This window comes from Sturnira hondurensis, unplaced genomic scaffold (genome assembly GCF_014824575.4).
Source record: "Sturnira hondurensis isolate 20B ecotype Veracruz unplaced genomic scaffold, ASM1482457v3 Scaffold0004136, whole genome shotgun sequence".
Classification (NCBI taxonomy): domain Eukaryota; kingdom Metazoa; phylum Chordata; class Mammalia; order Chiroptera; family Phyllostomidae; genus Sturnira; species Sturnira hondurensis.
Genome location: NW_028076767.1, coordinates 23,948,187 through 24,020,275, shown reverse-complemented (window position 1 = coordinate 24,020,275; position 72,089 = coordinate 23,948,187).

Sequence of the window (72,089 nt, the reverse complement as noted above, 5' to 3'; positions counted from 1 at the left end):
TGTGATATCGCCCCACCACCCAGGTATTGAACTTGTTGAATGTCCCCAGTCCTTGCCCAGGTTTGTGTCGTCACATGCTACCCTTTACACTCTCACATCGCTCTCCCTAAAGTATCAGTCTCTCCACCCCCCTCATCACACTGTCACCAGACTGGTCTTTCTGAAACCAGACATCTCTCCAGGAGCACTGACTAAGACGCCACAGGGCAGTGCTGATATAGTAGCCACTAGCTACAGAACCATGTAAACTTATATTTTAACTAATTAGAACTCATCAAAATAAAAATTCAACTCCTCCATCACATGAGCCACATACAAAGAGCTCAGTTGCTCAGTAGCCTCCTGTGGCTAACATCTCAGAACACTTCTACCTCCAGATGCAGGGGGTTCTAGCAAACAGCTCCACAGAGACTCACAGCACCTTCTGGTTCCCCACCCAGTGCCCCTGACATTGTAGCTCGCCTGTCTCTCTCTCTCCCTACCCACTCCCCTGCAAGGGAAGATCAGGATGTTCTCTCACCCCCCCTTGAGCACTTGGACTTTCCTGATTCTGGCTCAGTCTGCTTGTATAGCCCAGAACACCTTCAGTTTCTCTTTCTACCAAGTCATTTTCTTCCTTCAAGGCTCTGCTCAAACACCACCTCACCTCTGACATCTGCTTTCCAGGCTACTTCTCTCAGCTTCCACACCCACTGTCTGCATCTCTATTGCACTTGCGCACTGTGTTATTAAATGAAATCCATGCAGGGCAGTGGCTATGTCACAGGGTCCTCTATCCACTAGGTCCGTGCCTGGCTGCCAGAAATTGTCAGCGCATAATTAGGGAGTCCGGTTAAACACAAACTTCACCCCTGTGTTAAGCTGGTGTCTCCTAACACCACTCTGCTTTATCACTTAGCCCAGTCTGTCCACCTCCCTTTCTGTTCACTCCCCCACATTTAATTACATTCTCATCAGACTGCTCTGCTTGGCACCCTGTGTAGTTGAAGTGTTTGTGTAAATAGCAGGGAGATCCTGTTCATTATAAAGACTTCCTCACATTCATTGCAGCCAGTTCCAGTCTCCCCTGATTGTAAGGGAGATAAGAGCAGCCACTTGGAGACAGGAAGGGACTTATTGAAGGGACAACAGCAGCCCTGAAGAGATAGAGCAATCAGTGTATACACACGGTTCATGGAGTACATGGCTCTCTCCCTTAGGAGAGCCATAGAAAGAGAAATGGAGAGAGAGAAACCAGAGAGAGAGAACAGGAAGAGCAGAGACAAAGATGCATAGAAAGCAGAGAAAAAGTCAGGACAGAAGAGGGAAGCCACCAGAAACACACACACACACACACACACACACACACACACACACTCATAGAAAGGTAGAGAGATGCACAGAACGACCCAGAAGCATAGCATCAGAGACAATGAGTGGAAGGTAAAAAAAAAACATTCAAGCTGCTGTATCCCTCAGCCCACACACAGCATGTTCGCTCTGGCGCACTACAGGATAAATGAGGTACTGCAGACTGAGAGGGCCGACACACAGAAAGTTGGTGGAATGGCCATCGAAAGGACAAATGGAAAACACACTTCAGCCCCAGAATCTTAAAAACCAGTATGATTGGCTGAGTGCCGTTCACATGACCTGACTTGCCTCTCTGAAAAGATCTGGAAAGAAAAGCTTACAATGTAGAATGTGCTCCGCCCCAGGAGCTGGGGTCCCTTTGGAGTCCCCTACTCAGAGTTCTTTACAAGAACCTGTCTTCGCTGTGGGTGGCACCAGTTTGGGGATTTGGTGGAACAGGCACTGTATGACCAAAATGTTCTTCCTCTAAACTTGTGACATCTGAGGTTTTCAGAGTTTGGGATGTGTCCGATAAATGAGGCCTAAAGGCTGAAGAAGAATACCCTTTTGATGAGAGCAACAGGAAACAGTTGAGCCACAAGGAAAATCGTGCTTTATTTCTTTACAGATACCTCAAAAGTCAACTCTCAAGTCCTGTTAGCTTGGTCATCAATCTGGGTTACTTGCTTTCTCATTCACTCGTTCATTCCCACACATTTATCAAGTACCTCTTGTGGGTTGGCACCATGCTAGGTGCCACAGTGGTAAGTGAAACAAATGTTTCTTATGCCTGGGGAGTTCAGTGTCAAGTATAGACAAGCTAAATACTAAACAAGAATCACCCAAACAAGTATTGCACTGAAATAGGGATAAGTGTAATAAATTTGAAAAGCCTGATGCCCCAAAAGAATTGAAAGCAGAGAATCTGTCTTAGTCAGCTTTGGCTGCCATCCCCAAATACCATAGCCTGGGTGGCTTCAACAACAGATATTTATTTCTCACAGTTCTGGAAGCTGGAATTCTGAGGTCAGGGTGCCAGCACAGTTAAGTTCTGGTGAGAGACCTCTTGCTGGTTTGCAGATGGCTGTCTTCTCATTCCGTCTTCACACGGCACAGAAGGAAGCTCGGGGGTCTTTTCCTCTCCTTATAAGGGCACTGAGTCCATCACAGCAGCCGCATCTTCACGAACTCTAAATCTCCGAAAGACCTCCCAAAGACCCCATCCCCTAATAACATCACTTTGGGAGTTATGGCTTCAACACATGAATTTGGGGGGGCCACAATCAATCCATAAAACACTCAAACAGATACTTATACATGAATGTTCACAATAGCACTATTTATAATAATAAAAAATGGAAATGACCCCAACATCCACCATTGGGTGAATGATAAACAAATTATGATAATTACATACAATGAGATATTATTCGGCCGTAAAAGGGAGTTATGTACTAACACACGCTACAAGAATGAACCTCAATCACCTGCTAAGTAAAAGAAACTCAATAAAAAGGTCACATATTATGTGGAATATCCAGAATAAGTGAATTCATAGGGACAGAACACAGATTCGTGGTTGCCAGGGTCTAGGAAGAAGGGAAAATGAAGGGACAGCGATTGCTTATTGGGTATAGTGTTTCCTTTTGCGGGGATGAAAATGTTTTAGAACTAGGTAGAGAAGGTGGTTGCATAGTAGTGTGAATATACTAAATACCACTGAATTGTTTACTTTAAAAAGACTAATTGTGTGTTATTTGAACTTTACCTAAATAGGAAAAAAAAAACCATGGTTATAAAAAAAGGGAATGTTATGGGGTGGCCTAATTTAAGCTGAGCACCAAAGAAAGGTGGCAACTCTGAGGAAGCAGTCTGTGTATGAAATTTGAGGGATAAGTAGAAGTCAATAAGGGTAACAGTGGAAGGTCAGCAGGGTCTAGTCAGAGAGAATACTACCCAGGAAGATGAAGGTGAGAAGAGCTCAGCACATTGGAAGATGAGAAGGAAGTCAGGGTGTCCATAGGAAACTGTTGCTTGAAATGCAACTGAACAAGTAGTTGGTCGCAGATCTCTACACGCATTTTGACGCCTTTGTTTGTTTCAGCATCAATAGCACGAAGAGCTGTAATCCGATCTGATACACATGTTAGACCAATCGGCCACTTTGAGAAGAATGAGTTGAAGGTAAGCAGAAATAATATCAGGATGTTAATTACGATATCTCCTTCTCTGTCTTCCTCTCCATTTTTTTTTCTTTTCTTAATTTTATATCTGAGCAGAATCTGGGTTGATGTTAGAATTCTTCTATCACACCTTTCTCACTATCAAAGTTCCCTAGACCTTGCGCCTTTTTTCCCCCTACCATTTTGGGTGTAGAAAGAATTCTGGAGCTAGGCAGATTTCTCATTCTTTCTACTTAGCAACTTTCTTTTCTTTTTAAGTTTACCCCATTCTTTATTTTTCTTTAAGAGTGAAACAAAATTACTAAGATGTTTCTAGATATTTCACTAAAGCCCTACAACAACACTGTGGCTTTTCCAAGGAACAAAACCTTTTTCTTTCTTCCCTAAGAAAAATTTCTTCTATTCTCTTCTTAATTTCTGCTTCCTTTTCTAGGATCTTTCTCAGAAATTTGTTCTATCTTCCTTCTTGACTTCCATTTCCAGCACCTTCTTTCTCATTGCCATCCCAGCCCTGGTCCTTTTATCTCTAGTCCAGGTATTCTGATCAGCTCATACCTCACATCACTTAGTTGACCCTTATGGTATTGCCTGTTTGTTCCAGGATCCCTAAAACAGATACTGAAGTCTGTCCTTACATCCTTCTTACTCATGGAATTTAGTTTTCTAAGCTGCCTACATTTCAAAACTGTCTGTCTCTCTTTTCCCTAAAATCTTATTATTGTTCCACTTTTCATCTCCGGTTTCAGACCCTCTAATTTCTTGCTTAGCATTGGAGACACAAGGAGACATTCTTGACATTGCCTTTGTTGATTACGCCCTTTGCATATGGCACGCATTTTCTCAATATCCCATCATTTGAAATGCTCCTCAGACCTGCTGTTGTCACCGTGTTAGTTATTCATCTTAAAGTGGTGTGATATGCAAGCAGGGCTGGTGTTTTTCCATAAACATTCTGAGTAAATTGTCTTTGCTTCCCCTTCTGGTTCCCTTTGGTTGTTCTTGGCTTCTCCCATCCCAAACTGGAGTGCTTCTTCAGTGTAAATTTATAACGCTCTCATTGTTATTGAGCAGCTGAGGGAGCAAGAGGAAGCCTGAGCTATGAGGAGCATGAACAAGAGTATTTATCTCTGCAGCAATTCTTTCCACGCATAGAGAGAACCTGTTGCTGTTCTCGCCTTGGTGTTTTCTATTCCCTTTTGATTTGGCACAGCCTCTGCTCCAGTGTAAACTTTGGCTATGCCCAGGCTCTTTCCTGGTGCTATTGCTTGACGCTCGGAGGAAATGGCTCTATAACCCCGAAAGGGTTTTCTTTGATGTGGTAGCTACTTGAGTCCTAGGTCTTCCCAGTGCCCCTGCATTCGGAAGCTTCTGATCTTTGTCAGTGTCACCAACCAGGGGAGCTTCCCTCGACTTCAACATTTCCTACTCCTAATTAGGAAAACGTAATGATTTTCCCCAGGGTATCCTCAAGTTTTTTCCATAATGCACAAGCCCCCATTTTTTTCTTCTTTGTGTGGCCACCAGGCTAATCCTGGGCTCCTGAAGTGCTGCTGTCACAATGCTGATCCTCGAAGTTCAAGCGAAGCTCCAATTATGAGGTCAGTACCTGCCGCATAGCCTATCCATGCACCTGGTTCTCACTTCTCCAGATAAATGCATAGATCCCACCAAAACCCAGTGTTTTGTTCCCGATGATAATGTTCTTTCTTTGGAAAGAGTTGTTAAGTTGAACCCTTCATGTCTTCCCGAGTCTCACGATTTCTGCACTGTGTCTACCAAAACGTTCCCACCCTCTCACAGTTTTATTGGATTGGTTCCTAGTTTTTAGTTCTCCCCTACCTACCCTTTCCCTTTGTGGTTTTGCCCATGGGGTTTTAGCTGGGGGTGAAATCAAGAGTTTAAAAAGAGTTTAGAAGAGATATATGCCTGTGTTCACACGGACGTCTAATCCAAACATGTGGGGCTTGGGTTGACCTGACACATTTTGCTGTACCTGAGCTTGCACCACACCTGTTGAAGGTGACAGGACTTGCAGGTGAGCACCTGTGCTAGCTGTGTGGACTAACACATCATTCAGTGTGATCAGATGAACATATGTAAGATCGCTCTTCCAATACGCAGACTTATTGAACAAACACAAAAACTACCAAACTTAAGAAAAATAATTCCACTCAGAGCCTATTTAAGCAATTAGATTTTCTTTTTCACTGTACATTTAGATAGCATATGAATCAAATATTTAAGGACTTGAAAGTACATAGAGAAACTAAGGATGGTTTCAAAAAAGGTTTAAAAACTACTAAAGGACTCTTTAGAGACTATAAAAATGTATGCCAAAGTGAAAAACTAAAATAACACATTTTAAAGATCTTTATTCTCCTCCTGTGTTGTTCTTTTTCACTGTGTAGGGATGTCAGAGACAGAGTTAAACACATCTTTATTGTTTTGGTGGTTTAAGTTTTTTCTACAATAAGCAAGCATATATAATTGTAATAAGTATAAAATAGGAAGAAAAAATAAGAATGAGGGACCTTAATGCCCACCCAATAGGATAACTGAATTACTGATTGAATAAAAAGGAGCCATATTTTTATCTATTTCAAGGCTAAATTTCAAATTGTTCTTACCCCACCTCCTCCTCTGTTGTGTTCTGGATATATGGAATAAGAAAATCGGGGCCCTTGGATTAGTTCGTGATGAATCCCTGGTCAATGTGACCATGAACCTGAAGAAACAGCCAATCTGACTCAACAACAGAGAAGTAATAATTAATCTGTAACATCTGTAAAAGAGTCATGGTGACATTCACAAGTGACAGAGCCACACTGGGCCCTCCCATGTGTTATTTTTACCAAGGGACATGCCATTTGCTGTCACAATCAGTTTCCATCTTTCTTTCAGATCTCACCTCTTACGAGACATTGAGTATAGAAGAGTAGACATATATTCTGGGACAGAGATGCACACTGTAGAATGAAGTCAGTGATAAATATCTGATGGAGTTATGTTTTCACGTGATTGATAAAATGTGACTCTTGGTGCAGAGACAAGAGTCAGTGGTGGAAGTCTTACTTCTATTTTCTCTAAAGTAGGGATAGGAAATGCTTCCCACTTGGTATCTTATCCGGGAAGCAGGCATGCAATGGACACCCTAGCTTCATGTTTGAACTAAAAAACAAACATTAAAAAATTATTACGAACAAAAAAAATTAATTTTGCCTTCTCCCACACCAAAATGGGCAGTTGTCAAAACAGTGCTTTAGTTTCTGCTGAAACATTCGAGTTCCTCACTGTCACTTCATTTAAAACCCTCCTTCTTCCAGAAAGTGTATGCTCCGTGGTTAAGCTCCATGGGCTGGGCTGTGGGAAGTTAGTGCTCTGAAGGAGCGGGGTCCTGCCCACCTCCAGTCATTCATTCAGCTCGGGTAACGATTATTTATTCACAAGAACTAATACAATTCGTAGTGAGGACTTCATAGACAACCTCTAAGTGCAGGCAAGATGAAAAATTTACTAAATTGGAGAATAAAATGCATAAGAAAATGTACAGAATCAATATTTCATGGCCTTGGAGTTACCTTGCTGTTCACAAATCTATTCCGGAGTTCGCATTAAAATTTAAAGCAACGTCAAGCGACAAGTTCAAGCCCTGGGTTATTTCACGTTAGTTTAGCTTTAGAAGAGTTTTGTTGTTGCTTGTTTCATAAAGTCATGAGGATCCAAGAACAGAGGGCCTGTAGGAAACCATTTTTTCCAGGTGACTCTGGTTTTACTTTTTTTTTTTCTAATACAGGAAGACAGAATTGTGTCTGGCATACATAGAAAGGTTGAGTCATTCCACTTCTGAATGACTTTAGCTGTCTTCTTGTCCAAACTTGTACCAGATTACAAAGGATGTTTTTTAAAAACCTTTAAAAGCCAAACTACCCTTTCTTTCTACCCTTTCCAAACTATTATTTTTTAAGAAATCAAGCATTCACTGAATAGCCACTATGGGCTAACCACTAAGTAATACATATAAAACTTGATTGTACTGAAGAAGGGTTATAATTTGTAAATGCTCCATGTTTTCCTGAATTTGTGAAATGACACCACAAAAGAAGGAACTCCTACCTTTTGCAACAGCATGGATGGAACTGGAAAGCATTATGCTGAGTGAAATAAGCCAGGTGTTGAAGGACAAATACCATATGATCTCACCTTTAACAGGAAACTAAACAACAAAACAAACAAGCAAGCAAAATATAACCAAAGACACTGAAATAGAGAACAGGGGGACAGCAACCAGAGAGGAGAGGAGATAGAATTTCAGGGGAAATAGGGCAGGGATTTAGAGGAACAAATATAAAGGATACATGGACAACAACTAAGAAGAGTGGAAATGGGAGGGAGGGGGGAGCACGAGGGAAGGGGGTTGGGATGGGAGTAATAGAAAACTGTACTTGAAAAATAAATAAATTAAAAAATAAACACATTGGGCAATTAAAAAAAGAATTAACAGCTAAAGGGACAGGTGCATAATGTTTGCTCTCTTCTCTATGCTTTACTGATATTTAAAGAGATATTAGATAGTAGGATACAAGTTCATAAAAATCTATAAAAAGTATAACTATGCCCTGGCTGGTGTAGCTCAGTGGGTTGAGCGCGGGCCTGAGAACCACACAATCGTGGTTCGATTCCCAGTCAGGGTACATGCCTGGGTTGCAGGCCAGGTCCCGGTTCCTGGCAGGGGATGCATGAGAGGCAACCATACATTGATGTTTCTTTCTCTCTCTCTCTCCTTCCCTTCCCCGCTAAGATAAATAAATAAAATCTTTTAAAAAATGTTAATGTTTTTAAAAAAGTATAACTATACCCAATATTTACTCCAGTTATTGTTGGTTTATTTGTTTTGTTTGGGACAGTACACAAGGAATTTGGAGTTTATTAGTACAGCATCCATCACTTCAACTACTTAGTGATTCTCTGAGGTTCCTAAGATATCCCAGTTGATTACTTTGTTGAGATATGGGTTTGGATTGCCACTAGGAACAACCAGAATGAGAGGGAGAGGTATTTTCTGTGGCTAGCGAGATCATCTTGATGACTACCCAGGAACTGCTTCCCAATGAAGCTGTATTCTTCAGAGCATCAGCATGGGGCAAAAGTACGTTTACACTTGTTCGTATGGCAGGTAATACAATAATTAATCAGTCATAATACAAGAATAAACTATTTTGCACATTCACTACTGTAAAGCTACTTTTGCCCCACCCTGTACGTGAAGGATTTGTGTCATTGTGAAGGGATTACCTTACTCCTGGATATCTTGCGTCCTGTAGAGGAACCCGAGGCTGACCGGTGCAGTAAGCAAAAGCACACAGTGGTCCTCAACCTTTCTATTTGGTCCTGAGTTATTTCTAATCCTCATGGGTCAAAAAGTATTCATTATATTGTGTCAATACCTCTCACCCCATATTTTTATTGTCTTCTAATCATGCCTGAAATGGATGTTTTAAACAAAGGCAAGACTCTGTTCACAGACATAGAGTGATAGTACAATAATCCCAATGCAGTATTGATATTCAGCTCGAATACTTCCAACTAGAGCTCCAGGCAGAGCCATAACAAAAAGGTGAGTGGGTGTGTCTTGTGAAGTATTTTAACCTACATATGCCCATGCCATTGCTCATGTTCAGGAGACAGGTATTGGAGGACATTTCCTAAGGAAGACTTTATTTTCTTATTTCTTTTTGACCAACATTAGTAGAAATCATACTGTTATCATCCATTGAGTATATTCTATTCTGTTCCACACACAGTGCTGAGTGCTTTACATGCATTATTTCACTGAGCACTTAAACAATCCTACGAGGTAGTATTTCTGTTTACAAACGAGCACATTGTGGTTCAGAGAGATGGAATAAGTTTCTTAAGATGACACTATAAGAAGGACCCTATTTGGGAATCAAGTGTTTCTGACTCCAAAAACCAAGTTTCAATCTTTGTCAAATCCCTCGATTCCTGAGCATTTTTTAGCTTTCAACTACCTGGCCAAATCAGAGCAATAGCTTAGTTCTCAGACTCTTCCTATCTTGATACAGGTTTAACACTTGAAGAAAAACAATTCATTTCCGTAATAAAGAAAGACATTTGCTCAGTACTTAGTTTTAAATCCCTGTCCTTCGTTTGTTCTCGCTGATTTTAGCATTCATCCCACAAGGTGATATGTGGAGAAGCTGAACCCCACACAACCAGCATCAGATTTAGAATCCCTGGGGAGGTAGTTAAAAATGCAGATTTCTGGATCCTGTGGACTGGAATGAGAATCTGGATGGTAGGATGGGACTTGGGAAATGATCTTTTCTTTTAATTTTTATTGAATTTATTGGTGTGACATCAGTTAACCAAATTATGTATGTTTCAGGTATACAACTCTATATGTTGTATTGTGTGTTCACCACCACAACTCACATCTCCTTCTGTCACCGTTTGTCACACATTCACCCTCCTCGACCTCCACCACCCCACTTTATCTGGGGTAACCACCATACTTTTGTCTGTGTTATTTTCTTCTTCTTCTTCTTTGCTTAACCCCTTCACCTTTTTCATCCAGCTCACCCCAACACCCCCACTTCTGACAGCTGTCAGTCTGTTCTATGTATCTATGAGTCTGTTTCTATTTTATTTGTGAATTTCATTTATTAGATTCCATGTATGAGTGAAATCATATAGTATTTTTTTCTTTGTCTTGTTTATTTCACTTAGCATTATCCTCTCTAGGTCCATCCACACTGTCACGAAAGTAAGATTTTCTTGGTTTTTTATAGCAGAGTGATACACTACTGTGTAAAATTACCACAGCACGGCTTTGAAGATCTTTATTTTCTTAGCAAAAAAGGAATCAAATCTGTCTGCTGCAAATGGAGGAGATAAAAAAGAGGATGACTTAGAGCCTTCCTCCTCAAAATGTAACCCTCCAACCAGCAGCTTTGCAGCAATTGGGGGCTGATTAGGAATGTAGGCTTGCCTGCCCAGCCCAGACTTGTGAATCAGAATCCGCTTTTTATCCTTTTATCAACTTAATTGAAGAACGATTTATACATAACAAACTACAACCATTGGAAGTGCAAAATCGGATGAATTGTGGTGGTCATCTACACACATGAGACCACCATGACAATCAAAATGCCAAGAGTTCCATCATCCCAAAAGATAGCCTGTGCTCCCTGGCAGTCCATCGCTCCCTCTGCCCTGGTCCCAGGTAACCACTGATCTGATTTCTGTCTCTATAGATTAGTTTACAATCCACATGAATGGAATCCTGCAAATTGTTCTCCATTGGGTCTGGCTTCTTTCACCCAATGTAGTGCTTCTGAGATTCACTCACATTGTGATGAGTTTCATAGACACTGAATATATCCATAGATCATTCCTTTTAGTTGCTGGGTTCTTTCTACTCCATCATGTTGGCCAGTCAATCACTATTTAGGTACTCTCCAGATTTTGACTACTGTGAATAAAGCTTCTATAAACATTCCTATTTAAGTCGTTGTGAGGACATACCCTTTCATTTCTTAAGGATAAATATCGGGGAGTGGAATGGCCCAATCCTATGCTATCTGTACGTCTAACTTTTTAAGAAAATGCTGGTTTCTCTAGGTGGCTTTACCATTCTCCATTTCCACTCACAATGGATGTGAGTTCAGGTTGAATCACGTCTTCAGTAGCATTTGGTGTTATTAGTCTTTTCAACTGCAGTTATTCCAACAGGGTTTTAGCTTGCACTTTCCTGATGACTAACGACGTTGAGAGAATTGCATTTAGACAAGATGCCCCATGCTTTATATGCTTTGTAAAGTTTGAGAAGCTTTAGTGTAGAGTACTTGAGCAGACACGGAAGAGTTGGTCGGGCCATGGTAGAGCCAGGAACCATGGGAAAGTCAGTGATGGGGAACAACCACGCGTCAGTGGTGACTTCAATCTGCATGGCTGGGTTTTTTCTACAACAGCATAAGAACAGAACTGGCATGTGCTGAGCATCTGCAGTGGATCAATTATTTTTTTAAACTCACATTTTCCTTCTTAATTTGGAAAACAGAGACAGTTTAAAGAGGAAAACCAAAACTTCCTGCCAGTTCATGAGAGACAGAATCTTTTTAAGCTATAGCTTTGAAGCCATATTAATTTCTTATTGCTGCTATAACAACTTACCACGCATTCATTCTGGAGATCAGAAATCTGAAAGTGAGCCTCATAGGGCTAAAATTAAGATGTGGGGAAGGTTGTATTGCTTTTGGAAGCTCCAGGGGGAAATCTCTACCTTGCCTTTTCCAGCTTCAAGACGCTGCCCACATTCCTTAGCTCACAGCATCACCCCAACTTCTACGTCTTTCTCTGTCACACCTCCTTCTCTGACTCTGAGAGTCCTTCCTACCTCTCCCTTTCACTTATACAGACCCCGTGATTACAGTGGGCCACCCAGACAATCCAGGACAATAACCCATCTCAAGAATCTTAACTTAATCCCACCTGCAATGCCCCTTTGGCCACTTAAGGTAGCATATTCCCAGGCTCCAGGAACTAGAATGTGGACATTTGTAGGGAGGGCATTATTCTGCTTACGACACATGTGTTTCTTTCCAGGCAATTTTTTTCTGCCTTATATAACAATATTTAAGTAGATGTTAAATAAGAGTGACTTGCGAATCCTCTCTCCCCTCCTTTGTAAGAAGAGAAGCAACCATTTTTATGGCTAGAAAGAGAGTTTGAAAGAGTTGAGGGAAGGTCAATTAATCCACAGGACAACAATAACTAACAACAATAATAGAAATAATAATGATGGTGATGGTTAACTTTTATTCACTTCTTAAACCAGCTGATGTTCTATGTAATTCGTATCTACTCACATATTTACTATTTAAAGTACCCCTGCCATGGTCTGAATGTTGTGTTACCCTGAACTTTGTACATTGAAATCTTACCCCCCAATTTGATGGCATTAGTCAGTAGGACCTTCGGGAGGTGCTTGGGTCTTGAGAGTGGATAATTATGTATGAGTTTAGTGCCCTCAGAAGAAGAGACCTCACGGAGTTCCCTAGTTCATTCCATAATATGAGGACACAGCAAGGTTGTCTGTGAACCAGGAAGAGGGTCCTCACCAGACACTAAATCTGCCAGTGTCTTTCTCTTGGACTTCTAGCTTCTAGACCTGTGAGAAATCAATTTTTGTGATATTTTGTTACAGCAGCCCACATAGATGAAGACAAACTTCATGTGCCTGTGTGTTACTGTCTTCGCTCCCATTTACAGGTGTGTCACTGGGGCACAGAGAGATTAAGCAACTCACCCAGGCCCTGGCTGCTGTGGCTCATGGAATGAGTGCCGGCATGTGAACCCGAGGTTGCTGGTTCGATTCCCAGTCAAAGTATATGCATGGGTTGTGGGCCAGTTGGGGGTGCCTGAGAAGCAACAGATCAATTTATCTCTCACACGTTAATATTTATCTCCCCATCTTTCTTCCTTCCCTTTTCTCTAAAAATAAATAAATAAAATCTTGTAAAAAGATGTAGTGATGAACCTGTACCCCAATTACTATGTGGAGCTGCTGTAGCATCCCTGGACAGCCAATCTGTGAAAAGGGAAGGAAGGAAGGAAGGGAGGGAGGAAGAAAGGAAGGAGAAAAAGAAACTCACCCAAGATTGTACAGCTGGGCAATCTCAGAAGCAGGATTCAAGCAGTCTCTGTGGCTCAAATGAACATTTTTTTATGCACTGGGCTAGTCAAGGTTCTCCAGAGAAACAGATCACACATACGCAAACACACACACACACACACACACACAGGGATTTATTATGAGGAACTGGCTCACATGATTATGGAGGCTGAAAAGTCCTATGATTTACCTCTGTAAGCTGGTGGCCCAGGAAAGCCTGGGAAACTGGTATAAATCCCAATTTGAGGGCTGGAGAAGATGAGATGAGATGTCCTGACTCAAGCAGGCAGGCAGGAAGCAAAAAGAAACAAATCCCTCTTTTCTCCACCTTTTTGGTGGCTCGGATGAGCTTACCCACAATAGAGAGACCCATCTGCTTTTTATGGAGTCCACAGACTCAAACGCTAATCTCGTACGGAAAAACCTCGCGGACACGCCCAGAAATAACATTTAACTTGGGTACCTTTTGTGTCATCCTGACTGGTAACACAAAAATGAACCATCATCACTAGAAGTGAAGACAACCAAAAGAAAAAAGGAAGAGGGTGAATGTCAGGAAAGAAGGAAGAGGTGAGCCGGAGAGTAAATGCAGGCACGGACAGAGAAGCTAAGACGATTCAGAATAGTTTAAAGGCAAAAAGAGAGAGACGCGAGGGAAATAAGTAAGTACATGGGAGTTACATAAAACATTGTTTGGTTTAAGAAGGGAATAAAAGGTAACCATTATTATCATTGCTATTATTATTGTTCTTAGTTATTAGTTTGTCATGTGAGGTTTAGCCAGCGACTGGAGGCTATCAGACTTGGGGAGAAAGCTATTTAAAAGAAGGGTTTTAGGAATTTTCCCCATGTCATGAGCGGTGGAACTCTCTTCTTTGTACCCAAAGAAACCATCATAAAGACCCCTATTGCCTGTCAAGTCAGTGCGTTTGGAGTCAGCTGGGTCTGTCCCTTTCCCCCTCTCTTTGATATTTCTCTGAAGTGAGCCCTCGGAAGGCCTCGTTTAACTCAAGACTCTACACCAGTTATTGTCTCTGCTGCTTTTGATTTACCTCCTGGGATTTTTTGCTTCTTCTGTTTTAATGCTACATCATGAGCATTTTCCTGTAATAAAAATATTCTTCAAGAACGTGACTTGAATGGTTGCCTAACACTTGTCATTTCAATGTCTCATCACTGTTAGTGTTAGGGACAGTAATTGTGTAGGGTGGGGTTGCATGGCCTCACTGAGGAGCGGGGGTGTCTTTGGGAATTGGGGTGGTGCTTGCACCCCTGTGCCCCATGGTGGGGGGTCTTCTCCTGTCTTGCATTATGTATTTGGAACAAAGTGTTCCTTGGCCAGGATGTTGGAGAAGTAACAATTGTCATGCAGCAGTTACTCCTTGTTCCCTGCATTTTCTGGGGGAACAGACTGGACTTTGTCTTTCTCAGGGTCTCCATGTGAATGTTGTCCACAGTGTCCCTGGCATCGTGAAAGGCACATGGGCCCTTTTCGTGCAAGCTTCAGGACAATTATGACTGCACTGACTGCCATTAGTCCCCAAACCTGACACCTTCTCAAAAACAGAAATAAGGCGACCTTGTCACCATTTATATTTTAATGATCGTTATCACTTACCCTAACTAAAAATAATGGCACTTACTGAGTGTGTGCCATTTGGCAAGCGTCATATTGCACGCTTTAAATAAATCCTCTTTTTCAGTTTTCGTAAAAAACGCCTGGGGGAGATATTATCCCTATAATGCAGGTAAGGAAACTGAGACTCAGAAATTGTGTCTTATGTTTGCTCACAGGACAAGGATAGAACAAGTTGGGTCTCACACTCAGGACTGTTTGACCCCAAATTCCATACTCTTGACCTTGGGTCCAGTGCCACTGGCATTTGGGCCAGACATGTATGTACAATTTATGATGTGCTCGAGATGGCTGCTCAGGAGCCCCATTCTGCTCAGATCAAGACCTCCCACCATTTCTTACCATCCCCCTAAACCTCCACTTCCACAGGCTGCATCTTTCCTCTCCACACCCCCTACCGAGGACCCGTGGAATGACACTCCGTGAGCCCTGCTATCCCAGTATCTGCAGATAGTCCACTCCAGCTCCACCCGGTGCTGTCAGGCAGTGTCAGAGAGCAAAGCCTGGATAAGCAAACCTGGGGTCTACCCTATACCTGCAGAGGGACAGAGAGAACCTGGAAGAGCTGGCCCCCAGGTCCAGCCCTGCCAGCTCATGTTTTCTGTCTGTTAATCCACATTCTGTCTTAGCCATCAGAAATGCTTTGCAGGGAAAGTGGTGGGACATGCTAAGGTACTAGGCACATCAAATGTTAGGCATTTATTACAGGTAACATTTTAATTAGTGCTTGTTTAGTTTTCAAGTAAAAAAATCCTTATTACTCACATGTGTTCTAAAGCTGTATGCATTTCAAATTTAGTGTTTTATTTTTAGAATTGACTATAACTGGTATTCTTTTTTGCTCAGCAGGGTAACTGATGCTCGTTAAGAAGGTTTGAGTCTATCTAGGATGAATCATAAATAGGACAAGAAAAAATCTATTGCTGCATCAGAAGCCAAGAGCCAAGATCTCAGGAAAAAGTGGTAATCACTTATTACTTATTATAATTCATTAAGCTTGTAGGAAATATTTAGATACTTAATTGGCATTTAACAAGATAGCTATAGAGAGTAAATGAGACATTAAATTCTCTTCTTAAATGCCCATTAGGTTTGCTTTGGAAATTAATTGATATGTAATTCATTTGCTATCAACGATTTTATCTTTTGCCAGCTAGAAGTTCAACATATTAATGATAAATAAAGGCAAGAGAAGAGGGAACTTATCTTTAATGCACTCTGTGTCAGTCCAATTGAAAAGGTCAAGGTCCCCATAGTGCTTTTGTCCCATCAAAGGGGCGCAGTCATTGGATTTAGAAGGAGATGGACTTGGACCACATGCCCAGTTGGACCAAACCCTCAACACCAAAGTCCCATATAATGGTGGTGAACAGCCTGTGAAGGAACCAAAAATATTCCGTGAGGTCCAGGTGAGATGCCTGCACATGTTCAAACTAAACTCATGTATATAAATGGCCCCCAGGAGTGTTTATGAATAAAATGGAGTGGGCATGTTTATTGTTTTTAAATGCCTACGAGTCTGTCCTGGGGAACATAGAGGAGATATGCTTTGTTAGTCTAGACAGCAGAACAGTGAACTAAAATTATACTGAGGGGATGGGGAGATGAGGTCCCCAGATTTCCCTGCAAGGAAGGACCCATTGCCCGGAACACTGGGACACTTTAGCATTTGTATCAGCTGCAGAAGTTTCCCCAGAAGAGCACATTCTTCCTGAGGCAGCTCACAGCCAGAGAATGATTACAGGAGGTATGATTTCAGCCCACCATGGGTCAACTCTGATGGGCCATGTATACATCAAAAGTACCCACAGAATTGGTCAAGTCTTTGTGAATGCATTACGGTTCAAACCTTCCCTTAGCCCAATCTTGCTTCCTTCCCTTTCATGGAATATTGGTTCCTTATCAATGGCCTACATGGCAACCTGTCTTACCATCTTCTTTGGATAACTTATTCCACGACATACAGGGAAGGATAAGGGTGTGTTTGCCCATTGTAGGTGTTGTTATGAACCCTGACCCAATGTGATGGACCACTAGGGTCCTTCAAAACCTCCCACAAAGACTTGTAGAAGTCATAAGTGACATTCCCAGACATTCCTGGTGGGCATGGCAGGTCTTCAGCTCTTTTCAACCTTTCCTGCTCTGTCTCTTCTTGTTGCCTCTGCCCCAGGTGAAGTTGTCTACTTTTGGCAACATTTTCTCCTGTGGCAGAAAGTGCCACTGATGACCTAATCTGTTTTTCTTCTTTTGGGGCAAAGAACTAGACTATACCCCCCAGCCTGCCATGTAGTCAAGTGTGGTTGAGGTCCAGGTAACAGAAGGTGAGCAGAGGTGATGTGTACCTTCTTCAGTCCCAGACACATCTCACATATGATCCCCTCCCACTGGCAGAATGAAGATTACTCTGGGACTCAAGGTGGAAGAAGCATGGGTCTCAACATTTGTCCAACATGGAAGGCCTCTTTCAGGTCAGGAATGCCCATTTTCTTAAGTGAGAAATTAAGGCTTATTGTCTTAGGTCACCAAGACTTGATGGTTTACCAGTTCCAAGAGCTAGTGCTTGCAGAACTAAGACAGCTCTCATCAGACACTACTGCCTACTACTATCAGACATTCCTGCTGCTTCTCCAGACACCTGCATTTCCTACCAATCATTACCCCTGCCACGGACAAGATACTGTATACCTAAAACCTCAAAAAGTTCTCAAAGCACAGAAGTCAGGAAGAGTTTTTTAGAATGTGGAGACAATGCGTCTCCCTCCTCCCTCTACAAAATATCAACAGTAAAGTCCTTTGAAATGACCATTTGCAGGCAACATTCAGGATAAGGGGAGTTTGCATAGAAGACACAATAGGAACAAAGACACCACATCAAAAAAGTTCTTAGCATGTTTAACCTTCATAAATGTTTATCAAGGAATGAATGAGTAACCATCTGAATGTTGTTGGAATGTTAATCTGCATAGAGATTTTGAGGTTGGGGAAAAAAGTGCTCTGAAGATGAGGGTGAGTCTTTGGGCTTTAAGGAGCAAATGACTGCATAGGCCAGATGATGTGGGTCAAACTCAGAGAGGTTCTCAGGGAGTCTCATGCCCTGACCCACACCCTGAATCCTAATGGCATCCAAGACCCTGATGACAGCTATAGGGATCCCTGATTGTGTCTCTATTTTTGGTCCTAGGGTCTACACATATTTCTAGAGCTCAATTCTTCATCCATTAATTATCTGGTGTATTTTAGTCCTCAGTATACCCTGAACACCTTCTCCAGTTTAGGCTTGATGAAAGTTGTAGTTGATATAGACACATGTATTAACTATGTAACATAGATGGCTCCTACACTCAAAGAGCTCACAATCTGGCAAAACATACTCTGTAGGAAACAGATATTCCCAGAAGAACCAGCCCATCTTACCCCTAAAATCAGTCAGATCCAGCTGAGAGAGGTGAATTCCAGCTTTCCCAAGAGTGTAATTAGATGCTAAGAGTAACCTCAGAAAACTTGCTGGATGGTGTATAACAAAGGGAGATACAGATAGCAGTAGAGAACACAATGGCTTCTTATTCCTATAGGCCAGAAGGGACAGGTTCTTTTTAATGGAGGCATTATAATTTACATACAGAAAAATGTACAGATCTTCAGTCTACAGTTCAATGAGTTTTCTTCAAAGGAATACATCTGTGTAACCAAAAGAGGAGATGCAATTTTAAAGGACTGAAGAAGAAAAATGAAAGCAGGAAAGAGATTCTGCTTGGCATAATAATGCAGTGTTGACAGGACAGAATCAAAGAATGTGAGATAGTTGGAGGCTGAGCCCAGGTGGGACAAATAGTGGAAGGACTGGGACAAAGAACAGGGATATCTAATTTCCCATTTTACCCATATGAATGCCTTTCCCATTGTATAACTCTTTTATTTTTTAAAATATTTAAAGAAGAAAAAGGAGGAGGAGGAGGAGGAGAAGAAGAAGAAGAAGAAGAAGAAGAAGAAGAAGAAGAAGAAGAAGAAGAAGAAGGAGAAGGAGAAGGAGAAGGAGAAGGAGAAGAAAAGAAAGAAAGTTAGTTGTCTCCTATCTGTGCAAAAACTTGTCATAGTGGGTTTAGGTGAATGTGTATGGCTTTGTTTAGGTATAAGGATATATGTAAATAAAGAAAGGAGTTGAGTCCCATGTTCAGGCCAGCATCCAAGTGGGAGATAGAGAGACAATTTCTAAGTGTTTGTCTGGAAACAAGAATCCAGTGAACTTTGCTCTCAAGCACTTACACAAAAACAATTTCACATTTCTTGATATATTCAATGCTTTGCTCTCTGACTCACTGTTCAGATTAGATTCCCTGGAAGCAGATGCTATGATGCAGTTTGGGGTACAAGATATTTATTAGGGAACGGTAATAAACACCTGTGATTTGATGCCAGCCCCATAAAGTACCTGCCAAACCTTCAGGGAGCTTCAGAACAAGCGGTGCTGGGTCTGGGGGCAGGTGCCCCAGGAAGGTCATGACCTTGGCTGAGGCAGACGCTGAGCTGGAGTCCTCTGCCGACCACACTTCTCTCCTTCCTTGGAGGAATCTGGATGGTGTATCTATGGGTGGTCCACCACACCTGCTATGGAGAATAAACCACAAGAGGATAAATACCAAGTTTGGTTTTGCTCACCACCGCATCTACAGTCCCTAGCAGAGCGTACAACATGTCGCTGGTATGCAAAAAATCTCTGTGGTTGAATTCATTACTCCAAGCAAGAGATGGCCATGAGAACATGGTACCTCCATGGATTCTCAGAAATGGAGACATCTGTTAGTCTTTCCGAGACCTTAAAGAGAGATCCCTTAGGAAACCAATTACATAAATTTAAAATAGAAATATGCACATTCCATGGAGGCAGAGCACTTAGACCCCAATGGCAGAGTGAAATACCTTAACCGTCATGTCATAGTAAATTCCTATTGCAATGGCAGCTGAAGATGCCAGATTTTTCTTAAAACCTGATGGATGCCCAGCTCATAACTGACTTCACCATCCACTCTTCACTTGGCAGAAACTGGCAGAGAGATCTTATCCCACCTGCAGACTGACAAGTGAGTAAGGAGCTAGAGCCATTCAGGTTCAGCACAAACCATAAATCTGACTCCAACAAAGAAATAAAGCCCAGTGGAGTGTCCAGAGCTAAGCCTGCATGTATCGCTGCACCGTCAGAACTCAGTCTTAGGGCTGCTTCTCCTGGCTGAGTTCAGGGATCCTCATCCTGAACCTTCAGTGTACCTAGTTCAATGTATAAGGACTGGTACGAGAACTTTGATTTGACAGCCAAAAACCAGAGAGTTCTGGGCCCTAAGCCATCTTCTCTGTCTCAAGTCTACCTCTTCTAAAACCCTTGTTCAGTAACAAGCCGTTGGTCTCCTTAATTTTGCTTCTAGAGAAGCCCTCAGAAGATAAACTAATCCACGTAGTGAGGAGAAGGAGTTGCTTAACAATTGAGAACCAGAAGAGGATCCTGAGACTCGAAAGATACAGAGAACAGACATATGGCTGCCAGAGGGAAGGGGATTTGGAGGACTGAGTAAAAAAGGTGAAGAGATTAAGAAGTACACACTGGTAGTTGCAAAATACTCACAAGGATGCTAAGTACAGCATAGGGAATATAGTCAATACAATTTTAATAACTGTGTACGGTGCCAAGGTGGGTACTGGAAATATCTGGGGAGCAGATATCTGAAACTAATACAAAATACTATTGCCTGTGAAAAGCAATGAGATTAAGAAGGATAAATACGTTTATGGCTCTAAAAAAGAAAGAAACAAACAAACAAAAAGCGAATAGCTAGAGGAAGGCCTTAGTGGTTCTGCAAGGATTAAGAGACCCCATTCATTGGAGTAAAACTGCCCCCAGGAGCAAGAGTGTAGATTAGAAGCCCGGGAGGGAAACAGGTTCATTCACATTCAATAAAAAAGTCTCGCTGAGGGCCAGATCCAGCTGGGTTACTCACCTGGTGCCTGATGGGTGTCTGAGCTGGCTGTTGTGGATTGCAGTAGGTGCTTCCCTCTGGGGTAAATTCACAGCAAGTGGACAGTGTGATAAAACGTCAGTGACAAACCCAGTGCAATCAAGCGGGAAGTCCCCCCTGAATACTAACACCTTCTCATCACTCATTTCCTACTTCAGACTCCCTCCCTGGCCACACCGACACCGACGACGAGCCACAGAACTAGGCGCTATTTTGCTCAGAGCTCTATGCATAAGAAAACCTTTGAAAGCCCTTCTCCCGGAGCCCCGGGGCACTGAGAGGGTTAATCCTGTCAACTCAAGCTTCTCCTCAGGTGCCAGACCCAGTCAGCTTCAATTTGACACAGATTTCTTTGGGGGAATCTGGGCTAATCTTTCTGGGCGGGCTGTCCATTTGATGGACAGGAAACAGTTCCGGAGTCAGCCTGGGCACCTCTCGCATGACCCCCACCACCAACCCCAGCCCTGTCTCTGAATGAAACATTTAAAAGGGCAATTAAATTTTTAAAAAGCAATCTGATGTTTACAGGCCCTCATAGGTAATTTATAAATGCTGCAGTCCAGGTCCCATTTTGCTAAAAGAATTTAATTTGGAGAGAGGCTTCTGTGGGAATGCAGGGTCTGTCTCAGGTTGCCCATGGGAGACTTGGCTGATGTGGGCGGCTGGGGCAGCATGGGCGTCTCTGCTGCCTAAGAACCTCTTTGACCCTCCTCGCATCTGTGTCTGCGGACTACCTGTGCCAACAGCACTATGCCTTCCATGTCCGCTTTTATATCTGTGCCAAATAAATCCATGGAGGCATGACTGCTTAAGGATCCAAATGATGCTACACCAAATTCAATGTGCCATCCCTAACTGGCTCTTGGAACAGACACACGGACACTAGGGGAAAACCTGGTGAAATCCAAATAAAGTGGGCAGTTTAGTTATCAGTAATGCACCAACATTAGTTCTCTTGTTTTGAGAAAAGCGCCGTGGTTATGTAAACTGTGGGGTCAAGGGCACACGGGAACCCTCTGCCCTTTGTTTTTTGCTCCATTCCTGTACATCTAGAATTATTCTAAGGTTTGTTTATTTATTTATTTATTTCTGTTTTCATGCTGGAGGTCCTCAATCTGGCGCTTCCCAACTCTTCTCTAGTGTGAAGCTCTGAATTTGCATCTGGCCCACCTCTAACAGTCACCACCTAGTGTAACTAGCAGAGCGAATTGCAACCCCCCCCATTGCTTTATTCTCTCTTGCAGCCTTTTATATGCTTCACAGTTTGCAGTTGCTCTAGGCATTACTCTCTTTAGTAATTCCCCGTCTGCTTCTTTCAGTGGAATGCAAGGTGTCTGGGAGTGGTCCTGTGATCGACTTTGTCTCACTTCCCTCTCTTTGCCGCCCAGCAGTGTCCCTGGTATGTAGTGCACAGTCATAGAATCTGAAGTCTAAGGATGGAAGTTCCTACTTTTCACCAAGATCCTCCTCTTCTGAGGTCTGAGGCTCTGGCAGTTGTTTAAATAGACAACAGACAACACTGAACCTAGAGAGAGAAAAGTGTGATGTCTCTTAGAGAATGAGCTCCGTGGGGCTGGGGGTATGTGTTACTAAACACTTTGGGTTAAATTTGGGGGAAATGAACCAGTGAAACCAGATGGATGGGGCTGCAGGGCTCCATAAGAACTGAGGGCAGAAGCTGATGTCAGTGGGGATGGAAGAGGAACAGCTACGGGGGCAGAATGAGGAACTTTCTGAAAACTCGGGCATCAGCTCTCCCAAAGGTAGATGAGGAAAGCGAGATGCAGGAGTCCTGAGGATTCCAAACCAGTGGTCAGGACGGGTACCTAGAAGACATATTGACAGCCTCTCTCCAGAGAGAACACACAAGGTGCGCCTCCCCTTCAGTTTATTCCCTCCCTAGGGTGCTCTGCGTTTTACGCTCCCATCTCCCACCACTCTCGCCCCCGAGAGGACAGCATCAAGCATCCTCTCGGGTCCTGACCTTCCATCCCTGCGGTGCAACTTCTCTCCAGTTCTTCCACTAACGATAACCAAGTAATTAAGATAGCAGTGATTTACCTAGGATCCATTATGTAAAGGGGTCAGATACATTCATTATCATTCAATCTTCAAACGTCATTAAGAAGCGAACACCATTCTTATCTTTGTTTTTACAGATAAGGATATTGAGATTCAGAGAAATGTGTAACTTGCCTGAAGTTATACGGTAAGGAAGCAAGTGGCAGAGCACAGGATTCGTGTCCAGGTCACTGTGGTTCTGGGGTCAGCACTATTAAAATGGCTCTGCTGACCATGACCAAGGAATCAACTACCTCCTCCAAGAAGGTGGTGCCTGAATCTGTGACCACCTCCTTCAGGTATCGCTTACCTATTGTCTTGCTGCCACTAACTTCATTCCGCTGGTTATGGTCTCTCACCTGAAGCATGACATTTGTTTCTACCAGTTGAAACTCCATATTCCCTCAGATCATCTTTCTAAATCATAGCTCCAGTCCTATGACTCCCCTTTCCAAATCCTTTCATGGATCTCAAGTATCCGCAAAAAGAGCAAAATGTCCACACGTCTTAGCATTTCCTTTCTGCTCCTACCTGTGCAATCTTGGACCAGCTTCCTGCAATCTAAAATGGAAATGACAGTCCCTATGCAACTGCAAAGAGCAAACCAAATAACATAAAAATTGCCTAGCGAATCAGCTGTCTCAGAAGTGACCTAATGAACTTACTGTCATTCTCCTATAAGGTCAGTTACCAAAGAGCTCTGTGGGACTGAGAGGAAAAGAGACACAGAAGGGGGGATCAGGCAGGCCGGGACTTGGAGGTGTGCTCAAGACAGAAAGAACTCTTTCTCGGACGAGGATGATGTAAGAAAATGCAACGCCATCAGTGCAAAGATGGGCAATAGCCATCCAACAACCTTTTTAAATCAATATGTGTCATGGTAGGTCTCCATTGATTGATTCATTTATTCAGCAAGTATTTACTGAGAGTCTATTCAACATCAAGCCTAGCAGTATATGTGTAGGAGAAAGAGCTCAAGAGTCATGTCTCCAAAATGTCTCACATTTCAGGAGACCAACTAATTGCAACACTTTGCAACAAGCTTGCAAGGCCCCGCCCATAATACATTCCAGGCCAGGAGCCTTATTTGGTAGAAATACTTTGAAAACTTTTTTTATCTTGTTGCTGGATACATGTCCTCTCTGTTTAATTATTTGTCAGTCAAATTTGCTCTTCGTATCCCCTACACCAATTGTTATTTTCACTGAAATTTGAAAAGTTATTGATAAAAATGTACACAGTCTTCTCACCTTTAAAATTGATGCGTAGCTGCACTATTATACAAATCTCAATCATGATTTTGCATATCTGTCTTTATTTTTGATCAGGCTTGCACACAAGCTAAAAGATTTTATTGTTTCTTGAATTTTTTTTCAGAACTTTGCTTTTGCTTTATTTTCTTGTGCTACTCTTTCCCCGATTTTGCTAATCTTTAACTTCTCTAGTGGAGTACTTTGTTTTCATTCTTTATCATTGAATAACAATGCTATGTTTTTGTTGCCTACTATAGTTTTGACTATATCCCATAGGATTTGATATGCATTAAGTTAATTATTTTCTAAATAGTTAATAGTGTCAGTTTTTAACATTTTTATGACAATCCAGGAAAAAATTCTTTTTAGACAGCTTCAAAATGGTTTTTATTTAAACCTATTCTTTTTATTTCTAGAATTTATTATTCTCTAGTTAGAGAATGTGAGTTGCTTAATTTATACTCATTAGAATAATTGATATAAAATTTAGAAGTTTCCATGACAACGAATATGTTAAATTCTAGTAAATGTTTAAAAACATTAGAAATAGCTTTTTTTCTTGTTGTGGAACCTAATGCTAAATATTCATATATTCAGCCTAATAAATTTTAATACCAAATTCCATATTTTTGTTTTCATGATCTATGAAAGAATGAGTATTTTATTTTATCTCCCAAGTAATTCTATTTAAAGTTTCTTAATTTATTTTTGAACAGTTTTCTATCATTTGGTAAAATATATATGAACTATAGTGAATTAAAACTATTATAGCATCATTTAAGATAATGCATTTCATCAATATCAATTCCCTTTATCTTCTTTCCTGTATTGTGCTTTAAATTACACTTTGGATGATACTAATTCTCTACAATTTTTTTGTTTTTATATGCCTAGAATATATCTTCTAATACTTCAAGTTTTAATATTTGTCAGTGAATATTTAGATATAGTGTTGTAAGATGCATACAGTTGGATTATTCTTTAACTCAATTTATCTTTTAATAAAAGGATTTAAACCATTTGCATTTGTTATAATAACTGATACATCTACTCTTATTTTTTAATGCTTTTTTTCTGTTTATGTTGGTGAGGCTGACAAATGAGATAATAATGAAATTCCAGAGCTGCACCAGATGTTCATCTTAAATAATGACAAATCTGCTATGGTTAAAATTTCTCTTCCTCCAGTCTTTGGATTAGACAAAGTTTTGGCCTCCTCACTATTTACGTGGCCCTCCTGGGGTTATTTTTTTTTTATCAATTTAATGGGAATGCACATTAATAAGAGAAGCTAATTCAATATCTCATGATGTTTTTAACTCTCCCCTGAAGACATACAAAAACACATATAATTTTGGAATGAAACTGATCTATTGTGCTACATTGAGAAATGATAAAAAGCCATATAATTGCTGTGAGGTGTCTTATAAAATCAGAATGCTTCCGTTTATGAGAGAAGCAACTCTCACTAGGAGCCAGAAAACCATGAGGAAAAGACAAATGCAGACTGTCTGGAGCAGACATCCCCAAATTCAACCTGCCACCTCTGCTGGTGTCTTTTGATGAGGTCGCTTCTAACACCATCACGTGTTTTGTGTGAAAGGTTGGTGAGCGAGCGAAGGAAGCTGCTCTCAGGAGCATATCATAAAATGTTGCGCTGGAGAAAGTTTCCTGTGACCTAAATAAGTCCACATGAAACATGTACACATCTGAGACAGTCTGGACGAGTTTACATTCTTCTCTTCTCATTTATATCCAGGTTTGATTGATGTATCTGAGATTTTCTGATTGTTAACATACATCTTTGACACTATTTCTTTATTTTTACAGGTACACTGTATTATAGCCATAGTAATAAGAATTATTTATACAGTTTTAGTTGTTTTCTTCCAGTTCTTTAATACCATGATTTCTTCAATACTATCACCTCCCATTCATGGGGTTTGTTTGTTTGTTTATGTTGAGTCTTCTCTAGCAGATTGGTTACATGAGAAATTTTCCTTTTAAGTGAGTGTCAACTTTCTGAGTGGGTCATTCTGAAAATGAATTTCTTTTGCTCTTGAACAGGCCCATCACATCCATCCTAGCCAAATAAACAAGTTTTAAATCTAAATATTTCTCCCCCAGAACGCTAGAACCATTGTCTAAAGCATCTAGAGACTCCAAAAGATCTGAGATCATCCTGGCGTTCACTCCTTTCCAGATAACTTATCTATTTGTGTCCATGCATGGATATAAATAACAAAATTTATCCGTGCATGGATATAAGTAGCAAAGTTTATTTTCACTTTTATATTCAAAGTAATTTGATCAGGCTATGTCTCTGTGTTGCTGTCTTTTTATTATGTTTTGATACCACTAGCATGATGAGTTGATCCATTTCTTCAAATTGACAATGTTTTTTTTTTCTTTTCTCCCTTGGTTATCTCTCGTCTGTGTTTCCTTCCCATTTTCTCAGGATTCCTCTGGGATGTGTCCTCTTTTCCAGTTTTGGGGAGAATATACCTCGGAATGGAGTTTCTGGGCAACATAATCATTCTATGCTTAAGTTCTTGAAGACAATCAAACCCTCTACCACAGAGGTCATCCCGCTTTCCATTCCCACCAGCAGTGGATAAAAGTTCCAATTTTTCCACATCCCCACCAGCACTCATCATTCCCCACCCCCCACCAAGTATAACCATTTTACTGGATGTACAACGATGTCCGTGGACGGCTTTTGTATATCCCATGGACTAATGGTGTTTTTATAATAGTTTAAAGATTTGTAAAATGAATGAAAAATATGCAAGGGACTGAGCACGGCCCTCCAAGACAACAGTGCGTACTATCTGGCCCTTTACACAGAGAGTTTGCCTACTCTACAGAGCATTGTTCCCATTGCAGAAATATCTATTGACACTGAGACAATGCTCTGATTGCCGACTGGGCTAGTTATAAACTCAACTGTACTTGTAAATTCAACAATCTTAGGTTTCATCCGCATCCTTTCTTTACTTGTCTTATATTGTTTCCTGCTTTCTCACACCTTTCAGATGTAATATCCTCTGAAATATTGTTGAAGATGCAAATTCAAACTTTTTTAACGCTGTTTATAATAATTATTTAACTGGGAGATGTTGGTTCTGAGTGTTCAAAGCAACCCCCACCTTCTGGCATGCTCTACTCTCTCAAATGATTGAAGAATTGTTCTCCCTTTACTCATTTTGAGACAGGGAATCAGAGCCACGCAGATTTCGGCAGATGGAGTAGATCTCCTTCTGGCTCTTTCAGACAGAGAACCATTTAGATGTACTGTTCTTTCACATTGCTAGTTCAGAAACCCAGTAGCCTGGTAGAAGTGGAAACGGAGCCCAAGTAAGATAACTTTCATCATTCCACCGTTAGTTCAGTAGTTCCCCTCCTTTTGGGGAAACGACCAGAAGTTAATTACATAATGCCCACCCTCTTTGACAGGCACCATTACATAATCAGGAGCTAGCACTGGCAGAGATGATGTTCTTTGTCCAGCTTCCTGGCCAAGAATTAGTGCAGAGTGCCTGGTGTGACCACCCAGAGCTATTGGTGAGGCCCAGATATACCTTCTACTATAACCACAGTTTTTCTTTCCAATCATCTCTCGTCGACTGAGAATGTCATTCTACCAGTGTCTTTGGCAGGTACCGCTTAGGTGAGCTCTTGGTTTCCAGGTACGAAGCAACTGCTCAGGTAGGCTCCTCCTTCAATCCATTCTCCTCTGAATTATATCTGGCAGGAACTCTCTGATAATTCTGACACGTAAGTTCCATTGCTGACTTACAATCTATCATTACAGCCCACGGGTAAGCGGTCAGGCTCTGAGTACTGTGGTAACTATTCAAACTCACAGTGCCATTTATCCGTAAACCCCAAATTAGATTTAGTCTTTAGAGTTAAGAAAATAATCTTTATAAATTTAGACGAACGATGCGTGACCCTCATTAGCTACACCTTTAGAAGTCTCGGAGCTTAGAAACACAAGGACAGAAACCAGACATCACCATCCTTCTGGCAAGAGCTTAGCCCGATTCCTTGCAAAATTGCCCCCCAGAAAACCGAAACCTGTAAACTAATCCCAGACATTGCAGATGTTAGAAGGAGCATTCTGTTTTCCTGGTACCCAAATTCCTAGATGAATTATGGAAAGCAGTCGTCTTTCATCTCCACGTTTGACAGCGTGTAGAGGAAACATCCGTCTAGGACGGTAGGCACTAAGCAAATAGATGGTGAAAAATGTCTGGCTGGCTGACTTGCTGAAAGATGAGATTTTTCACTCCTCATCCAGATGTTTGGGCTTCATGGAGGCACAGGCAGAGCCTGCCAAGCTGATTTGTGATCTCTGAGCAAAGGGTGATACATGAGCGCAGAGCATTATACCAGCAAATGAGTACACGGCACCGTCGGATGTGAAATGAGGTCTCACCGACTGCAACCAAGGCATGTGACAGACCCTGCCAGGCCACTTCCAAGTGCTTCTGATAGACCAGCCCTCCATTTGCATAATCTCATGGTAACACAAACTGAAACTGTTAAGTTATTATCAGTACTGATAATGGGGTCTTCGTCAGGAGTGTATGCCTGTATCTAATGTTGTCACTGCAGATTGTTTTGCTGTTAAGGAGAGAGGCTATCAGGCATAATAAATATTTACACCGGGACGGATGTCAGATTCTTTAGTCAAGGAACTGGATTGGTCTTAATTAGATCTCGGAGACAAATTTAGGCTCGGTGTTGATAGTACAGGTTTTTGGCTTTATTTGAGAAGATCCTCCCTCAGCCTGTGCCCAGGATTCCGGAATGTGAGCCTCTGTCATACGAACAGGTAGGTTCTCTCCTGAGGTGTGTTGGAAACTTACATACGTGGGGGAACAGTTGTGAAGGAGAAGGACAGGGCTTTCTAGGACCAGACACAGAAAATGCCAGCTTTGTGCTGGTTTCCCAAAGGCATTTTACACCTAGAGCTTATTCGAAGCAGGCGTGGAGACAGGGACCACGTTCTGATCACTGTGGTCCTCTCAGTGTCTGTCTGCTCCTCCACCCAGAACAAGATGACCTCGCAATGTGTGGGGGATAAGCAAATACACTGACGGTAAGAGGCTTTGGTGGGGAAAACCCACACAGCCGTCAACTCTCAGTTGCACGTGACCCTTGTGATGTGAATTCCACTTTGTGGGTGTGGACACTGTGTGCCAGGTCCGGTGCTCAGCAATGATCAGTGCGTGAGGAAGACTGAGAGATTAAGAAGAGACAACTCATGTCTTCAATTCACTCAGAGTCCAGGGGAGTCTGGACAGAGGGAGAAGAGGTTCATCCCACAGGGAGAGAGGCTGGCACAAGCTAGGTCAAGTGCAGGAAACTGGGTTCTTGGGAAAGGAGAGGAGGCCCTGCCTGGCATAGGTGACTGGACCAGCATTTTGGGCAGGAAGAGCGCAAAGGGGGCTCTAAGCTGGTCCACAGGAGGCCGCTTACTTGCCAGCAGGGAAGGTGAAGTCCTTGAGACAGGCAGCGCAGTGAAACAAAATGCATGTACTGGGTTCTTTAATCTGTACAAAGGGCAGGCTAATACTCACCTGAAAGAGGTGCCCTGAAGATGTTTGGAAAATCGAGTATGTGAAGTGCTAGGCATATAGTACGTGTTCTATAAACGTGGCCTCTTTGCTTCCCCGTAATGGTGCTGGGTTCCCCGTGTGAAGCATAGATCAGAAACTCGAGTGATGCGTATGATACGATTTAGGGACCTGGAGGAGGAATCGGAAGTGGACGTTCTCCTCTGCATGCTCACAAGACGTGGATGGCGTACCCAACTACTTATCAAGTGCCGTGTTGACTTGGTTTGCCTCTATAAGCACCTCATTCAAGACCAGGTGACCTGTTGAAGGTTCCCATCCGTGTTTCTTTGGCACCAAGTACAGAGCCTGGTGTATAGAATGTGCTCATTAGAGGTTCTTGGTTTGAATGGATGGAGGATGGAGTAACGAATGAACAGATAGGTGAGGAGGTGGATGAGTCTGTAAGCGAATCCCCAGAGAAAGAACAGATCTCCAGTTCTAGTTAATTCAGTTTTCCTAAGAATGGTCTTCTCCCTTAATTGGTGCACCTCAGGCCCTCTTAACAAAAGCAGAGATGCCAGTCCTCCAAGCTTGACATATTTGCTGAGGGGCCTGGACCCAGGCTGACAAGGCCCATTTGAAATATGGACTTTAGGTGAAGGATATCCTGACCAAAAGGAATCCAGGAGAACCGAGGTCTCCTTCCATGTCGAGGAGAAACAACTTCCACTAACGCAAATAAAAATTCATCGCATAATAAACAATACGCCATAGACTGCACCAGCCCCCAAACTGAGCCTTACATTTCCCCTGTCATTCAACCTCTTTTTTTGGTAAAACATTCTAAAAAACATCCTCATAGGGGGAGAAAAACTCATTACATGCACTTACAGGTAAAAATAAAATAAAATAAAGCACCGTTTTGAGAACGCCCCTCCCAAAGTCATGTTTGCAAGCCAACCAGCTTTGGGGTTGAGGGCAATCTTGGGACCAGCCTAAGCCAGCTGGGCTGCACCCTCTGATGTCACAGCCCCACAGCTGGATTATTCAGAGTTGGACAGGAATATGTGTTCACCGCTTTCTTCTCATTTCCCAGCCCGTTGGTGCTTCCAGATGTTTTAATTACAGAGGAAAGGGAGCGGATGATTCTGGCCATATGTCTCCATTCCACACAAATAAATCTCCTCGCCATCCTGTGCAGCTCTGAGGGGCCGAGACTGTCCCACCGAAACGGATGCTGTCGGACCTAATCACGATCTTCAATCCTTCAGTGAATATGTTAATTCAGGGAACACCGGCTGGGCTGCTGTCCCAGGGAAATACTCAATCTAGAAACAATTAGTCTCCTATTGTAGCAAGATGCTGCCCGCTCCCCCGGGGGGCTGGGTGCCCACTCAGTCTGAGCTGGGGGAAGCCCACCCACCAGGAAGACCTAGACAGGGTAGGGTCAGATCATGGGCAGTAATTTTCAGCTGGTCCCTACAGCACCTAGTAGCTCAGGCACTAGGCCATTAGTACCAGACCATGACCATGTGTATGTAAATTATAGGAAATAGGCAATAAATAATGATATTGTGAATATCGTTATTTACTGTGCTCCATTATCTTTCAACAAAAGTGTTTCTCCGAGGGCTCAGGGGATCACTGTTTTGGATCAGGGATGAAAAATTGGAAACTGAGCTTGGGCAGAGAAGGACTGCAAGAAACGTCCCCGAACATTCAGGTGAGCCCCCCAAGAATGTTTGCTGTGGGACATGTTTTGGGGCTCACTCACTCAGCAGTTTGTTGGATGCCAGCTTACAACATGCCAGATACTGTAAATAAAACAATGAGCATGAGAAGAAAGTTCCTGACCTTCAGGAGGAGACAGGAAATGAACAAGCCACACATCAATGAGTGAGAGGATTTCAGACAACGGCAAATGCTTTGAAGTTAATAAAACAGGGCAATTGGGTAGAGTGGTGGGAGAGAGAGAGAAACTGCCCCCAGAGAAGCGTCTAAAGAAGGCCTCCTGGGGGAGCAATATTTAGGCTGATCTCTAAGTAATGAGAAGGCACCAGTCATGTGAGAATCTAGGCAAGAACATTCTACACAAAAGTCCCGGAGGCAGAAACAAACTTTTCCAATGTTGGAGGAATTGAAATCTTGAGCTTCTCAGAGAGCTGACCGCAGGTGCCAAGACAATAGGACGTGCGGTCATCCTGAGGGCAGCGCACGGCCCATCAAACGTTCATTCGTTCCCAGAGCTTCCTGCTTGCCGGCTCCTCGAGGAACTCACAGACGGAGGGTCCTGACCTTTGGAGGCACAGTGTGTGGTGCTGGGAGGGACCAAGGAGGAGTGATGGGTAAGGCAGCCCAGGTGAAGCTGGAACTTGCATGAGAGCATGGGCACTTGGCCTTGGGAATCAATGCACTCAGCTCAGAAGCAGCCTGGGCAAAGGCACGGTGTGGGTGGAAGTTCTGGGAGGCAGCAGTGAGCATCTCCTTTAGGCCTGAATGCAGGGTAAGGGAGCAGACCCAGCATGAAATCAAGCTCAGATTAACAGGGGCACCCTTTATGCCGTAGGCATTGCCAAGCCACTGACCACTTGAGGGCATGGGATAATGTAATAAAAGGTTTTCAAGAAGGTGGATTCATCAGCACCCTCTCTGACCTTTGGAGGAGGAAACACTACAAAAGGAAAAGATAAAGGCCATGATAATAATACACATGAGGAATGGCATAAATTCCATGAATTCATTATCTACTGTTATGTAACAGATTACCAGAAAGTTGGTGGTTCAGAAAACCACAAATGTATTAGCTCATCGTTTCCACGGATCAGGAGTCTGGCACACTTGGGCTGAGTCATCTGTTCAGAGGCTCACAAGGCTGGAAATCAAAGTGCGGGCAGCTGCACCCTTACCTGGAAGTTCCACTGGGGCCAGGTCAATTCCAAGCTCCCTGAGGTTGTCTACTTCCTTGTGGTTGTGGTACCGAAGTCCCCAACTCCTTGCCAGCTGCCAGCCAGAGACCACTTCAGCTCCAGAGGCCTCTCACAGAGCCTTGACACATGGTTTCCCCCATAATGTTGCCACTTGTTCCTTTAAGGCCAACAAAGAGATCATTTGCGGCATCTTGAGATCTGACTTTGTTTCTGAACTTTCTACCATTTTTAAAAAGGACTCACCTGATGCCCTGGTTGGGTAACTCAATTGGTTAAAGCATTGTCCCACACACCAAAAAGTTGTGGGTTCAATTCCAGGTCAGGACACATACCTAGGCTGTGGGTTCAATCCCAGGCCACAGCACATACAGGAGGCAACCAATCCATTTTTCTCTCTTGCATCAATGTTTTTCTCTCTCTCTCTCCTTCCTCTCTGTTTCTTCTTCTCTCTCTAAAAAAATTAGTAAATATATTCTCAGGTAAGGATTAAAACAAACAAACAAAAAACAAAAATTAAAAATTCACCTGATTAGGTCAGGCCCACCACACGCATGGGGAGGGTATTATACAGGGTCTACACAGGGGGAGGGGAGGTAGTAATCTTACCATCTTAAAATTCTGCCTATCAGAACCTAAACCCAGAGTTAATTACTGAGCTGTGAGGCCAGAGATGTCTCTAAAAGTTTCACTTGAAAGGGTCTGAGAGGTGGTCACAAGGGCTTCTCCCTTCAGAAACATCCAACTTCATCTGCTCCAAGCTGCTCCCCACAGTCCCAGGAGCCTCCTCACCACACAGGACAATAAAAAGATTCGAAAGCATAAATTTCACTTTAGCCAGTGACTTGATTCTGTGTGACATCACAACCTCTCTCTCAAGCTGCCAGATTTTTTAAAAGCCTTTACTGTCTGTTACAAATTTACTTACTTTTATGTAGAAAATACAAAGAGGGCCAAGCGAAGCTATCCTGCTGGGGGAAGTACAGCAGACAACAAATATCAGGTGTGTGGCCCAGAAGCAGTTCCCTGTAGGACCCCAGCCCCAAGTCCTGGGCCAAGTCCTGGGAGGCCCGTGCAGCACAGGTTCTCTCTGCAGAGATGAGGGATCCATCCAGGCAGGGCTGTGAGCCTCTGCCCTCCGGGACAGGCTTCCTTTCTGGGTGGACTGACGGCCTCCCCGGTTTCCTGCATACATTAAAGAGAATGTATGGGTGCAAGAGCCTAGCATTCCACAGCTCATAACTACAATTAACCACCATTAATTAATGGCTGTGAGATAAATGAGCCATGCGATCTGTTTATTCCTGGGTTGCAAGCATTTAAATTCACAGTAGGATGCAAACCCATTTTTCACTACCGTGAATTTAAAACGAGTTTGAATCGGGGTTGCCTGTTGCGGAGGCAGGCAACAATTTTCCCTGGGAGCAGTTTACATTTTAGGTGAACAGAGGCCACAGAGGCAAAGAATCCCATGCAGGGCAGCAAGGGGGGAGTCGGGGGGTCTGGAATCTGAGCACAGGCCTTCCTAAAATAATCTGAAAGGCTATGTGATGTGACTGATTTTGTGCAAGGCTAGGAAACGGCAAGCCAGTGTGCCTGGTGTTAATTCTCACCAGATCCCTATGAACAACACTACTATCTCCACTCTGTGTTCGAGGAACTGACGCTCAGAGTGGTCACAGACGGCTGTAGAGACCAAGTTTTTCTTCTTGATTTCTAGATTTCATCCAGGACGACTCTGCCCCTCATTTTTATGCATCATTCACGGCTCGAGTCCTGACTTATCAAATCTTTCCAAGTAATAACGGAATATTCTGGTGGTCCGGAGGCTATCCACCCATCAACTGAAAATAGATAAGATCCATAACAAGGAAGAAAGAAAAGGAAAGATTCTGATCTCACTTAATAGAAAACGAAGTGACCCGGCCTTCTTATTTTCCCCACCAAAATGTTTATTGATTATGAAGAGGAAGAGAAAAAGAGTAACTTTGCAGTGAAGAAATCTGACAGCCATGGTTTTATCTTCACCAAGTAGTCAAGATCAACATCACCCGTGATGACACTTATCAATATCATGTACCCTGAAACAAAAAAAAGGACAAAACATCACTTCTGTGGTATTCATGCCCCAAATATCCAACTTGAATCTGATGATAAGGGGAAAAATTAGACAAACTCAAAATGAGGGACATTCTACAAAATAACTGACCGATACTCTTCCAAAGTGTCAAGGTCGTGGAAGGCAAGGAAAGACTAAGGGAGTCCCACAGATTAAGGAGCCTGAGGAGACACGGCAAAGGCCACGTGGGGTCCAGGGTTAATTCCTGGAACAGAGAAAGGATATGAGTGGGAAAATCTACTGAGTTGCAGACAAAGTGTTTATTTACTTCAGCTAATACTATTGTTAATTTTCTGGCTTTTACAATTATGCTATGGTTACAAAAGATGTTACTATTAGGAGAAACTGAATGAAGGGTATATGGGGACTCTGTTCTATTTCACCACTTTTTTCAAAATAAAAAATTTTCAATAAAGTGGGATCTCAAAACAAAATTTTGGGAAATGGCCAGCCAGATGATTTTTTTCTGAAAAAAGTGTTTTTTTTATGTATATGCATAAAGAAACCACTCTATTTAAAAATGTTTCATTGAGCTACACACCCTCAATTTAAAAGATCAAAAGGAAATATGTCTCATTGATTCAGAACAATTGGAAAACAACTCTGCTTGAGAATTTGTGGGGGTGGCATGCAGTTAGTCAGTAATACATGTTCCTGTGCGCTGTCACCTGGCACTCATGGCGATATTCTGCGTGATACAAAGCTATTATCAAATCAGAGAGGGAAATAATTAAACACCGTATGAGATCCTTATGACTTGGGAGAGAAGAGATTAAAGACAAGATAGTCTGAGACCTTTGCCATAAGAAATGAACAGAATTTGCACACTCTGTCTACTATCTAATCCACCATCTCTCTGTCAAATGGCATTTTCATCGTTTACTTCCCACAGTATCTCTAGGAACACAGATTGAAAAAAATAATCTACATGTTGACATTTTAAGGATAAATTCAAGGAAACAGAAATATGATTTTTCAAAATCTTTTTGAGTTAGAGAAACTTGAGTGTGTTGGCAGTGAGGAAGGAGCACGCGTGGGGAGAGAGTGAAGGGTAGATACACACAAGATGAGCTACAATCACAAAACAAGCCCCAGCCTCCCAACCATTAGGCCCTGTGCAGTCAGGTTCTCACAGCACTGGATTCCCTGAGATCACAGGCCCGCAGAAAGTTATCAGATTCGTCCTAACTTAACCAGGCTGGCAAGGAATCCTCTTTTTTTTTTTTTTTTTTTTTTTTTTTTTTTGCTCAGCACTGGAGGAGCAGAGAAGTCAGCTCAGCCAGAGGGTCAAGGGACGGCTGCAGTTTTCACCTGCTTTGGCCTGGCCCCATTGGACAGGGACCGCTTTCTCTGCCGGCCTGGAAGTGCCTTGATGGACCTGCCACCCCTTTTCAAGCCTGGGAGGCCCTCCTGCTGTGCATTGCCTCTCTGGTGTCCTTCCTAATGGTCAGATGTGATGGGAATGGTGCATGGGAAGTTGAGCAGCATGGGGGGTGCTGTGCTTCTGCCGTTTCAGATAGCTTCACTGTGAACTCCCAAATGCTGCTTCATCCTGAGTAGACCCTCAAGGCTTCCCTTGATTTCCCCAAAGCTACACTCAAGCTTGTCATATGCATTGAACAGAAATGTGTAATGAGCTCTGGGTGCACGTGTATTTGCCTGGCCCACAAAGTGCCTGGTTCCCCTTGGATCTCCTTCCTCATCCAGTCACAGTTAGTAACATCAGTAACACCTCTCAGCACGGGCTCTCATCCAACAGGGACAAATGCCTAATTAGATGGTAAATAACACTGCTGATCACACTGTACATAAACCTGGACCCCGAAACATCTTTAGATCATTTGGTAGAACTTGAAAAATGTATTCAAGGAACATAATCATTTTAAAAGGGTAAAAGCACTGTATATGAAGATAACTATCTCTGTGTTATTTAGTGTATTATTAAAAACAATTACAAATAGCATAAACATCCAACAACAAAGAAATGGTTCATTAAGTAAATTATATCAACCTGATGGAATAGTATGCAGCCAATGAAATGTTAATTAGTACTATGACCGAGCAACTCAACATTCACTTATGACACGTTAAATGAACAAAGCAGAGTACAAAATTACATGTACTTGGTGCACAGAACTATAAAGTCGTGTTGGCATGTGGACAGGGTCTGGAGTAAACATGAAAAATGGAAACAGCTTTGTTTAGATTTCTGTTATTTTCATCATAATGTCGTTGCACTGCAAGTAAAATAAATAAATAAAAATGAAAGATGAAAGAGCTGAACCAAAAATGGAGCAATTTTCATGGGAAAAGAGACTTATTTTGAGTACGTCTTTTGTTTATCATTTCCGGGGTAAAATATTACGTTTGGGAAATGGATAACGTTTAGGATAATAAATAAAATATCTAAAGAAACACCCCAAGCTTTGCTCCTTCAGCATGATACCCCCAAATGCTACAGCGTGAGGCTTCCCTACAGGACACTTCATTCAGTGGGCTCAGTGGGTGGGAGAAGGGCGTTGAAGAGGTGGGCACAGTAAGGATATGTCTGAAACTCCCGGGGTCCTTCTCACAAACACAAGAGGCACACCCCTCCAGCCACTGAAGAGTCTAGAGCCCAGTCCCCAAACTTGGGGAAAGCTCCCCAAATAATCCACTCTCCTCCTGACCTCCCACCTAGGGCCACAAATCTGTGGCCTTCCGTCATTGCATCCACTCCGCATGAGAGCTGGCCATCAAGGCCAAATCAGGAATGCTTATTTAGCAAGGCTCCGTCCCACCCAAGAGAGGGCAGGCCTCTTGGCATTGCCTTGTTCTCCTGCCTGGACGTGACAGGGGTGGAAACGGGCAGAAAACAGAGGGTGGTGGAGGCTCCTCCCCCTTTACACAAAAGCTTAGGCCTGGGTGAGCGAGAACAAGTCCAAGGGCTTTACAGTTAGAGAAATTAGGATCTGGCTCTTCTTGGCCTGTGGCCTTGAGATACAGAGGATATAGATTCACTTATTTCTTAAAAGAAAAATATCAAATATTCTATCTTCCCAATTTTCATGTTTCTCTCCCATTGTATTTCTTCAGGGGTTTGCTTAATGATCTGCGTCCTCTCCCTGGAATGCCTTCTTCCCACTTCCTCCCCTGTAAAACTCCCATTTCTTCTCCAAGAGCAGAGTGTTACTCCCCCCTTATTACAGAGGACACAATCAAAGTGGAAAGACTTGCCGGAGGTTGCATAGGACTGCAGAGCTGAGATGCAAACAGAGATCTGTTTAACTTAAAACCCCAACTTCCTTCCAGCCCCCGCCCCCCTTCACACAATACGAATGTAATATAGAGTCGCAGAGTTTACCAAACTATTTTATTGTCATTAGTTGTTTACATGCTAGTCTTGCCTGCTGGGCTGTTAGCTCACATTATAAACCTCCTATCTGTTGAATGGATACTAAAGCTACTCAGTATATTCAGATACATTCACTCACAGGCACACACAAATGTCTAATTCAAAGCCACTCCTATTATCGTCACCACAGAATGAGGCTCATGCCCTGGCAGGGGGGATGTTTTCCTGTTCTTTTTTAAAACTTTTCATTTTAAATGAATTTTAGAGTCATAGAAACATTGCAACTGTTCAAAGAAAAGAAAAACACTACTTGAAAGAGATCTATGCACTCCTGTGTTCACTGCAGCATTATTTACAACAGCCCAGGTACAGAATTGATCTAGGTGCCCATGGAGAGATGCACGGGTAAAGAAGATGTGGTCTATCTATGCAATGGAATATTACTCATCCATAAAAAAGAACAAAGTCTTGCCACTTGTGAAAACATGGATGGACCTAAGTCAAATGAGTCCGAGAAAAGAATACCACGTGATTCCACTTCCATATGAAATCTAAAAACAAAACAAAACTAAAGAGCCAAGGGAGGGTATTCGATCTACCTATTCATTGTGAGTGTCAGCATTCACACATCAGACTGACTTTCCTTCCCTCTCAGCAAAATGGCGAGACGATGGCTCCAAAATATTCAAACATTCTGGAAGGAAAAAATGCCAGTTGCAAATATTGTTTTATTTATCTCATGAAATATGTATTTCTGAGTGCAGAAGGATGACCAGATACATTCTTTTTTAATGCAAGGACAGACCTGCTGGAAGAAGGAAAAGCCTTCACGGATGGGATGCGGGCCACGACGGAGAGAGTGCAAGAAGCACTTTGCAGCTGTCCTGATTCAGACATGTCCATGGAAATCCTGCTGCTCACACAGCCAATGCGCTGGGGACGAGCAGCACAGGTGGGTAGACCAAGGGCTTGGGTACCACCACGGTGTGCTAGCATTTATCATGTGGCTGTCTCGAGGAGGAACGGGAAAGCTGTGTCAAATCAAATTTTACTACAGGGGTCAGCAAATTACAGCCATGGTCAAATCCACCCACCATCTGCTTTCGTAAATAAAGTTTTATTGGAACACAGTTATGCACATACATTTACATATTATCTATGGCTGCTTGCATGCTGCAGTGGTAAGTTGCTTAGTCGTGACAAGGATGAAGGGACCTGCAAAGCCTAAAATATTGAACATCTGGTTCTCTGCAGAAAAAGTTTGCTGAACCCTGTTACGCTAGGCCTGGCGGTTCTCACAGATGAGTATTTGAGCAGTGTGTAAACTCTGTGAGTTCTTTATCAACCTGTGCTTCCCCCAAGTCTTGAGAAAGGAGTGAACAAAAACCCTGTAAAAGAGATGCCACATGAAACCAGTCAGGTCCTCAAATCATAGGCATGGCATAGTCCAGGCTTCACTGGGGGACCGGGCCACCGGGAAAGGGCCACCCAGGAGGCTGCAGGGGGTGAAAAGCCCCCACATCTCTACAGAAGCGTGCGTCGTCTGAATGTTCTCCTGGAAGATATCAAGACTGCAGGCTTCTGAAGGTCAGGCTGTGGACAAGGTCTGGCCCCGAATGTGTGCTTCGAAAGTGAATCTTAGAAAAGGAAGAAAGGAAAAGAGGATGGAGGAAAGGCAGAAAAGAGTAAAGGAGGAAGGAAGAGCTAAAGGAAAAGAGAAGAAATAGGAGAGAAAAAGAGTGAAGTAAAATCACACTGTTTAGATGCCTTGTTGTTACAATAACCAGATTCGCAGGGCTCAGTCTGGCCTCACCTCCAGCCAAGGATGCAGTACAACAACCAGAGATGAGCTCAGAACCCTGCAAGCACATCTGCCTTTTCTTTTCAAACTTTTCATCACAAGGCCACGTAATTGTCAGCCTTGCTTCATGAAATGCCCCTTTTGTCCTTCTACATCCTCAGGTCTCCCACGCCGAAGCTATAGTCTAGCTCTCCGAGCAGCCTCCTGCACCCCTAACAACGCCCCTCTGCCCCAGCTCGGCCCTCCCTCCTGGCCCTTCCCTCCTGACCCTGGGCTCCAAGCCCCAGAGCCCAGCCCGCCTGACAGCAGGCCCCTGAGGAATGAGGGGTGAGACCCAGCCCAGGTCAGAATCCTATTTTGCGGGCACACAAAGGACAAGCACGCCTCGGAGCTCTCAGTTTGCTTCTACACAGGGGAATTTCCGCCAGCATGGAATGGCTAATAACATAGACACTGGGGACAGACTCCTACAGCTGTATGACCTTGGCCTCTTTTACTTAAACTCTCTCTCTAGTCCAATTTCCTCATCTGTAAAATGGGAATGGTAACATTGCCCATCTTAGAGGCTTCTTATAGGATGAAATGAGTTCATTCCTGTAAAGCACTTAGATCCACACTGAGCACATGAATCTCCATATATTAGTTGAATAAAATCTAATCTCTCCAAGCTCTACTGGGTCTTATCCCTGAGGTCAGGCCTGCTGGAATAGGAAGTTTCTGAGCTCTAAAACGATTTTTAAGAAAGTAATAACATATTCCAACGCTATTGATATCTTCAAAGAAAATAAGACAGGCAAAGGAAAAATATGCTAAAATAGTATAGTAAAACTTAATGGGGTGGTACAATGATATCATTTTAGAGCCTGCTAGAAAGCAAACACGGCCCTAAAGAATCAGTAGTGGCTTTAAAATCTAAGGACGTCCCAGGAATGTGGCTGCAGTTCCAATGCGACACTCCCAGAAGCACGTAAGAGCAGTTACGCACATCTCCCTGTCGAAATAACGGTGCCCTGAGTTGGCTTCTGCTGCTGGGGAATATCTGAGAGTGGGGGGAGCAGTAGTGGATGCTAAGAGGTGCCATGTGTGAGGGGCACATATTAAGTGCCTGTGAGCAAGCTAAGCTGTCATTCGCCAATGTCAGCTATCAGTAATAGTTGCCAAGATGGTTAAGGCTCCAGAATGACTTCCCAGGGCACAGCGTGACACCGTAAGCCCACCACAACCAGACCCAAACCTCCCTCCACAACCAACCCGTCTTTTTCCAATCTCTCTCACCCCTAGTGGGCTCTGCCCATCCTAGACTTGCACCTAGAACGTGCTGGGCTCATCCCCCACTGGGCCTGGGCACACATTGCCCTCTTGGCAGGAGGCTCCTACACAAACTTTGGATCCTAAAGGCTTCAGTCTTTCCTGACTCCCCTCATTGTCACAGGTACCCCGCAGTTTCTTCATTGAAGTTAGATTGTCACTAGAAATCTTGTAACTATAAATTTTCTTAACTACTTTCAGATTTTTGATGATGTTTATCTTGCCCTACCAAAACGTGTCTTTGACGAGAGACAGTATCAGGTCTTATGATTGACAGTTTTAATTCTTTGGGTTCTGAGCACTTCCTTTAGGGTCTGGCATGCAGTGAGAGCTCAATAAGTACACAGTGAATGAATGAATGAATGAATGAATGAATGAATAGTTCAAACAGAGTTATAGCAAACATAGGTCTGAAATCAACTCACCTTTAACACTCAACCTATTACTTTGCTCAACTGTGTTTCCATATCTTTGGTTAACACATATGAAATGTGATTAGAACAGAGCTCTGTACATTATTGTGGGCGATAGACATTGTTATTATTAGTAGTATTAATAATGTCAGTGGTTCTAGTGCTATGTCTCAAGTTCATCTTCTAATAATAGAAAAAAATAATCAGCCTCACCTGTCTCTTGTAGAATGTCCCTAAGTAAGCAACTCACAGTAACTCATATTGACCGGGGCGAATCTGTAGCTCTCCTTACCTACACGAAGAGCTCCAAGGTCTCACCCGAAAGTCTCACATTGTTGCAAAGGGTGCGTTCAAATGCCAGGAGGGTGTGTGGCAAATCCAGCTCCCTGCACATTACAGCAGACATGCAGCCTCCGCACGGGCAAAGGGGCCACCCAGCCCACACAGCATATGGACCTGCAGTGAAGCATATGGGTCTGGTCCTAGAGACAGGGCCCCCATATGCTCCCCAAGCTGGGCCCGCCTTGCCCACTCCCAGGCTCCCCACACTTTGGGCTGGTTCATAAATCAGCCGCTTCCCACCATCCCAGTGCACCGGCTGATCCATGTGTGATTAATGCACACATTTGCCTGCAGCCTGGAGAGAACCCCAGGTACAGGTGGAGAGGAAGGAAAAAGACTTAATTGGAGTAGGGGGGGGCAGAGGAGGGAAGAGGAGGTCATCCCTCATTGCCATTGAGCCAGCACTCTCTAGAAGTCCTGGCTCTGTAAGAAGGAGCTTTCCTGGAAATCTTTTTTTTTTTTTTACAGACTCTCCAGGAACCTCACTGTAACCTAGGATACTGCCTGGATCTTACCCGTGAAGACTCAAAAAGATGCTTGCTCCGTTCCATTAAGTCCCACCCTCCACGATCCTCCTGGGCCTCTTCATTGGGGCTTAAACATACATTCAGGCCCTGTCAGGAACCAACAGGCTGGGGTCCCTGGAGACAGCAAGATTAGATGTGCCAGGCAGCAAATCCACTCAACTGTGTTGTAGACCAGTATTTTCCAACTGTGCTCAACAAAGGGCAAAAGGTTTTATGCAGTTGCTACGGGAAGGGAGGGCTCCAGGGCCCCAGGGGCTGGTGCAATCGGAGCAGTTTTGCTTGGACTTTGTTTTACATGGTAGGCTTTTCAACGAGGACTTAGTTTTGATTTGGATAAGGACCACATGGCTGAAAAAAGTTGAGACCCACTCAAATTAAAAAATGCTGCAGATACAGTGGAGAGTGTTTCCTTTAAAAAGCACAATGATAAAATTAACGATGGTTGCCATTCTCTCTGGACAGGAGACAGGGGGCACCATACTGGAGTCTCCAGGTCACTTTCCCATTTGGTGGTTGAGTGGCCTTGGGTGAGAAGTTTTCCTCCCAAAGCCTCAATTTCTTCATCTATGAAATGGAGGTAATAAATGGTACCTGACTGAGAGGGACACCAGGAAGGCTGACAGAGATTAATCCATGCACTGTATTTGTTTGATGCCTGGAACATAATAACTACTCAATACATATTTGCTATTATTTTTCCTCTTATTCTGTGTGTCACTTGCTGTGCTGAACACCTTATTTGCATTATCTTTAGTCCTCACACCTACCCCTAGTACATGAAGGTTTATCCTAATTTTACAGATTAAGAAACTGAGGGGAAAAACTTTGGCCTTGAATGATTCCAGAACATCTACTCACAGTAGAGAGAACATTGGTGTTCTGGGGAACCTAGTTTGATAACCATCCATCTATCTGTGATTAGGCTTTCTGTTCTCTTTCCTTGCATTTACTCTCCTATATTCATCCATCTATCCATCCATCCATCTATCCATCCATCCACCCAACCAACAAATTGCCCTGGATCCAAGCCAATGAACACTTACTGAATGTCAAGAACCTTAGGAAAGTCACTTCACTTCTCCGAAGAACAAAGCTCTCTTCAGTCAATGGGGATGTCAAGACAAACCACACTGTAAGATTTTTATGTAGAATGAAATAAATTATCTAAAAATGTTCAGCAGACGGCAAAGTGCTCTCTGCATATTACTTAGGGGTATATTAACCATGCGTCTCAGCTTGCTTAGAAATTCCTGGCATGGTTATTAGTAGCATCCCTTTTATTCTAAAAAAAAAGTTTCATTTGAAGGATAAAATCTATAGTCACCCCAATTATGAAGATTTATGAATGATAGCAGTGTATTTACCTGTCTGTCTATAAGGAGGGGCTGCTTTTCTCTCTGCAGAAGTCTGGAGAGCAGGTTAGAGGCACCAATGGCTCTGAGCACGTGTTGAAGTCTGGGCTACTCTCCTCTATTTGCCAGGAGACCACACAGAGCAAGCGTAGCAGACGACCAGGTTTGAGAGATCAGGGTGTGGTGGGGATGGCAATGGAGGTGGGGGAAGCTGGGAAGGGCTGTCTGTGGAGTTTGACGGTTTATTTACTTACAACCCTAAAATTGTACAACCCTGACATTTTAAGAACTAAGGAGTAAGTTTATGTCATAACCGACGCCTAAAAATTAGTTGGAAAAACAAATAATAATAACTAATAATCAGTACAATTGCACAGATTTAGAAGGCTGCTTGTGAACTGCCATGAGTTCCAGTTATTATTCTGCCATTAATTGGCTCTGGCGTCTTGGGGAAGTCCTCCGAAGTACCTAATGTTCTCCTCTGAATAGTGGATTTGTAAGCCTTGCCCTCCCTGATTTTGCAGCATTGTTATAAGGCATGTACTGGTTAACTTTTGCTGTGTAACAAAACGTACCACAACCTACTGGCTCCAGTCAATCACTTTATTTATCTCATAACTCTGTGGTTTGGCTGGGCTTCTGAACTACAATCACCTTGGGGACAGGCCAGGAGCTGGTTGATCCAGGGTGGCTTCATACACACCTGGCCTCATCTCAACCAGGCTTTTGGCTCCATAGCTTCAGTGTTCCTTTGTATGGCTTCTCATTTTTTAGCAGCTTAGCTCAGGCTCACACCTGGTGGTTTCAGCTTTCCAAACTCAAGAGAGTAAGCCCCGGTGCTCCCTGTGTGAACACTTTCCTGTTATCATCTGTAGTCCTCACTCCTCTGTTTCACATAGGCGATTTTTCAATGAGGAACCCGAGCGGAAGGCCATGTGATTCTTTCGGGTCCCACTGTGGAGGCCATGACTTTCTAGTGCCTGTGCTGTGCCTCTGAAACTAACACAGAATAATGTGGAATGTGAACTTTTTGGAAAATAAAAATGTATGTATTCAAAAAATCACATATGCCAACATCTCACTGGCCAGAACAAGCTCACACCCAGATTAAAGAGACGGGAAACTGACTGTGCCTCTTGCTGGGAGCACAGCCACCTCACAGGGCTAGGGCTTGGAAGCAGGAAGCAGAGTTTGTGGTCATGTGAATAAGTGGGATATCTAGGAAAGCTTCTTATGAATCCATGTGACTTGATATTAGAAAACCAATGTCTCACTCTGGCTGGGCGGCTCGGTTGGAGCATCGTTCTGTACACCAAAATGTTGTGGGTTCCATCCCAGGTCAGAGAACACACCTAGGTTGCAGGTTTGATCCCCGGTCGGGATGCGTGTGGGAGGCAACCAATTCACTGGCTGATGTTTCTCTGTCACCTTGATGTTTTCTCTCTTGTTTTCTCCTCTCTCTCTGTCTCCATCTCCATCTCTCTCTCCCCTCCTCTCTCTCTAAAATCAACGAACATAGCCTCCAGTGAGGATTAAAAGAAAACCAATGTCTCCTGAAAAGAAGACTCCCTCCAAAGTATTTGGGGGCACCAACAAGAAAGTGTCTCCTATCTGCTGTTTCAATGACAGCATCAGCTCCTGCAGGTGCATTTGTCTCCTCTGGCCCTGCCTTCCCTCCCGCATCCTGTCTGTGCTGTCCTCAGTGCCTGCTGCTTCCCACCGAGCCACGGTGCTTCCGCCAGCAGGACACTCACTTCTGCCGGACGCAATGCCGTCCCCAGGGCCCTTTCATCCACCACAGCCCCATGAGGGTCTACTCCGCTATCCTGGCTCCCAGAGCATGCAAGTGGGAGCAAACGTCTCTTTGGATTGTCAACTTCTTTCCTGGGAGCCTCATAATAACTTTTCTTAGGGCCTCTGTACCTCCTGGCATTTTCTCCAAAAACAATTCTTCCTGTTCATACTCATCCTAGGTTCCCAGCAAATATTACAGAGATGAGCCTAGAGACAAACCTGAGACTCTAACACCAGGATGCACTCTCAAATAATCACCCCATTCAAAACTCCTTAGGGTTTTATGGGGCGAAGCTTGATGAACCTGATATCCGGTTTCTGTAAAATGAGATCATTCCCAGGAGGTTCCTTGGAATCTCATTCAAACAGATTTGGGCCCGTTTCTTGGCTCTGTAAGTCATGGCTTGAAATACAGACTCTGGGGGCAGACATATGTGAATCCAATTTCACCCTGGACTTCTTGTTAACTGTGGTATTGAGCAAATGGTGAGAGCCTCTAAGCCTTAATCCCTTCATTTGTGAAATGGAAATAATAAAAGCACCAATCTGTTAGGATTATCATGATGGCTAGATTACATAATGCCTTAAAATCCTAGAACCATGTAGTGAAACAATGCAAGTTCATCTTGATTTTTAGTGTCTTCATTATTGTTAGCGCCACTAGGAGCTAACGTTCTTTGGAAGAACATAAGGGCTCCTCTGGGAGATAATAAGGGCTCTCCTGTGACAGGTACAACAAAGGTGAGTATAATTTCAATCTTGGTCTTCAGTCCTCACGTCCTGCCCTGAAGCCCAAAACAAGTTCCTATCGATACCTCACATTTCCCAGGATCAAAGCAGAATATCTGCCTCCTTCCATCTCTCTGCTGAAAGTCCATTTTGCAGGGGAGTTAAGGTGCCCCACTCCATCTAAATATTTCAGCTTCTGCCTGAATGTTTGCCAACCTGTTAGGAGTGTTGGTAATGATGAAGATGTTTTAAAAACGTATTTAGAAAGAATGTGAGTGAGTGTGTGTAGATGTGTAGTGTTTTTAAAAGTCTGCATCCATGAACTCCTGATTCAGGCTTTGTCTGTGCTGGGGCCAAAGGCCGTCTTGTGCGAGTCTCGTTAGGAGAGTGACTGCTTGAAAGCCAGACCTGGATTATCACAAATGGATGCAGAGGGAGGCTGGAAATCAGGCCTCCTGCCCACTCAGCAGTTCTTGGCGCGGGCCCCATCCCCACCATCTAATGCCGTCTCTGCATTAGATGCTGCAAACACAATTGACTTCTATTACTTATAAAGCCAACCACTTTACTTCATTTAAACATTTAGGACGGACTTCAGAGAGTTCTGAGAGGCTGGCCGGCACAACCAGCCCCAACCAGCCCGCTGCTCCAGCCCCCACTCAGACTGCATAACAAGAGGAGAAGATGCCTTCATTCTACATTCCGCATCCAGGCACCATTAGCAGATAGTTTTCAAAGGCTGTTGTTTCTTCCTTTGAAAGGTCTGATCCAAATACCCACATCCCAAAATATTCTGTTCTTGTCATTTATTTATCAGATCCATATTCAACGCATCATCTCCACAGTAGGGCCAGGAATATAGAGATAGATTATAGATCAGCCAAACCTTCAGGAGGCTCACTGCCTATTGTGAGAAACAGAGACCAAAAAAAGTAGGAGTGGCATAGTGGTACTTATGCTGTGATGATGGAAAGAAAACTGTACTACAGCTCAACACGGAAGGTGTGAGAGAATGGAGAATGGCTTCCAAGTTAAATTGTTGGAACTAAAACCTAAAGGTGCTTAGGCTTTTAGGAGAAAAAAATGGGATGAATAATGTTCTGGCAGGAGAATGTTGGAGAAGAGGCATAGAGAAGTTGAACTCAGGCAGATCTTTGGTTAATGTCCACACCTACTTACTCGGCCCTGGGTCGGTTACTCCATCTTCCTGAATCTTGGCTGCCTCCTCTACGAAACGGAGCTACTTGAGCTTCCTAAGATTATGGCAGGGACCAAGTAGCTCACATAAGCAAATGGGATGAGGGGAAAGGGAGCCATGGGGGACTGTCACTACAGGTTACCTGTCATTACTGGTTTAGTGTGGCTACAGCTGCAGGACAGGCAGACCACAGGAGGCCTTGGGAGGGGGCGGCAGCAAGGGCTTCCACCGAAGGTTTGAAGCCTAAGAGTGATACGGCCACGTTTAGGTTTCAAACACACGCCATTAGTGATGAGGTAGAGATGACCTAAGTCACGAGGCAGAGGAGGGTCTCTGTCTACTCACAGTGTTTCACAGTCCCAACTTCTTTACCCCAAGCCCTGCCCAGAGGCATGCTAACAATGTGGATTGAGAGAAAGGGTACTTCTCTGGCATTTCCTCCTTTACCTTCACAAAGCTCCAGTGGGAGAATCAAGAAAAACTGTTCTCTCAACGTGGCCCCCAAGGGTGTCCTCCATGGAGAAAACATAAATTCTAAGGGCAGCGTGTGTGTGGATGAAATGGTCCTCCACCGTGGAGCTCAAACGTCACCTCCTGGGGAACAGTCTGAACCAGCGCTCCGATGACCACTCTCTCCCCTGTGGACACTACCAGCACCTACCTACCACCTCATGTGTTCATAGCGCTGCAGTTAATTTCTAGCTGATGCTGGTCTCCCCAACTAGAGCTCTTCCGAGTCTGATGTAAGAGCTTATCCATATGTTTATTTGCAGCACGAAGCACAATGTCTGGCACCTAGTAGATGGGAGACAGGGTCTGTTGAGTGAGTACACATGGGTCTAATCTATGACAAATCTCCCAACTTCCAGTTTTCACTAGAGTAAGCTGAGGTCTTACACACCAGCAGGGATATGAGTATGTAAGTCAGGGACCCTCAAAAGCCAGTATGGTCTTCTAATTACTCCATCCTCTGCTGTCAGCACAGATGAATCAAGGATGCCACTCACTCACAGAGCCCATGTGGATTAGTCAAGATCAGATATGTGTAGATTCTGCTCCTGGCAGAAGCTCAGGGCTGTGGGAGGGGAGTGGGAGATGCTCATTCTTCATGTCATCAGTCTCCTCGGCGAGGGGGTGTCAGTTGAATCTGAATGTGCCTGGTTCATTTGGGCTAGAGCTGCAATGGATGGGGAATACCTGAGCTTCCCTTGACTCAAGGCATATTTGTATCTCCACTCTCTCTGTGGAGAGCAGGTTTCTTCACTTTTGTTCTTTCTAGGGCAGGCGTCAGCCAACTATGGTCTACAGGTCCACTCCACAATCTGTTTTTATAAATAAAGTTCTTTTTAAAGATTTTATTCATGTATTTTTAGAAAGATGAGAAAGGAGCCCTGGCTGGTGTAGCTCAGTGGATTGAGCGCGGGCCTGTGAACCACACGATCGCGGTTCGATTCCCCGTCAGGGCACATGCCTGGGTTGCAGGCCAATTCCCAGCAGGGGACTCACGAGAGGCAACCATACATTGATGTTTCTCTCCTTCTGTCCTTCCCTTCCTCTCTAAAGATAAATAAATAAAAAATCTTTTTAAAAAAGAAAGATGGGAAAGGAAAAAGAAAGAGAGGGAGAGAAATGTCAATGTGCAAAAGATACGTTGATTGGTTGCCTCTCGCACACCCCCCCAACTGGGGACTTCGTCTGCAACCCAGGTGTGTGCCTTGACTGGGAATTGAACCAGCAACCTTCTGGCTCACAGGCCAGGGCTCAATCCACTGTGCCACACCAGCCAGGGCTATAAATAAAGTTTTATAACTTTATTAATAAAATAAACAAACCCAGCAACATTCATTTATTTGTATATTGCCTTTGGCCACTTTTACTCCAGAACAGTAAGTTCAATAACTGCAGTAGAGACTGCATGGCCAGCAAGGCCTAAAACTCTTACAAAGCCTTTACAGAAGGCATTTATTAGAGACCTCTGCTCTAGTGCTTGACTTAGCTGTGGTGGTCGAGGTGACGCGTGCAAGCTCAGGGCTGAGCACTTGCTGCCCATTGTTTTATTGAATCCTCACTAGGAAGCAGCCACTACGATGAGGCCCATTCCACTGATTAACTCATTTACTGAGCACCTACTATGTGCTGGTCCCTGCACTACGTGCTGGCAACACCAAGGCAAGGCAAACACAATCCCTGCCCTGAGTCAGCTCCCAGTCTTGGTTCAGTGAGTCAAGGCTTCAAGGCTTCTGAGTTGTGGCCAGAGCTACTCTCGCCTATCACCTTTCGGAAGCTCCTCCAAGTGACCCCCCCCCAGTCTTTTTCTGAAAGCCTGTGCCCCCCACTGAAGAACCTACGCCAGAGCCACGTGCTGGAGGAAAACCCATGGCACTCCAAGCTTCCCCCAGGAGTGGCTTTAGGCGGTCAGAGGAACTTTCTCTTCCTTGGCAAGCCACAGCCACACCATCCACCCCATTCCATCTGGAAGTGCTGGCCACATCCAGCTGATCAGCCAGAATCAGACCTGGGGGCGCTGCTCCTACTGATGACCCTCTGAGAGGGAGCCAGGCTGTGTCCTCACAGCAGCATCTGGATCTCTGGGATGCACTCTGGGCAGGACCTTCCTCTGGCTCCTGACAGCTGAGGAGGTAAAGGAGGTCTGTCCCCTCCCACGAAGGGTGGCTGGGACTCCTTTTCCCCTCGCACAGCACCTCCGGGGGAGCCCACTCCAGTTTCCCCTTTGTTTTAAGTGGCCCACAATGAAAAATGCTCACAGTGCTAAATTGCTGTGTGGAAGGAAGACCACGGAGGGAGAGGAGGCCAGAGAAAAGGCCCGAGCGGCCGGGGCCCGGCTGGCTGCTCGGAGCAGATCCTAATTAGCAGGCTGGCAGAGCGGCCCTCCGCGGGACGCCGGATCGTTAGTGCGGACACCACACGCACTCCAACTGCAGCCCTCAGCCACGCAGCCGCGCTGGCACCACGCGGGCCCTGCTCTTGGCTGCCGCAGCCACACAGATGTCCAAGAGGGCTTTTGTTTTTGTTTTTTGTTTTTGTGTTTTGGGGAAATTTTTTTGGAAGCATTCTGTGACCTTGTGCCAGAGATTGCTTGTGCCAAGATAAAGGGTTTCAATGGATCAAGAAAACAAGACAAGTCGAGAAAGACGTAAAAGGGACATATGTGGACTCTCCGGGTTAAAAAAAAAAAACAAAAAAAACAGGAGATGTCAAAAGAAGCCTAGAAAACTAGAAGTTGACCAAGAAGTTCCTTCCAACACTGCCCTTATTTGTAGTGGAAATACCCCAGAATCGGCCCACCCCAGAGCCCACACAATGGCCTTCTAAGCATCTCACAAAGCTGTCCATGTCTCCGTATGTTTACTGGGAGGACCCTAATCCAGGCGCTGTGATTGTTCATCTGCATTCGGGGTTAGCAAACTGGAATTCACCAGAACAGGGTGTCATGAATTTTTGCACCCACGTATGCACAAAGCACCATACATTTCCTCAGAACACCTTCTTCCCTTGTACCATGAAATGCAAAAGTGACTCCTCCATTTTACTGACGGGAAACCTGAGATAAGATTGTGTTAAATGTACCACTGGATATTTCAGAGTAAACGCAACCACGTTTAGCGTGTCAACGTGGGCTTCCTGCGTTTTGTCCAGGACTCACGCAAACGCCAGCTGTATCGCCTAACAAAAAACCTGGGGCATGTCCTCTGACCAACAAAAGAATGGGATTTAAAGAAAAAATCAGAGCTACTGTGGAAAAATCAAAAGGTCCCATCACTGTGTCCATAACATTAGAATGTAGTGCATTTTCTAAAAGCGAATTGATATAGCAAACCCAGCCCACACAATTTGGCACACAAAGTAAAGGGGCATAACTTCTACTTGGGGATTGGTTGTGAAACGGAGACCACATGACATCAAAACATTCAATCAAAATTTTATTTGTCCAGATGTTGGGCCATGCAATGCCAACTACTGGTCTGACTAATGTTTTAAACTTAATTGACCAGATGTTTTGGTGGTAGGTGTCTGAATGAGGAGGAGGAGGAGTGTTGGGGAATTAGATCAAATTTCTTTGGGAATAACCAGCCTCACTGGGAACAGCAACTTGACTGCTGTTACTGTAATTAACCAGAGCTTGTCAGGAGGTGAAATTATCTCACCTTCAAACCTAGGCCTCTGGGAAGCGTGCTCTTCTATTGGGGAAGCTCAGAGAAGACGGACCATGCCTTAGTTATGATTCCCCCAGAAGCTGACCCAAAAACTGACCCAAAGGCAGGAGCAAATTTAGAAGCCATCAGGAAAACCAAACACAGATTAAGCACAGACAAAACCATTTCTCAGAGAGTAGGAAGTGAATGAATGTCAGGACAGAGGTCTCAGATTCAATGTGAGGCATGTCGCTTACTTTACTGTGATAAAGAAACAGTAGCTTATATAGAGGGCTTACTATGTATGTGCTCAGTGCTTGACATGGATTCATTCCATTTAACTCACAGAACCACCTTCATCATCTCACAGACAAGAAAGTCCCAAGTCACCAAGCTAGGTAGTGTCAAAGGTGACGTCAGCTCCCAGGCGCTCTGGCTCAGGGCCTGAGCTGCCAGCCATCGACCTCCTGTTGTGTGATTCCCATCTTGTTGGAACCCTAGTTTCCTTCTCTCTGAATGCAATGCCTGTCTTAGGGGAATGGCCATAAGGGGGCGCTAAATAGGATACCTTAGAAGACCGTGTGGAGTTGCTGTGGTGTCCTGTGCTCTGTGAGTTCAGTGTCCCACCAGTGTCAGTAACTACACCCATGTAAAAGCTGACTGTTGGTGCCGTGTGCGCCTGCCTGCTCTCCAGGGACTCTCCAAGCCAATGAAATGACCTGGGTCCCTGAGGTCCTGTGCCTTTTTCCCTTTAACACAAAAGCACCCAGCCCTCTGCTGCTCCACCCTGTGGTAGAGGAGGCCAGTGGTCACCTAGCATGTTTCTCTTCTTAGCATCACCTCCCACCTTTCCCACAACCTTGGTCTTTCTCAGGCGTGCAGCAGTCTCTAGGACAAAGCTGGGGTCCTCCGGTGCAGCCGTGAGGACCAGGCTCCAAGGTGGGCCTCCCTGGATGTGGCTGGGAAGTGACTGAGGGTGAAGGTGACGCCATGGGGAGGGACAACCCTTGGATGCTTGGCCCCTGAGGTCCTTCCAATCCCAAGATTCACATGTATACAATGTATATTTACAAAATACCCTCCTAAAAGTCATCATCCCATCAAATCTCTAGATAGTGCATGCTCACATAAATAACAGCAATAAAACCAAAAAAGAAAATGTAACAGAGGGAAAACAAAATTTTTGCTTTATTTCTGGGTTATTTTAGTGGACCTGGAAATAGCAAAGCCGTTGTAACAGAATATCTACACACAGAATAAAATGAAAGCAACTCATTCATTAGCGTCCTGTTTAAATGATCCACCATTATAGGGCATTTTCTTAGAATCATAATCCTACCAGGTATCCATTTGAGCCATTAAATAATTATTTCATAGCAATAAAACTAAGAGGAAAAATTAAAACTATTTTAGACGAGAGAGAAAAGCATCTTGCAGTGCTTTGGGGTCTTCAGAAATCAGCTCATTGGAGGGTGGGGTCAACTCAGAGGTGACTCACGCCTGCTCTCAGGCCGTGTGGGCAGTGTCGGGTGCAGAGGCCTGTCCTGTGGCCCCATGGAGCATGTGCAGGACCCAGGAACCCCTCGGTGGGGAAGGGTCCTCAGCAGACCCCTCCTCGCCTAGAATATCTGGAATATCTAACATCTGACAAGGAGACTGAGGGAGAGGGTCAGAGCCTGGGCTGGCCGCTCTCTGTTCTGGTGGGAGAGATGAATCGAAAGCTCCAGGATGCCCTCTCTTGTGCTCTTGATGAGGAGTTTGTGTGTCACGTGGGAGTCACCCTTTGGGGCCCTGGTCCTGGGAAGGTAGGCAGGCTCTGTCCCACACCAGGTGCTGGGTCCCCACTCCAGCACAGCCCGATGCTCCCCCTTCCTGGGGCATTTGCTCACCCAGAGGATGCCCTGGTGGTGATCCTAGGGGGCCTCTGCCAAGTGCCCCCTTTGCAGCATCCAAAAGCCAAGGATAATTTTCAAAAGCGTTAAGTCTTCTTCCATGTATGTATTTTTGTCTCTGGGATGCATTGCTTGTCCTTAGATTACGAAGGCGTCTTTCAGACAACAGAGCTCTCAGCATCGTGAGCCTCCCTCTCATGGGGAAATAAGCTGGCTTCCTCGGGAGCCAGAGACTCTTCTGAATTTTTCTGAAAAACAAAAGTGACTTGTATTTTATAGGTGTCCGGCTCAACACCTGCATGGCTGGTCCGGTCATCTGCTTTTGAAGAGTTTATTTCTACCTCACAGGTAAATGCCCTCTGAATCAGGTATCTGGTAAGAAGTCAAGAAGCCTTTTAGTGCATATAAAATGATACACTACTGGGACCTGATGTCTCAGTACTATTTAGTAATGTACAACAAGTGATGTAAAGCCCTGAGCAAAGAAGTTCAAGAGGGGAGAGACGGCCTCAGGCATGGCTAGATCTAGGGTCCAGTAGTTTCGTTCCAGCATCCTTTCCTGCGCCACCTCTCATTTCCTTTTCCCTGAAGACTTGTGTTCACACAAAGCGCTAATCCTGAATGTTCCTGGCCCCAAACTGGTACAAGTCTAAATAAATGCCGTTCAATGGGGAATAATCAAATACGTCATACGTGTACACCATGGAATACTACTCAGTGATAAAAAAGGAATGACCTACGGATACACCCAACAACTCCAGTGAAGTAGGCTGAGTGAAAACAGTCAATCCCCAAAGGTTACTCACTGCAGGATTCCATTTAGTCAGCTCTTTGAAATGATAACGTTTTATAAGTGAAGTGCAGATTGCTAGTTACCAGGGATTAGGGCTGGGAGAAAGGGAGTTCCAGAGAGACAGGAGAGGGGTGGTTATAAGATGACAAGAAGGATCTTCGTGGTGGTGGAAATGTTTAGTGTCTTAGTGGTAATAATGGGCCCAGACTTCCACAGGGGATGAATTGTGCACAACTTCCATACGTGCACGCATGTGCCCGTATACACAAACAGGTATGAATAAAACTGGGGAAGTCTGAATAAGATTGATAAATCATGTCAATACCAAGGTCCTGGCTATGATATCATAGTGTAGTTCCCCAAATGTTAGCACTGGGGACCCTGGGCAAATTTTACAAAGGAACTTCTGTATTATTTTTATAATAGTTAACTGTCTAATTATGATCTAATTCTACAATTGTACAATCTAAAAATAAAATTTTTACCAGTCAGTCATATTTTTCTGGGGTTTCTTCTGGCCTTTGACTTCTGCCAGGCAGAAGTAGAAGTTGAAGTTCAGGGGCCCCTGATGAATGTTGGGCAGGGATGGGCGTCTGGCCTTCCCACGTGGTCTCCACTGAGATTGTCCTGTAGGGCACGGTAGCCATAACTGACTGGCAGGAATGGAAGTACCAGCTTTCTGCTGCTCTCTCTGACATCACTCCAGTGGAGGCATCGGGGCCCCTCATTCCAGCCTCCCAGGTATGGAAGTCTAGGTCCCCCCCCATCAGTCTTCCCTGGGTTGGATGAGTGTATAGTCACAGCTTTTCCGATGGTGTTGGGCTGGAGCAGAACAGTTATTGTCTGAAAGTGTTATTCTTCATAGGTTGCCTCTCTCCTTGTCCTTTGACTAGAGAGAGCAGGTGCTGGTGTTTCCAGGTGGTGGCCAGCGTCCTTGGTGCCATGTCTAGGATACAGAAAACAGAAGACAAGTTCAAAGGAATTCACTACCACATTATTCCTCCAGTCCTCAGGTCCTCCGAGTCAGTCGATCCTCCCTCCTCCTTTCAGAATATTCTTTTTTTCCCTTCTTAATCCACACCCATGGACGTGTTTTTTGACTTCAGAAAGAGGGGAAAGGAGAGAGAGAAAGGGAGAAACATCCATGTGAGAAAGAAACACCAATCAGTTGCCTCTTGAACACACCCCAACCCGGGACCAAACCTGCAACCTTTCAGTTCACAGTGAGATGCCCAACCAACTGAGCCACACTGGCCAGAGCTCAGAATATTCTTATATCTGTTATATACAGAATGTCCAGGATTTGTTGTTGTGCTTCGTGGGAGAATGGAAACTAGTACACACACTTCATCTTCCCGCTGCCATAGTGTCCTTCTGTGCAGAACAGGACAAGGGTGCCAAGAAACTAACACCTTGGGAGCAACCCTCAACCAGGGATGGACAGAATTTGGAGATAAGTACCCTGGAGTCCTCAGTCCGGGATGCTCTGAGGCATGAGCTACACCGCTTCTCAGAGACTTCCAGTGAAAGTGAGCCCAGGTGCCCACAAGAGCAACCTGTTCAACCTGTTCAACCCTGCACCAAATCAACTACCTGCACTCATATTTTTATCTCAGGATTTGCCCCTGGGGGAGCCCAACCTAAGACAATCGGTTAAATGGCGTAGGGACAGATGGCAGGGCTAATCCTCCCAGGGGAGAGCGTGAAGGGAAGACCCAGGCAGGAGACAAAGAGGAAAGCTAAGGACAATTAGCAATGCTTCCTGCTTCACGCGCAATCAGTCGCTTATCCTCACATTCCCCCAAAGAATTGCAGACCCTGGGCGTGTTGGCACTGCTGAGTCCTCACGTGACCTCTGCGCAACCAGCGACTCCCAAATTGGTATTGTCTGCAGACTTCATGAGGAAGCCACGGACTCCCTTCCCTGTCCTCCCGTTTGACGCATGCTTTGTGGAAGCAAAGCAGGGGCGGGAACCCCCACCTCCCTCCCAGTAACCTGGACATGGCCCTGGGGGCCGGGGCCGGGGTGTTGGAGGCATCTGTATGCGCTGTGACAGACTTTTAATGAACATTAATGCGGAGGAGGAGATTGGGTAGAGCAAAATTTGCTTCAAATTAGAGCTGGCAAAGCAGGATCCAGTTATCCACGGGAAAGAGCAACTTGTGAGCAGGCCAAGATTATCACGGCATCATCAATCAGGGAGAAAGAAAAACACGCCTCCCCTTGCCTCCCCCCCGCCTCCTCCTCCTCCTCCTGTCACTAATGCTTTCCAGCCCCGACCATGGAATGTTTTGTTTAAGGAAAAAGTTGTTGGACATAATTAGTAATTCTATTATAGCAATATATCTTTTATCTAAATAAACATGACCTGCATTCCCACCATGAGAAATTATGTGGTGGGGACGGAGGGGAGGCTGAGGTTTGGGGGCCACGTGCAGAATCTGCCCTCCGGTTTCACGTGAGTCTCGGAGTCAGAGCTGCTGTCCCCCGGGGCAGCCCGAGGGATCAGCAAATGGGCTGATAGGCCATGTCTTATCAGAGGCTGAGTCAGCTCAGCTGCTTGGCTCTCCTCCGTGGCAGCAACCCAGTGTGACTTCTCTCCGCTGCCCTCTCGGGTACAGATGCTTCCTCCCTCCTGGTAGAGAACCCCAAAGAATGCACAAGAGCAGAGACTCATGCCGGTCAGCAGCCCACCTTATTTAGGGAGAGTAAGAGGAAGGCATGGAAAGAAATTCCAAACCCCAAACTCAGGCCTGGAGTTTGTAGTCCAAAACCACGTTCATACTTAGGATTTTATTAACCTGCCTAGCGACCTCTGTCACTTACCCCCAAAGTCCCTCTGCTGGTGAGAGGTGTACAGGGTGCCCCGGACATTGGTCAGAGAGGTCAACCACAACATTCTTAAAAGGTTAAACCAACCAATGAAGCTCTGGGAGCAAAATGTCGTCAGGTATCTCTGCTTCTCTCTACCTCTTTCTTTCAGGAAACACACTTTCCTCTGAGCAGTGGGAGACAATTGCACTTTATTTCAACTAACAAACGTTTGTTTCACACATGAAGATATTTTTAAAATACTATAAGTATAATACAGATTTCACGTTCGAAATTTTTAGGGAAATAAACAAACTTGTAAGGGTGTTTATAAAGCAATTCTTAGTCACAGTGAACTGTAGATAATAACTTTGCTGTATTTCCTTCCAGTCTTCTTTCAGTGCAAGTGATTTGGGTGTATCTGTTTTGTCTAGTTATGATCAGACCATATAGACAATATGTGTTGACTGCCTATTGTGTCAGGCCTTAGGCTTGACCAAGAGGAACCAGGATCCCGGTGCCCCCTAAAAGGCAGACAATGTCCCCAAGTCTGTAGTCCTCTCCATCTTCCTAGTCCCATCAGGCCAGGACAAGAACTGATGCCTCGGACACAGCAAGTTTTATGAACTAGTGGTTATTTGAGTGTCTCAGTTTGCAAAGACAGCTTTGGAAGATGAACAGGGCAGAGACCACACGAATGGAATAAAGGTTTACCAACAGTAAGGTAACAGTAATGAAGCACAACACAGATTCTTCTCGGTGGACACTACACCCTGCAGCCTTGGTTGGGAGGGGCTGCATCCACCACTCATCCCTGTAGGAACTAAAGACCAAGAGGAAGGAGCTTTTTTTTACATCAGCAAAGGGGAAAGCAAAGATAGATTTGTCATTTGAATTCCTCCCGTCTTTCTAGCTCATCTTCCTTTTTGCTCTATTACCCCTAAAGCAGTAACAGTAGCCAGCATTGTTGAGCACTTTCTATATGCCAGGCTGTATAGGTTTTAGCACCAATTTCATTTCAATGGGGCGTGTAGGGGGAAACCCTACACCAACAGATAATTCTTGGGATAGCTGCTGGGTCTCCTGCAACTCAGCTCATTCTGCCACCATCTACCCGGAGATAGAATCGGAATGGAACCCAGATGTCCTCCTTGGAGTCGGAAAGCAGTCTTTAAGAGAGGCTCCAGAGTCAGGCCCCAGCCCCTTTTTGCTGTTCATCATTTGATAAATGTGTGTGTTATTGACACTTCCACGGTCATTTCACTTTCCCCAACTAGAATGTCCCTTTGTATCACAAGTTTCCTTGTGTAATATTAGTGTCAATAGTCCACTAGCCTGCAGGTGAGTGGCAGGTGGCGGAGACTCAGTAAACATTCACTGAATATGTGTCCCCAGTGGGCAGAGAGGGTGGCACCTAAACCCCTCTTTGTCCCTAGCTCAGAGCGGACCCCAGTAAGTGTTCAGAGAACACTTGCTTATGTACTCTGCACATTCTGTGGCTACGGGTCCCCCTAAATCTTATCCTCCTTTAAGGCCAATTTCAACTTTTGCCTTCTCTAGAAAGTTGTTCGTAGACATCACACATCATGAAGAACACAGCTTTGACACCAAGAGTGGGTTGGAATCCCACTTCACCACAGAGTTAGTGGTGTGGCCTTAGCTAGGGTACCTAATTCTCTCAGACTCAGTGATCACACCTGTGAAGTGGGGTATCGTTGGTCCCCATCAGAAAGGGTGATTACATATGCCAAGTTCTCACAGCATATCTGGCCTTGGCATTTAGTAGGTGCTCACTGAAAGCAAGTTGTTATTATTCAAACTCTTAACAAATTGTCTGAATTACTATGATATGCTTAGTTTTGGTGTTTCAGATAAATTATAGGGCCCTTCTAGGTAAGTCCTGAACATGCCTTATGACTTCTTTCTCTGTCCTTCAGCGTTACATAAAGGGTCATAACCTTATGGCAGGTATCCAACAACTATGTGAATACTTCATGAGGTTTATGTATTATTTGCCTTGGTTTGCTGGAGAATTTAGGAAATGTGTAAAAATAAAAACAGTAAGAAAAAATATCCATAATTTTCCCTACCACTCAGAAATGGTCTACACCCTTCCCTTATCATCCTCCCAAATATATGTGAGATCACACTGTATAAACAACCTCATGACCTGTATTTGTTTATGCATTTACTGTTCATTTGCCCTGTAATGTTACAAAAGTAATAAACATCATTTTAAGTGACTATTAGCGTGCCACAAGAATTTGACGTAATTTATTTAACAGTTCTCCTGTGGTTGTGCACTTCAGCTATTTCCAACTTCTTGATAATATGAATAACACGGCAACTAACAGCTTTGTGCATAAAGTTTTCCTGCATTTTAGACTAAAATAGATATAACAGTGCATCTTATATGAAAATATTAATGGTACCGTTTCTGACCTCCACGTATTGTTCTTTCTTCTGTGTGTTTACAGTAGACTTCCTTGCCTCTCCTTGGGACCACAACCACGATTACCAATGCAAGCTTCCTCTTCTGCGATGGCTCCGTCAGAGCAGATACCCCCACAGCTGGCGCAACCACCTGCTTGCTTCTTACATATTTTAAAAGCTCCCCATATCACTCAGTGTTATGTGCTGAACTCTGCCTCCAACCCCAAAAAGATGAGCAAAGGTCCCAACCCCTAGTACCTGTTGTGAATGTGGCATCAATTTATTTGGAAATAGGTTGTTTCTAGATTTGATCAACTTCAGATGAGGTCACTGGGTTGGGCCTTAGTCTAATGTGACTGGTGTCTTTATAAGAAACAGGAAATGTGGACACAGACTCAGACACAGGAGGAAGACAAGCCAGGTTCAGACAAAGGAGGAGACTGGGGTTAGGCAACAATAAGTCAGGAAACGCCTGGGGCCACCAGAAGCTGGGAGAGTCAAGGCTGGATCCTTCCCTAGAGGCTTCAGAGGCAGGAGGACCCTGCAAACCCCTGATTCAGGCTGCTATCCTCCAGAACTATCAGACCACAAATTTTCATTGTCAAAAGCCACACAGTTTACGGTACTTGGTTATGGCAGCCTCAGGAAATGAACACGCTTGGGATACAAGCGTGATCAAATCCCTGACATGACCTGCACAGTCACACGTAACCTGGCACTTGACACTCCTTCCTTATCTCCTGACATTTGAAAGAGAGAGAGAGACAGAGAGAGAGAGAGAGAGAGAGGAAGAAAGAAGAAAGGAAGAAAGGAAGAAAGGAAGAAAGGAAGAAAAGAAGAAAAGAAAAGAAAAGAAAAGAAAAGAAAGAACACTGGCTGGTGTGTCTCACTGATTTGAACCACCAGCCTGCACACCAAAATGTCATTGGTTCAATTCCCAGTCAGGGCACAAGCCTGCATTGCGGGACAGGTCCCCAGTTAGGGGTGTGGGAGAGGCAACCACATATTGGTGTTTCTCTCCTTCTCTTTCTCCCTCCCTTTCTCTAAAAATAAATAAACCAAATCTTTTTTTTTAAGGAAAAGAGAGAGAAACAAGATAATTTCTCTGGCTTTCCTGGAGTGTACTGGTGTTTTTCCCCTTCAGCTTCTTAGAATCAGCTGCCCCTCTGCCCACTCTTCTTGTGCATCTTCTCTCTACTGCTTCCTCATCCTTCATGTCTCCATTCAAGGGGCTCTGGCTCCAAAAAACCATCTCTGACCTCCTAGTTGGATTCCCCCATCCCAGGTCTGCATTATTGACATACCCCACAACACATACCAGGGTCTGTATTTCTTCACTTCTTCTTTCCGTTGACTTTGTTTTAGTGGCCTACCTTCTCCTGGAAATGTCAGCTACAGGAGAGCAAGACCCTCCTCTGTCAGACTTCCCCCCAACTCCTTCCCTGGCCCGGAAGAGGACCAGGCACAGAGCATCCTCCAAGTGAGTCTTTGGTAAGAGAATGAATGAATACCTGTGGTGCTCAGGGGGTCCAGTGTGAGCATAGCCATGGAGACCTGTGTCTTCTCAGAGTGCTGAGCGTGGGCATGTGGAAGGAGGCGGAAGAGTGGACACTCTGCTGGGACACATGTAGTAGACATTACCTGCTGGAAAGGGATCTCATTATGGATGTCTTAGAATGCCCACTGGGCCATTTGGACTGAATTCTGTGTTAGAATGGGAGTCGTCAAAGATTTTTGAGCAGTGGTGACCCAAGATGACCTACGCTTAAGGACATCTCTCAAGTAAGAACATAGAGAATGGATCAGACAGGTGGGTAACGGAAGCCAGGGAGACCAGCGAGATAGCTGTAAAAATGTTCCAGGTGAGAGGTGAAGGGAACTTGACCCAGGGCAGGAGCCATGGGAATGGAAAAGGACCAGGATGCGGAGGCTGAATGAACAGATGTCAGCAGATTGCATGCAGGAGTGAAGGGATCAGGAGGGTAGGACTCAGCTCATTTCTCTGGCAGGGGTGACTGGACATGGGGAAAAGGCCCTCAGTACTTGTGGGAGGTAGCTTTCATGGAAAGCTTTCATGGAAATGAGTCCAAAAGTAAGTAGATGTTCTCGTAGGTGTCTAGTCACTTAAATGGCTCAAGCTTAACTAGCATGGCCAGTTGCAATTGGAAGCGTTTCTTATTCAGAATGCAAAAAATAAGGCCTCATTCTTCTACATGTCCTCCTTCTGTTCAGGAGCGCTTGGCCATCTGGACCACAGGGGAAGCCACCAGACTTCAGCCAGGCAGGCAGGGCCAGCAGGGACCAGCCCGACGCTTGAGCCAAAACCACCACACTCAGGACTGTTCAGAGACCTCTCCCCTCCCACCGAGTCAGGATGAATTTTTAACTCACTATTGATCAGGCAATTTTAAAATCAATTTTAATTAAATGAAAGATTTCTATCAGGATTGCTTCTTTCTGGGCAGTAAATTGGACCTTGTAATAACACTTACATTGGAACATCTCTCATTCAAGTAACAGAGTCCATCATAAATAAGTGAAGACCCTTCTCCTTGTTATGCCTTGGGGAAAATTGGGGCCGAGGTTTGGCATGAGGTCCCTGCAGTCGTGGGGACAGAAATCGGAAACTTGCATCACAGGAATTGAGACATCATATCCCACGGACACGACTCTCAGCTTCCAATGTCCCTCTTCTTATACACGGAGAGGAAAATGGAGCCTTGTCAGTTATCCTATCCACAAGGAAGGATACGCTGGGAGTATTTAGCAGACCATGAAAAACCAAGTGCATGGAAGAGTGCGCCTCATTCATTATCCAAAGACATTTTCCTGGGTAGACAAGGTCACACTTGGTGGGCTCGTCAATAGAAATATTGTCCCAACAGGGTGAGCCCTTGCTGAGCTCCCTCCTTCATATGAGTCACTGGTGCAACCCTGTTCCTTACCTTCCAGGACTACTTGCACACGACAGTGCAGAGACGGCACCAAGGAGGCCCCTGGTCACAACATCTGCTGTCAGAACATCTGTTCCATCTGGATTTTCTCACATCATCCGTCTGTAGACACAGCCCTTTCCATTCCTGAACCAGCCTCGTCTGGACCTCCACCAACAGCCTGTGGGGTGCACAATTTACCTTGTTCTCTCCAGAGGACCGATGTCCTCAATGGTGCAATTCCTTCCCATTAGGTCCCAGGAGATGGACCTACGTCTTGTATCCCAGCTTCCGCCAGACTTGACCTTGGTCAAGTTTATTGAGATATATTGTGTGTATGGCAAAATATACCCATGTGTGTGCAATTCTATGAAATCTGACAAAGATTTCACCACCACAGTCAAGACATAGAACCTACCCCCCCTAAATTCCCTCACGTCCCTTTGGAGACAACCTACTCCCAGCCCTGGCGACCACCAATCTGTTTTTGGTTCTTACAGCTTTAGCTTTTCCAAGGTGTCATATAGTTAAAATACAGTGCTTCACTTTTCGAGTCTGGCTCCTTCGACTTATCAAAATGCATTTGAGATTCGTCTATGCTGTTGCACCTACAGGTGTTATTTTTCTCTTCACTGCTGAGAGTACTTCATTGCGTGGATGTGCCACACCTTGTTTACCCACGTGCCAGTGAAAGGATATTTGAGTTCTTCCCAATTTGGCATGACAGTGAATAAAGCTGATGTCAACATTTATATGCCGTTTTGAGCGTTAACATACCTTGCATATTTTCATTACTTTGGGTAAATATGTAGTAGTGGGATTCCTGGGTATGGTGATTAAGTGTTCCACTGTGTAAGAAACAGCCAAACCGTTCACCATAGTGGCTGTACCAACTTTGCACTCCCACCAGCAATGTACAAGAGTTCCCATGCTCCATCTTCTCACAGCACCTACTATCATTGTTTTGTTTTCCATTTTAATAAAGCTGATGCCTGAGATTTTCATTTAAACAAATGGATGTCACAGCGCTTCTCACCTTCAGCAAGACTGACAGACATCCACCACGAGCTCTTCCTCCTCGCTCCTTTGAACACAAGCCAGGTTTTGGTCACCTTCACCCTAGTGGTCCTCTCCTTCAGGGTTAGCTGGGCATTCTCCCAGTCTCAGTCAGCGGGCAATCCTGGTTCTCTCCCCTTGAACAGTTACAATGGGTCTGCTCTCTTGCTGTGCTGCCTCAGTAAAATGTTTTGTCAACTAGAAGTGTTTTAGGATCAAGAGTCAGAATGTCTGGGCTTAAATCGTGGCTCTGGTGGTTACTAGCTAGTGACCCTGCATAGCTACTTGAACTTCCAGAGCCTCTTATCCTCCTCTGCAAAAAGGGGGTGACTGTAGAACCTGTTTTGAGGGTTACTGTAAGAGCTGAATAAATCAATGTGGGGCAGTTCTTAGCCTTGCGCCCAGCAAATAAAAGTTCTCCTCATTATGTTATCAAATGATTTTGTCCTCCCTGCATTTCCCTGATTATATGCAGTGTTGAAGAGGTTTAGAAGCCCCAGGCAGGATGTATTTAAAAACAATTATCCAGATTAAAATCTCACACAGATATTTCAAAACCATGTACTTGTCTCTTAAACAAATAAGCAAACGGATCTAAGGAGGCTCCATTCCCTGAAAGAGAAGTGACTCCTTTGAGAGGGCCACTCTAGCAGGCTCACTGAAGAGGTGCCTGACTCGGGTCTCTGAATTCAGTGTTTGTCTGATGTGGGTCCGTACAGCTCTGCTCATGTGGCAGCCGCATCAGACTCTGGCATCAGTGGGCAAGGCTTGGTCTGCAGTGGTTTCTTCTCTGGGCATGAGCCCAGCCCGTGCCCAGCCCGTGCCCAGCCATGGCCACCAGGACTCTTGTTGCCTATTAAAGAGCCTCCTCTTGACCATAAAACTAAAGGGGTATAATTTCAATTTTGGACCATTTATCCTTTATCTTGGTTGGATGATGAGACCTCTGTCTTCTTGAAAAGATTGCTCTCCCACCTATTTTAACTTCTAGTAACATATGGCTGCCCCAGACCCCACCCAAATGAAGGGGAAATGTGTTTACACCAGGGTAAGTAAGGCATCGAGAGATCCTGACCTCTGCTTATCCAGGCTCTTGCCCATACTGTAAGGACAGTTTCTAGAAGAGTTGCAGGTCCCTTCAAGAGCAACTCATTCTTCAAGATGTTATAGAAGCATTTCAGCCCTGGCTGGCATAGCTCAGTGGATTGAGCACAAGCTGCGAACCAGAGGATCGCGGTTCGATTCCCAGTCAGGGCACATGCCTGGGTTGCAGGCCAGTTCCCTGCAGGCCATCTCCCAGCAGGGAACGCACGAAAGGCAACCAAACATTGATGTTTCTCTCCCTCTCTCCTTCCCCTCTAAAGATAAATAAATAAATAAAATCTTTTTTAAAAAAAAGAAGCATTTCTCCAGAAAAGGACCACCATCTCTGTTAGGGCCATCTGGAAGTGTGCTCAAGAGTCTAAAACTTAGGAACTTCCCTGGGCCATTATTGTACTACCTCAAGCTTGAAAGCAGCTTCTTTTTGAGCAGTTAGCAAACTAAGGTCCGTGTGTCAAATCTTGCCAGCTGCCTGTTTTTATAAATAAAGCGGTATTGCCACACAGCCACACCCATGTATTTGCGCATGGTCTGTGGCTGCTTTCACTTTAAAACAGCAGAGGAGAGTAGCTGTGACAAACACTGTATGGTCCTACTCTGGCTGCTGTGGCTCCGTGGATTGAGCATCAGCCTGCAAACCAAAGGGTTGTTGGTTGATTCCCAGTCAGGGCACATGCCGAGGTCTTGGCACCTGGGGATAGGGGGATTCGCAAGAAGCAACCACACATGGATGTTTCTCTCCCTCTTTGTCTCCCTGTCTCCCTCTCCTCACCTCTGTCTATAAATAAAACATTTTTTAAAACAGAGTATGTGGTCCACAAAACCTAAAATATTTACTACACAGTCCTTTACAGAAAAAGTGTACCAACCTTTCCTTCCAGAAAATTCCCCATGATGTTTGCAGTTAAAGCCACAGTGTGAGAAATAGGAAAATATTCTAGGTCTCTTACAGGTGTATTGTTATTCCTCCCTTCATTCTTGTGTACATATTATTCTAAATAATATTTATGTAGTAATGACAGATTTCCAGCACATATATATATGGAACGTTTACTGCAGACCAGGCCTTATGTGTTGAAAATGGTGGTCCCCAGAGAGCCCTTGCAACGGTTGCAGATAAGACTTATTTTAGCAACTAAGTCACCATTGATTAAAGACATCATTTTTATTCACTATTCAGAGAGGGGGGAAAAATGTTACCACTTAAATCATGACACCATATTTTCTTAAGCCTCAGAAATTTTATTTTCCAATTATTAAAAAGTCTTTTAGATTTATTTTATCGCTCTTGCACACATAAAAAATTGCATGCGATATGACTGGTTAAGAGCTACAGACTCTGGGGTATTCTTCTAGGTTGCTGACCCCCCACTCTGCAAGTTTCTTGCAGACATTCTCTTGATCTTATCAGAAAATATCAACAAAAGGTTTCAGAACAAGTTCACTCATGGGAAGTAAAGGACAACAACTATGTCACAACTGCCACCTAGCCAATAGCACTTGTGAGAGGCCATCAATCCTAACCCGTTTTCAGATAGTTTAAATAGCTTTTAAAATATGAGCATCGTAGAATTGATAAGATATAGCTCATTGCTTGATGAGTAAGAAGTCCAGGGGTATAAGCTAGGCCCTAGCACAATGGCCTCCCAAAGGCGAGCTGAGGTGCAGCTGGCCAGAAGGAGCAGGGAGGGATAGAACTCCCTCTCTATGACGGGAAGAACTAAGAATGACCTCTAGCTATCCCCAAGTCCTCATTACATGGTGCCACAGGTACGTCAATCAGTTGTCTGTTCGGCTGAAGACTGCGAGCTACCTCGGCACACGGACATGGCCTCATTCACCTCTCATCTCTCAGAGATGGAACAGAGTGCCAGGAAACGAGCACACAGCAGCAGCTCTTGTCTCTTAAGCGAACAAGTGGAAAAACTTAAAAGGGTGAAGGGGAGAAGGGGCTTCTGCACCAGCAGTTCCAAGGACAAATACTGGGAGCAACTACACGTGACCAAGGTTAGTTGAAAGTCAGAGGTAGAAAGATGAGCCCCGCCCAGAAGCTTGACCCAAGGTGGAGTCTACTCAAGGGATGGGTGTGGAGGAATTTCTAGGAAAGGTCTGGGCCTGTAACATAGCAAGGCTGTCTGTGTCGGCACCAGGATCGTGGACTCCAGCCACTGAGGAACCCTGAATGGCTTACAGTGGAAGTCCCCTGATTTTTTCTGTTTGGTGTCACTACATCAGGGAAGCAGGCCTTCATATGATTCTGCTGGGAATACCAATCATCACCACCAGCCTCGTCTATTCCCTGAATGACCTTGAAAATGGGGATGGCCAAATTCTTCATTAACCACAACAGGTACTGCACCTAGTGTCCACAACCCCTTCAGGAGCCCAGGGAACACTTTCGATGTCTGTGAAAATCAGAAGAAAAAAATGAACATATACCAGCCTACATTCCATTCATCTTTAGAACAGGCAGTAGTAAAATGTAATTTTCGATACATTTTTAATGGAGAACCAGACTCATGAAGGCAAAATTGCCTCGGGTTCCTGAAAGTCATCATGTAGCCCTGACCATAGGCATGTGACACAAAGCATGTCCATCAGACACTCTCAGGAGCATGCCTCTAGGGAGGTGAGTTGCAGAGATGCCAGGGTCAGCACAGCGGCCGTCTGCCGGTTGGTTATGGAGACACGTGTCTGTCACTGCAGGGATGCACAGACTCACGGGGTTGCCCACCTCTGACCAGTGGAGACGGGACAGGCAATGGAGCCCGAGAAGTCCATTCACTTTTGTGTCACATATTTACTTAGCAAAACAAAATAAGAGCAAAAAAATCCCCCCAAATGAAAACAATAATAAAACATAAACTTCACCAGAAGCAAATATAGCAAAATAAACAAATTTAGTCTGTTAAATCTGGGGAGAGAGAGACTCATGGTTGACTTATTGTTTCTGTTTATGCATGTAAGTTTTTAATTTCTCAAAAAAAAATTCATGACAGCCCGTTTATCCCTAAACCAAAGGTCACAGGAACCACTACAGTCTCTTCCTTTTCTTAAGCTTGGTGGCTTCATTTTTCCATTGAGTCTGCGAACTACCTTTATAATTAGGTTCTTTCCCCACTTCCTGCCACTTACTCAAGTCACTGTTTCTGTTGTTTACAGCCGAGGAAACGTAATTCATTGCGGTGCACTGCCGACTGCCGATGACGGAGCTGAACAATTTTTTAGGGTGGCAGAGGCTCATTAACTTGGCTCTCACCCAACCTGGAGACCCTGAAAATGCCAGCTGCGTGTGGCACAGGTGGGCTGAAATGAGCACCGGTCCAGTCTTCCTGGTCTACTTTGACACATCCTGGGCAAAGGATTCCTCCTGAAAAATGAACCTGCCTGACCAACGGAGTTGGGTTGGGGAATGGGAAGGGGCAAGCAAAAGGGGCAGTCACCCTTACTCAGTACCAGCTAGTGTGATGGGTACGTCTCCAGTGTCCCCTGAAAACCTTGAGCGTCTTGTGATTTAGGTCTGAAAGTAAGAACAGTAACCATGTGACTTGCCATCTAAAGCAGGATACTTAACAGTGAAAGGGGGCGCTCTTGTACTTACACTGGGGCAACAGAAATCAACAGGGAAGTCCCTGCACCCTGAGACATAGGTCACCCTAGTCGTGAAGCACTGTTGTGTGCCTTGCCTGCCAAGGTCACACAACTCTAATCAGAGTCTGAACTGAGGTCTTGGTCCAGTTGGTGTCACCACTAAGGAGAGAACAATTCTTGGCAATTCTGAGAATCTCACGTGTAATGGGCTGAGTTATGCGGCCTCCAAACTTCATAAGTTGAAGCCCTAACCCCAAATACCTCAGACTATAACCACATATGTAGATGAGGGTTAAAAGGATAATTAAGTTAAACTGAAGTCTTTAGAAGGGTCTTAATCCAACCTGACCGGTGTCCTGATAAGAAGAGGAAACTTGAACCCACCGAGAGATACCAGGGTGCATGGACCCAGAGGAAAACCCACAGAGAGAAGGTGGCCATCTGCCAGCCATGGAGAGATGCCTCAGGAGAAACCAAACCTGATGACACCTTGAACTTGGCATTCTAGCCTTCAGAGCAGTGAGAAGTAACTTTTTGTTGTTTGAGCCACTCAGCCTGTGGTGCTGGGTTACGGCGGCCCTGGCAAACGCATACGCCATGGTGTGAGAGTTAGAAATGAAGAGCAATGCCACTGCTGAGAAGCCTGGGATTCTGGACCTGGGCCCTCCATCCTGGCCTGCATCCCTGCAGAGGTCAGCAGGGCAGCCCATTTTATCAGAGTCCTGTGTGCTTATACCCTTGAACAGCCAGGCAAAGGGCATGGGTACCCAACATTGGAGCTGTGTCGGGGCCAGAAACACCCACGGGGACAGGATGACTGGTGGCAGTCCTAAAGAGGAAAGGGAAGGAAGTTGGGACCAAGGGTGGAAAGAAATACTCAAGGAGCCGCCTGCTTAGCCTGGAGCAGCAAAGCACCCCTCCCATTCCTTCCCTCCATCCTCCACCCCACCCCACAGACTTGAAAAAGTCAGAAGGTCTGTGCCCCATCCCCCACCCCCCACCAGACACCAGGGAGATTCAATTACATTTAGAGACACAATGTCTGCCTCCCCTGGATTAATTTCCGGATCCTGCCAAAGCTTGTCCTTATCTCTTTTTTTCTTGCTGAGAGTAAGAACCCTATAAAACCATCTCTCTCAGGGACCAAAAAATGAGCCAGGGCAGGGCAGACACAGGATTGGGCCCTTGTGTCTCTCTGGGCTCAAAAATCAATGTGTCTCCTCATATAGGTTTGGGAGGGTCCCTAGACAATTTGCTGCGGAGCTCACACACCCTCCCATCTAGAAGGATCCATTCTGTCAAGGCAGTGGGTAGGAGCTTAATATTCTGGGGCAGGAGTTCCATAATAATATTAGCTCAAAGTCCCCAGTACGCCAGGCGCTATGCCGCTGCTCTCACAGAGCTTTCTAGTGACAATAATAGTAACAGCAAGAGCTAGCATTTACAGCGTGCTTACAAAGTGTTAACCCTTTCACATAGCTTGTCTTATTTAATCCTCACCGCGGGCCTGCGAGACGGGCTACCTATTGACCTATGGGATAGATAACATTGCCACCCCCATTTTGTAGGTTGGTGAAGTGTGGTTTAGAGAAGTCAAGCAACTTGGCCACAGTGGTGCAGACGATAAGGAGAAAAGCGAAGAGTCCTTCCATGCTGACACCAGTGTATTAACAATTGTCTCCAAAATCGGAGTAGGAGGTACTCCATAGGCTATTAAGTCAGGTCCAAACTCACGCTGATGTTCTGAGTTTTAAGAAAAAGAAAACAAAACATTGACTGAGTAAACAGTACGTGCTCACAGTTTTCAGGCATTATCTCACAGAGTCTGCCCACAAGCCCTGTGACACAGGTGCTTTCATCACAGCCACCACTTCACAAAAAGTGAAGGTTGCCAAGATCCCTGCAAGGAAGTGGAAGAATCTAAGTCTGAACCAAGGTATCCTGAGTTCAGAACTCCCATTCCAAGCGCCACACTCTACCACCCTTCCTGTGACGGGGGTGTTTTGCTGGCTGAGCAGTGAGCTCAGAGTGTGAGGCAAGAGATATATGATGTAGCACAACCAGAGCCGTAAGTTGTAACATGTACTCCGGGGACTTGCTTCAGGGCCTGACATACCCCAACCCCAACTGAAGAAAGATGTCTCTCCCACCCAGCTCAAATTCCTCACGCAGGCTGGAGGGTGTTGGATATCTCGGATGTTGTAGTGTTTAATGTGCTTTCAAAGTGTGTTAGACCCTATCGCCCGCGATTACTCCCAGGTGCAAAATTCTATGCACACACAGTTGCAGCAGCAATTTACTGACTGTGAGCTCAATCAGCCAATTGTGAGCACAATTAGCTGCTCCCTGCTCATTTGGAAGGAGCCAGGGTGATGATTGCCTCTGCAATTAGCCAGTTGTGGGCAGCTTGGTTTGCTTGTGCAATTTTGCACCCGCAAACATGGAATGTGCAAAAGTGGTACGTGCCCAGGAACTTTAAATGCTGGGCTCCAAACATTCAACCTGGTGTCCATGCACCGGTCTCCATACATGAGGGCTCATCTTCTGAAAGTGTGGAGGCTGCAGCCTCAGAGAGAGAAAGATGCAATGACTGCGCTAAAACCTTGTGGAATGCTCCACTAATCAAGGAAACAGGGAATCTTTCCATATTTGGCAGGGGAGGGAGGGAGGCAGATGAGATGCTAACTTGGGATGGCATAGGAGAACATGTGCTCAGATGTGAGAGGGCATAAATATTTTTTTTAACATTTTATTTATTTATCTTTAGAGGGGAAGGGAAGGAGAGAGGAAGGAAACATCAATGTATGGTTGCTTCTAGTGCATCCCCTGCAGGGAACTGGCCCCTGCTGGAAACTGGCCTGCAACCCACGAATGTGCCCTGACTGGGAATCAAACCACGATCCTCTGGTTCGCAGGCCCACGCTCAATCCACTGAGCTACACCAGCCAGGGCAGAGGGCATAAATATTAGTAATTTGGGTCCAAGAAAGATTCATCCGAAAATTCATCAACTCAGAGTGAGGATCTTTTTGCATGATCAGAATGATCTGTGTTCAGGAGTTGTTAGAAACTGAAAACTGGATGATAGGAGGGCATTGAAATGACATTTAAGTCACTAGTGCAGTCAACAATTTTCTCTTCGCTCTTCCCGTATCCTGCTTTAAAAAAAATAATAACTTCTCCCACTAGGGTTTGCATAGATTCCTAACCACTTGAGATTCTTATTGCACAAGGAGCTGCATCTGATTGGATTTGTCCTAGCTCTCCTTTAGCTATGAGTTGATTAAAAAGAAAAGTTCACCACATTTTAAATAAGATTTCGCTGCATTAAGCCCATCTACCTAGAAGCAAAATATTGTAAAGGAAAACTTATTTTAAAAGTGACTCGCTGGGTTACCCCAGCTGTCCTGTGAGTCTTCTGTAAACTGAGGGGTACCTGTTCACTCTTCCTAACTTCTCTAAACCTGTTGGAATACTGCAGTGTTACCCGTAACAGCCAAAATGTAAAAACAATGCAAAGGTTCATCAGTGAATGAATGGATAAACAAAATGTGGTATATCCATTCATAGGATGACATAGTATTCAGCCACTAAAAGAAGGGGAGTGCTGATACATGCATGGTGCAACATGGGTGAACTTAAAAAGTATTAGCCTAAGTGAATGACTCCATTTACATGAAAGTGTTCAGAAGAGGCCAATCCACAGAGGAAAAATAGATAAGTGGCCGCCATCCAGGGAAAGGTAGGAATCAG